The sequence below is a fragment of the Scyliorhinus canicula genome, chromosome 13 (genome assembly GCF_902713615.1).
Source record: "Scyliorhinus canicula chromosome 13, sScyCan1.1, whole genome shotgun sequence".
Lineage (NCBI taxonomy): Eukaryota > Metazoa > Chordata > Chondrichthyes > Carcharhiniformes > Scyliorhinidae > Scyliorhinus > Scyliorhinus canicula.
The window spans coordinates 155,568,048-155,640,136 of NC_052158.1; the positions used below are offsets into that span (position 1 = coordinate 155,568,048).

At 49.3% G+C, this 72,089-nt stretch overlaps 1 protein-coding gene across 1 annotated transcript; it reads right to left on the reverse strand.

Annotated features, from left to right (window-relative positions):
* Positions 1-8,696: 8,696 nt before the first annotated feature.
* Positions 8,697-59,436, reverse strand: LOC119976556 (protein MB21D2). The gene is made up of 3 exons (XM_038817135.1): positions 59,277-59,436; positions 58,812-59,013; positions 8,697-10,259 (listed from the first exon to the last, which is right to left on the reverse strand). The coding sequence occupies exons 2-3, from the start codon at positions 59,011-59,013 to the stop codon at positions 8,989-8,991; spliced, it is 1,473 nt and encodes a 490-aa protein (XP_038673063.1). The 5' UTR covers positions 59,277-59,436; the 3' UTR covers positions 8,697-8,988.
* Between the last annotated feature and the right edge of the window lie 12,653 nt (positions 59,437-72,089).

The following is a 72,089-nucleotide window of genomic DNA, read 5'->3' on the forward strand; positions in this document are numbered from 1 at the left end:
TCAATTATCAGAAGATACAGATACGCAGTTCTATGCTATGGAATAGCTAGGCTACAAGCCTTTGTTATGTGTTTCACCAAAGATTTAGAGGAGAATTTCACATGCGCATGCACACATCTCTATTATACATGTACACATGCACACCTCTCCCACAGTAACAGAGCCAGAGAGTAATGATACATGAGCCATAGGCCTTTGGGACCTCTGTATTTGCGAAAGGAAGACAATTTGTATGGAATTCCAGAATTACCAAGGCAAGGTGGTTTGGCTTTCATGACCTTTAGGGAAGGAAATCTGCCGCCCTTACCTGGTTTGGCCTACATGTGACTCCAGGCCAACAGCAATGTGGTTGACTCATAAATACCCTCTGAAATGGCCAGGTGAGACACTCAATTCCAAGGCAATTAGGCACGGGCAGCAAATGTTGGCCCAGCCAGTGACTCTACATCGCACGAATTAATAAGAGAATAAATATTATGTTTCCTCAGGTCAAGAATTCTTTGCAGCCGATAATGGATAAAATGACTCAGAGAAAGGAACTGAAAGTGTGAAGGTGTCGGCTGTAAAGTAATCCAGGTTAGTATTTGATCCATCGTGGAGATAACAACATGGCCGCCGTGGTTGAATAAACGTGACCCAATTTAACCAATAAAGCTCTGCCCCATGGATGGGCCATGGAGGTCCTGGATCTGATTCAACTTGTATACACACAATAAATGTAATGCATACAATATACACAAACATATTTGACACACACACACACACACACATTCATAAAAGCAGTATATGCATGTATATACATATACACCACACATAGGCCTATAGGACAAGGACATTATGGGATGGGGGATAGGTGACAGATGTATGTGGCTCTATGGATTCAGCCCAAGGTACATATTAGTTCATCAGAGCTCCAACTCCAAGGTGGAGGTGAGCAGGATCGGGGGGAAAAAATAGATAGACACAAAGGAATTAGCGGCCAGAGTAGAAGAACAAATGACGATGCAGGAACTCAATCAAGGAGACATCCCCCTATGGGACCTCAGGGTGCTGTCCTACTTTACTGATCAGCGGGATGCTGGTAAAGCTGAACATGGACAGGGAGGCTGAACTGTAGCAGGAAGAGGTGAAGGGTCATTGTGACAGAAAGATTGGATAATGTATGAAGTTATATCTGAGAATAGTTAGGATGAGGTTTGGGCGGATTACAAGACGATGTCCCAACAGTAGGGAACCAACGGGGAATAGTCGAGGAAGCCGGAACCGGGTCGCTGGGGCGGTCATTCCTCTGTGAGCTATGTGCATCATTTAAACGAAAAATAATCTGGATTTAATTGTGTAATTGTGAGTGATTTACTGTATAGCGAGACGAGTAAACACATAGAACAAACAACTGCCTCCAAAACTCTTTCAACAGCTAATATTGAATCTGACTGGCAGCTGAGGTGGGCATCTCTGGCGAGAGGAAGGCACAGGAAAACAATCTTGCAATGATTTTATTTTTTGTCAAGTGATTTATAAAGTTCTTTTGCATTGTAATTTTGTTCCAGAATGTCAAATAGCAGGAACTAAACTCCATCACCATGCCCTGTCCACAATCGAAGTACCTTTTGAACGAAAGATCTGGCAGAATCTTTAGGGTGGTTTGTACATTCTATCACTTGTCGATTACATGACCAGACATCCAGAGGCTACCCCTCCCCCCCCTATTGCAAAACCCAAATATATTGACAATGATTTGATTAGGATGCTTTCCTGGAATGGAATCCCAAAAGATACTCTGACAGATCAGGGCCCCCATTTCAATCCATACTAGCAGGAGATGGAGCTGTGGAAGTTGTGAAAGATTAAGGCTCTATGAAACTCAAGTGTGCCACCGGTAGACCGATGGGTTGATGCAGTCTTTCAGTAAAGCTTCGAAATAGTCAGCGGCAGCAGGGATAGCTAGAACCAGGCACCTTGTTATTGTACACAATGCTTGCAGCTGGAGATGATCCTCAGTCCTTCCACCTTGTGAGCATTGAGACAAGCCCTTGGGTTGCTAGATACTGACCAAGAATGGCCACTTTGGGCGCAATTGGCAACCAGGGCACACATCGCGTTAGTTTTCTACATTGATGTTACGGTTCAAATTTCCGCGTAAAAGCTATTTGCATAATCACAAATGTAAAATCTTTCATGAACCAATACAATCAGGAAGCCTGTTAATATACTGCACAAAATACTGCAGATGTTGGAATCTGAAATAAGAGGGTTGCAATGTTGAGCTCAGTAATTTTGGATTTTGATCTTTCTCCTCCACCTTAAACCCACTTTACTTTTTAATATCCGGTACATGTATTGGCTCAATGCAATCTACCCCCCCTCCCCCCAAACACGGGCCATTCTCCGCCCCGCCGTGCCACATTGCTGTTTCAGCACGCCGGTGAGATTCTCCGTTATGCCGGCTGGTCAATGGGGTTTCCCCATTGTGGGGCAGCCCCACGCTGTCAGGCTGCCGGCAAAACGGAGCATCGCGCCGGCGGAGAATCCAGCCCCTGGTCTTCTGTTCTTAAAGTTGCTAATACTTTTGAAGTTTCGACATCTCAAACACATTTCTCCCTCCTTTCAGTTCTGACGAAGAGTCAAAGGACTCTCTTTCCCTCCTGCTGTCACACCTACTACGGTTTTCCAGTATTCATTGTTCTCAAGCCTAATAAAATAACCTTTACATTTTCTCCCTTGCATTAGGTTAATAACCCTCAACATATTTGAGAGTTCTAACCTGGTGCAGTTTGGTTAATACAGCCAAAAGTGGACTGATGATAAAGAGCAGCATTTTTAATCAGTGTCTAATCGACCGAGTGAGTGACCCGATTTTCAATTACTGAAATTATTAATATTTTTAAAAAACTATGTCGAATCATTTACTACTTTTCATTGGTTTGTCAGTTTCATAGCAATTTACACCATTTTTTAAATACTTAAAAAGCTTTTTCAAAAGGTGCTCAGTCAGTTTCTTTGAAGGACTGCGAATGGGCACAGTTAGCAGAAACTCAGACTGGTGAATCATTCTAAATTGAGGAGGGGGACACTATTATCATAGAATTTACAGTGCAGAAGGAGGCCATTCGGCCCATCGAGTCTGCACCGGCTCTTGGAAAGAGCACCCTACCCAAGGTCAACACCTCCACCCAAACCCCATAACCCAGTAATCCCACCCAACACGAAGAGCAATTTTGGTCACTAAGGGCAATTTATCACGGCCAATCCACCAAACCTGCACATCTTTGGACTGTGGGAGGAAACCGGAGCACCCGGAGGAAACCCACGCACACACGGGGAGGATGTGCAGACTCCGCACAGACAGTGACCCAAGCCGGAATCGAACCTGGGACCCTGGAGCTGTGAAACAATTGCGCTATCCACAATGCTACCGTGCTGCCTGGGAGTGGTTTGCAGATGATGGAAACTCGAATTGCATTGGGTGCAACAGATCCCGGAGTCCCTCCGACCTTTCCGCAGGTTTGTGGAAGAAGCACAAACTAACGCAAACTCCCCCCCCCCCCCCCCCAGTTCCCCGGTTAATTAGAGAGGGTTGGGAGGGAAGGAGAGGGTAGGTCTTCTGTGGGATGTGATGGAATACATTCTGAAAATGAGGGAGAGAATGAAGGCAGTCACTTTCTATCGTCAGGTTGCACAGAAAGAGCAATGGGTTTGCTGTAATAAGCAGATGGAGAGTCAAAGGCAGAGAGATGCACCAAAAGTGATGAGGCAGTCATTTGGGTTGACAAGTGCCTGCCACCCCTGCCAATGTCGGCAGACACGATTTGAAACGATTCAAAAAAACGGGAGTGTTTAATGAGGATGAAAAGAGATTTCTTCAGGTTAGAAGTAATGCTAAATAGCTCAAGACTGGCAGGTTTGACAATCACGCAGGGCAAATGCCATTTGGAATTGTCAGAGGGGCGTTATTTGTAGCCTAGAATAAACTAATTAAGTCCCAATTTGACAAGCTGGAGACGATTAGGAAATAGCCCAAAGCTGTGCCAAATTAAACAAGTGAGAATTAATTATTTGAGGGCAGGACGGTGGCACAGTGGTTAGCCCTGCTGCCTCATGGTGCCTAGGCCCTGGGTCACTGTCCGTGTGGAGTTTACACATTCTCCCCGTGTCTGCGTGGGTCTCACCGCCACAACCCAAAGGTGGGCAGGGTAGGTGGAATGGCCACGCTAAATTGCCCCCGAGCTGAATTTGTTTTTAAATTTAAAAATAATTAATTATTTGGGGCCGAATTTCTCTCAGTGTTCAAACCACAGAAAGCCTTTTGATTAATCCAATCAAATCTCAGGACCCCAATAAGGTTCAATGGATCCCTGCATTTAGGGAACGTCAGGACGCTTAATGCTCAAACTCAGAACTGTGAATGCATTCCTCTGACCAAGTGTGCAGTATTGGTCTGGAACAGTATGATCCCAGGTCACTGAAGTGGCCGAGTATCCCTTAACATAACTGTGACCTTGAAAACAGAAGCATGTTGGAGTCGAGCAGGTGTGTTCAGTGTTCAAATGGGTGGTGGCATCCCTAAACTGCCATTAATTAGAGATTGCCGTCCGCTACCACTCCTCCCCAAAGCTTTGACAAAGAGTCATCTGGACTCGAAACGTTAGATCTTTTCTCTCCCTACAGATGCTGCCAGACCTGCTGAGATTTCTCCAGCATTTTCTTTTTGGTTGCATGGGTTATTTTTTGGTTTATGTTCCTCGAACCACATTACCGTTGAGCAGGTAAGGGATCGCCTTCCGCCCAATTTGTGCCCTCCAACAGGAATTGCCCGAGTCCCTGGTTCTTTGCTTGCAGGGCTGCTAAGTCACAGAGTGAGAGACGGTGCGTATATGAATTATGGTACGTATTAGGGGCACCACGGGAGCACAGTGGTTAGCACAGTTGCTTCCCAGATCCAGGGTCCCAGGTTCGATTCCCGGCTTGGATCACTGTCTGTGCGGAGTCTGCACGTTCTCCCGTGTCTGCGTGGGTTTCCTCCGGGTGCTCCGGTTTCCTCCCACAGTCCAAAGATGTGCAGGTTAGGTGGATTGGCCATGATAAATTGCCCTTGGGTGACCAAAAAGGTTAAGTGGGGGTTACTGGGTTACGGGGATAGGGTAGATACGTGGGCTTGAGTAGGGTGCTCTTTCTAAGGGCCAGTGCAGACTCGATGGGCCAAATGGCCTCCTTCTGCACTGTAAATTCTATGATTCTATGAATGGACCCTAAAGGAGATCTCTCTCCACAAACAGAAGGAGGGGCTGAACTCCTCAGAGGCTGACGCCTGCAGCAGAAGGAGAGAGCACCCTGACACATCATCAGTCTGGGGGAAAAAAAGGAAAGTAATAGGTCAACTCTCAATTATCAGATACTCCCCAATATGGAATGGCTGGGCCAGACTCGTCTTGTGCTTAACCAAAGTTGTAGGTAAATGTGGAGAGGATCATTCAGACAAACAGACAAATGCACATTCACACACCCCTCCCATATATACAGCAACAGGGATGATTCATGAAGAAAGGGCCTTTGGGAGCTCTGAATCGATAATGTGGGCAGCAGATTAATGTTACTTAAAATTCCAGATTTACCAGGGCAAGGTGGCGCGTCTTTAAGAAGCCTTAGCTGCCGCGAGTCAGGAATATTTTGCAGCCAGGAATGGGTAAAAGACAGGGAAAGGGAGGAAGGAATGCAGAGTGGGAATGTGTCAGCTGGGAATAATCCCTGTTAATGTTGGATCCATGGCTACAGATAAAAACGGGGCAGCCTTTTTATCCGAGTGCCATTTAACTGAATAGTAACAGCACCTTCCGTCTCTCAATCAATCCCCATAAACTTGTGTTACAGTTTGACAAGACCCAACTGCTGGATTTCTTGGTCCATCCCCAACAAGGGATACAATAAAATAATTAATTCTAGATTGCAATCGGAATAAAGCCAGTCGGCAGACAGAGAGAGAGAGAGAGAGGAGAGACGGGGCCAGAGAGAGAGAGACGGGGCCAGAGAGAGAGGACGCGAGAAGGGGGCAGAGACGGGCAGAGAGAGAGAGAGAGACGGGGGCAGGAGAGAGAGGAGAGAGAGACGGGGCAGAGAGAGAGAGAGAGAGAGACGGGGGCAGAGAGAGAGAATAGAGAGAACGGGGGCAGCCAGATAGAGAGAGAGAGAGAGAGACGGGGGGCAGAGAGAGACAGAGAGACGGGGGCAGAGAGAGACAGAGAGACGGGGGCAGAGAGACAGAGAGACGGGGGCAGAGAGACAGAGAGACGGGGGCGGACACAGAGAGACGGGGGCGGACACAGAGAGACGGGGGCGAACACAGAGAGACGGGGGCGGACACAGAGAGACGGGGGCGGACACAGAGAGACGGGGGCGGACACAGAGAGACGGGGGCGGACACAGAGGACGGGGGCGGACACAGAGAGACGGGGGCGGACACAGAGAGACGGGGGCGGAGAGAGACAGAGAGACGGGGGCAGAGAGAGACAGAGAGACGGGGGCGGACACAGAGAGACGGGGGCGGACACAGAGAGACGGGGGCGGACACAGAGAGACGGGGGCAGAGAGAGACAGAGAGACGGGGGCAGAGAGAGACAGAGAGACGGGGGCGGACACAGAGAGTCGGGGGCGGACACAGAGAGACGGGGGCGGACACAGAGAGACGGGGGCAGAGAGAGACAGAGAGACGGGGGCGGACACAGAGAGACGGGGGCGGACACAGAGAGACGGGGGCGGACACAGAGAGACGGGGGCGGGACACAGAGAGACGGGGCGGACACAGAGAGACGGGGGGCGGACACAGAGAGTCGGGGGCGGACACAGAGAGTCGGGGGCGGACACAGAGAGACGGGGGCGGACACAGAGAGACGGGGGCGGACACAGAGAGACGGGGGCGGACACAGAGAGACGGGGGCGGACACAGAGAGACGGGGGCGGACACAGAGAGACGGGGGCGGACACAGAGAGTCGGGGGCGGACACAGAGAGACGGGGGCGGACACAGAGAGACGGGGGCGGACACAGAGAGACGGGGGCGGACACAGAGAGACGGGGGCGGACACAGAGAGACGGGGGCGGACACAGAGAGACGGGGGCGGACACAGAGAGACGGGGGCGGACACAGAGAGACGGGGGCAGACACAGAGAGACGGGGGCAGACACAGAAAGACGGGGGCAGACACAGAAAGACGGGGGCAGACACAGAAAGACGGGGGCAGACACAGAAAGACGGGGGCAGACACAGAGAGACGGGGGCGGACACAGAGAGACGGGGGCAGAGAGAGACAGAGAGACGGGGGCGGACACAGAGAGACGGGGGCAGACACAGAAAGACGGGGGCAGACACAGAAAGACGGGGGCGGACACAGAGAGACGGGGGCGGACACAGAGAGACGGGGGCGGACACAGAGAGACGGGGGCGGACACAGAGAGTCGGGGGCGGACACAGAGAGACGGGGGCGGACACAGAGAGACGGGGGCGGACACAGAGAGACGGGGGCGGACACAGAGAGACGGGGGCAGACACAGAAAGACGGGGGCAGACACAGAAAGACGGGGGCGGACACAGAGAGACGGGGGCGGACACAGAGAGACGGGGGCGGACACAGAGAGTCGGGGGCGGACACAGAGAGACGGGGGCAGACACAGAGAGACGGGGGCAGACACAGAGAGACGGGGGCAGAGAGAGACAGAGAGACGGGGGCAGACACAGAGAGACGGGGGCAGACACAGAGAGACGGGGGCAGACACAGAGAGACGGGGGCAGACACAGAGAGACAAGGGCAGACAGAGAGACAGAATAATGACCCCGAAAGCAGCAATATGACCCCTGCCCAGCCAGGGGATTTTGCAGAAAATGGGCGTTTACAGGAGCCTCACTTCCAACCTCCAACCCCGTCAAACTCCTTTCTCTGCACCCTTCACCCTCTCCCAATTTCACTGACTCATTCCCACAGGAGCCGAGGGGGCAAATAAGGCTGCTCGACCTTGCAAGGCATCACAGCCAAATCCAGTCCTGTTTCTTCTGTCCAACCACGGCACAAATATATATACACTCCCATGGACATTAGGAAGGGGGGGGGGTCATTGGACAGCGAGCTGTTCGATTCCCTCTCCCCTCCTCCCTGTTGGCACTGAGGTCAAGTTTAGCCACTCCAGCCAAACAGAGAGGACAGGGTACCTGACCAGCAATTGAACAGGAGGAGCTTTCAGAGCGGCTCCCTGATTGCCCAGGTTAACAAACGGCTCCAAGATCGTGACTCGAGCAGCACAGGACCCATTCCCATCCCAAAGTCCACTCGCTTTGGCAGGAAGATGTTGCTGCAGGAAATTAGTGTGAGTTGGTTTTCAAAAACCCAGATTTGTGGAGGCACCCAGTGAAATAATGCCCCACCCTAATTCACTTGTTGAGGCCCATTTGGGAGCCCCACGGAACTTCAACGGGGAAATGGAAAAAGACCTTAAAACACTCTGTCCATGACGTTCCGATTGTAGGAGTGACCCGGTCTTCCCAAGCCCTTCCACATTCCCGTTCCTCACCAGGCTTTCCGCTCCCTCTACAGTGCTGCAGCATTTGGTCCTTACCGAGGGAGGGGTAGAGGAGCTGCCCTCGCTAGTTGGCCCAGAGTTTGCTATGAAATGACCATTCGGGGGGGGGGGGGGGGGGGGGGGGGGGGGGGCTTGGGGAATGTAATATGCAATTTTTCTTTTTAAAACAAAGGAACTTTCAACGCCTCCGACCCAGTTGTCTGAGCAAATCTAAAAGCATTATTGTTTGAAAGTGGCTTTCGAAACCCATCTAATCTTCTTCTTCGATTCAGTCTTCAACATGCTCACCGTACCAGATTCAGTTTGTGTCGCATTAGACATTCTGCCTGGAATAGTGCTATTTAAGTGTTTTGGTCCTTTCAGAGGGCCTCAGGGGTATTGGGGTCAGACCCACTTTGTGTCCCCGCTACCCCCAATTCTTGCCTCAAAAGAATTTGTCATCTATTCTAAAGTGGGGCCTGGTGACATCGTCGGGGTTGATGAAGACGGAGATGGATTTTCCTGGGTTCTCGGTCACCAGCTGCTGCAGCTTCTTGGCCAGCCGGTCGTCCGGCTGCCGGCCGTCACCGGAGCCATTGTCCGAGGATGGGGAAGGCGTGCCGGAGCTGCTGCCCCTCCGGTGGATGTCCTGGGTCAGCCGGTTGGCGGCCTTGGCCTGCTCGATGGCAGTCCGCAGGTGCTCAGCGGGGTCAGAACGCACCGACGAGAGCTTACGGGCGTGGAGCACCGCCGTCTCATCAGAGAGGTGCTCAAACATGTTGCACTGTGGGATGAAGTAGTTGGGGCAGGACCTGTTGACCAGGCAGTGCTGGAGATCATCGATCAAACCGAGCAGGAAGTCCGCAGCATATTCCTCCTGGGCCAGAAAGGTGGTGGGGAGTCTATCACACGCCCACAGCATCATACTCCTCAGGTGATATGGACTGATGGCTTTGGGTCTGGACAAGAGTTTCATAATAATAGCCTTGCAGGCTTGATAGGCTTGCATGAGGCTGCTGGAGATGCATTTCTTCAGCTGCACCTCACTACGCGCAAAGGACAAGCGCCATTCGTTCTCTCTTTTCCCATTAAGAGAGGCGGCAGGCACCAGGTAGAAGCCGCTGATGACCTCCTCCTCGGTGATCTTGCCATCCCAGAAGTGGTTCTCCATCAGCCAGCTCTGTGCCACCGCAGGCCAGCCCTTGAAGGAGACGACCGGGATGATGTCGTACAGCATGCGGCTGGAGCCCACAGCCAGGATGACTGAGATCACCGTGCCGTTTCTCTCCACCTTCTCAACCTTCGGCATCCCGCGTTGGGGCTTCTTCTGGATCTCGGCGAGCACGATGGTGATGGCCTCGTAAAACCAGTCCGCCACCCGGGTCGGGGAGAAAAAGTAGTTGGTGCCCCCGTTGATGTGGTCCACGATGGTGCAGCAGTCTTTCCACTTGTTGATGGTCCCTTCGTCAAAGAGCCTGAGACTTAGCCAAGAGTGACAGAGTGCAGAGTGGCGCATGTCCAGAGTGACCGGCTGGTTTCGGTCGTGGAGTTTGAGGGCTGGGACCAGGAGAGTGAAGTCCATGTCGTAGTCCGTTCCCCGAATGTAGATGCTAAGTTCCTCGAGGTCCATATCCACCACACCTTCCCGGACCCCTCCGGACAGCAGGAGGTACTCGTTGGCTACAGGAAGCTTCTGGTCCAACTTCTGCACCATGCCTGGTCAAAACAAAACAAAACAAAATAAGTATGTACACAAGACGCAAGGACAGCTTGGAAGAGTAAACCAGGCAAATTATTTATTCTGAACCCAGTTCCCGCGATCCTTCTGGCTTGATAATCATTCAGCAGAGATGAAATTCGCGGCGATGTTGAACTCCCCGACTCTCAGCAACATTTAATGCCCAGAACCCTTCAAAATCTCTACACTCTCCTTCCACACTCCCCTCTACACGCTCTGCTCTCCGCTCCGCTCCCCCCCCCCCCCCCCCCCCCACTCCTCCAATTATGGCATCTTGGGACATTCCTGATTTTGACTGTTTCATCATTGGCAACCATGCCTTCATCTACCTTGACCGTCAGCTCGGGAACTCCCTCCCGAAACCTCATCGCCTGTTTAAAACCGCTCCCTTTCACCTGATCTAATATCTCCTTGTGAGGCTTGGTGGCAGATTTTGTTTGATAATGTTCCTACGCGACGCTATGGGTTTACAATGTTCAAGGTGCTATGCAAATGCACATTGATACTGTTGGGTTAATAAAGATTAAGTCAGTGACTCAGTCTAGTCCTCCCATTAAGAATCTAATAAGAATCCTTATTATTGTCACAAGTAGGCTTACATTAATACTGCAATGTAGTTACTGTGAAAAGCCCCTAGTCGCCACACTCCGGCGCCTGTTCGGGTACACGGAGGGAGAATTCAGAATGTCCAATTCACCTAACAGCACGTCTTTCGGGACCAGTGGGGGGGAAACCGGAGCACCCGGAGGAGACCCACGCAGACACGGGGAGAACACGCAGACTCCGCACAGACAGTGACCCAAGCCGGGAATCGAACCTGGGACCCTGACGCTGTGAAGCAACAGTGCTAACCACTGTGCTATTGTGCCACCCTATAATACCCACATAGCCTTTCTGCACCTGGCTAGTTTCTAAGAAGGTGTGACTTTTGCTTACAGTCTTTTGAGTCTGAAGATTGTGGGTTCAAGTCCCCATTCCGCAGACTTAAAAGTATAAAATGCAGGACGACGCCCAGTGCTGAATTATCAGGGATATTATCAAACCCAGGCCTGGTCTCCTCTTACAGGTGGAAATAAAGGATTCCTCAGCCACTAATTAATTTGAAGAGGAGCTTGGGAGGTCTCCCTGCTGTGCTGGCATTAGTATTTAATCGCTCAATCAAAATCGGTAAAACAAACCATCCACTCATCACATCAGCGCTGTTTCTGGGATCTCACTGTGCATAAATTGGCTGCCTCCTTTCCTACATGACAGCAGAGAGTACACTTGAAATATTTAATTGACTTGTAGGAAATCCTGAGATCATGAAAAATGAGAGTTCTTTTTTCCCAGACCCTCCCTGGTCAGCACGAGTGTCCTCATGTTCAATGTTCTATCAACTCGCTCCCCGCCGTAGACTCACCCCCTCCCTATCACTCTAACTTGCCCCAGCCCAACAGAGCCACTCACCAGTGAGCAGGATGGCACCATAGACGCCATGCTGACATTTTGGGGACGATTCTCCAAAATGGAGTCAAAGTGCTCGCGCCATCGTGAATGACGTCGCGTTTCACGACGGCGCGAAACGGGCATGGGGGCACCCGATTCTGTCCCCCATAGGGGGCCAGCACGGCGCTGGAGCCCCCACCCCCCGGGTCAATCCCCGGAAAGCACGAGGGTGACCAGTCCCCTGTACAGGCCCACCACCACTGACACCCATAAGAGAGACCACCCCCCCCCACCAATCATGGCGACACGGTAGCACAGTGGTTAGCACTGTTGTTTCACAGCTACCCGAGAACCCCATCAGCTGGAGGTTCCCCTCCAAGTCACTCACCACACTGACTTGGAAATGTATCGGCCGTTCCTTCACTGTCACTGGAGCAACGTCCTGGAACCCCCTCCCTAACAGCACTGCGGGTGCACCTACACCATATGGACCGCAGCGGTTCAAGAAGACAACTCACCACCTCCGTCTCATGGTCAACTAGGGATGGGCAATAAATACTGGTCTAGTCAGCGACACCCACATCCCATAAATTAATTATTCTGAAGTTTCAAAGCTGTATAACCGCAGAGATATAATTCCTCCTTATCTCCGTCATAAAAGGGAACTCAATGATGCCCTCTAGCTTCAAACTCACACACAAATACCATTCAGGATCTTACACACTGCAATCAAGTCACCCCTCACTCTTCGAAACTCCGGTGGAAAGCAGCCCAGTTTGTCCAACCCATCTTCAGAAGACAACCCGCCCATTCCAGGTATCAATCTAGTCAAACACTTCAAAACCGCCTCCAACACATTTACATCCTTCCTAAATAAGGACACCGAACTGCACACAATGTTTAAGATGTCTTCTCTCCAATGCCCTGTATAACTGAAGAATAACATCCTGACTTTTATATTCAATTCCTCCCGTAATAAAGAATACCATTCCATTAGTCTTCTTCATTACTTGCTGTGCCCGCATACTAACCTTTTGTGACTCATGCAGCAGAATACCTAGATCCCTCTGCACCTCCCAATTCTGCAGGTGTTCCCCATCTAAGGAATACTCTGCCTTTTTATTCTTCCTGCCAAAGGGAACAACTTCACATTTTCCCACACTAATTGCCCAGCTGCCAAATCTTTGCCCACTTGCCATCGATATCCTCCTGCAACTACCCCCCCCCCCCCCCCCCAGTCCTCTTAATAATAATCGCTTATTGTCACAAGTAGGCTTCAATGAAGTTACTGTGAAAAACCCCTAGTCACCACATTCCGGCGCCTGTTCGGGGAGGCCAGTACGGGAATTGAACCCGCGCTGCTGGCCTTGTTCTGCTTTACTGTCCTAAACCAGCCTCTTTACAACATACTTAGAGTTAAGATACAGATTAACCGTGATCTAATTGAATAATGGAGCAGGCTCAAGGGGCTATAAGGCCTCTTCCCCATTCTTAATCATAAATTTTTTTATTTAAAAAAAAGAACAAATTGATATTAAAAGTTGAGATTAACACATTGAAAGGATTGAATAAATTGATATATTCTTTAATGCATTTAAATAATTGTAATTAATTCAAATTAATTCGTGAAATGAATAATTAGAGTGTAATGAATGATTTAATTAAGTACAACATTATTTCCTGAGAGGTTTATTACTTTTTTTTTTAAATACCTCTTTTTTCTTTTAAAAATTTACCTTTGGTGGAAAGATTAAAATATTGCCTATTTGGATCTCAAAGACACAGCAGCTTTTTTTGGACGACGCTGTGCGTTACAATTAAGCTGACTTGAAATTTGGAAATTAATGAGGACGCAGGAGAAGGAGAGCGCGATATAGGGAAGCGAGAGATGACACAAATGAGAGCGAGGGAAAGAGACGGATGAGTTGAGAGAATGAAGCAAGAATCAGTGAGATAATGAGCATGAGGGAGAGGGCGAATAAACAAAAGTGCAGGCGGGAAACAGAGCTTGCAAGAGAGACAAAGAGGGAGGAAGATTAATAGACAGGCAGGACAAACAGGACAGAGGAATCGACAGACAGAACAAGAGTGATACTGAGGCCGTGGATTACTGCAGAGATCAGATCAGATCGACTTCCTCTTATTCGGTCTGGTAGATTTTATCTCAGTGAGAGTGTGAAAAATGACAAGGATCACCAGGGATTATAGGGCAGCCTCCTGCTCACCTGACCAACTCAAGAGGCTGCGCAGTTACATTTGAGCGAGAGGCCCAGCTCTGTAATCTTCCAGCTCCTTTCCCCAGGGATAGAAGTCTCGGCAGGTGCCTGTGAGCTTGTTAAGAGTTTCCCTTGGATTGGAAACAAATCTTGTCCATCTACCCCACCCATCCCTTTCCTTGGCAGTCCCTGGCAACTGAGGATGACTTTATTCCATTCCTGAGTTGTGGGTTTTGAGGTGACTAAATGGTCCAATGATAGATCCACACAACCTGCCACAGGTGGTGTTTGATAAAGTGGGGGGGGGGGGGGATTTTCGCAGTTTGGTGTGCTCCTTAGTGATGTGACATTCTGGTCTGTTGCTGATAAGGTCCACGAGAGTCCTGTTGTTCCGGGTTGGAAAATTCATGGTCTAGTGATGGAAGGTGCGTGTGCATGGATTTTTTTTAATGAGGGGTGGCTGCTGTCATAATATACACCAGTATATAATGGTGCAGACACACACACTGATGGACATACAGTAGGACCAATCAACATGCATAACACCGCAGCCAATCACCAGTTAGAACACACTCACTATAAAGACAGAGGGCATCAGTTTTCACACTCATTCGGGATGCAGCCTCTCAGAAGTACAGAGCTTACAGTACAGATCCTCACCATGTGCTGAGTGATTAGACTGGTTAGGACAGGCACAGGTCTTTAGTTTAATCTAACATCGTGTTAACCCACAGTAAGAGTATGTTCAACAGTTTATAGTTTAATAAAATAGTGTTGGTGGCCTGTATGTGTTTCACGGATCCAGAGCACACAACACATCAGCTGCTGATGGCTAGACCATCCTCGAGAAGGTGATGGTGAGCCACTTTCTTGATGCGCTGCAGCCCAGGTGGTGTAGGTACACCCACAGTGCTGTTAGGGAGGGAGTTCCAGGATGTTACCCCCAGCGACAGTGAAGGAACGGCCGATATATTTCCAAGTCAGGGTGGTGAGTGATTTGGAGGGGAGCCTCCAGGTGGTGGTACAGAATTCTACGTGAGGCAAGGAGGCTGTGATTTGCGGACAAGCTGTCTCCAGATGTTAGGAAGAACAGACACGGAGAGGCTTGACTAAAAACTAGCCATTCATAACATTTTTTTTTTAAACTTGAAATGGTGCGTTTAACAAGCTTAGGACATTCCCAACGTGCCTCACAGCCACTGAAGTACTTTCGAACCACTATTTTTCTGCAGGAAATGCAGTGGCCAATTTACGCACAGCAAGATCCCGCTAAAAGCAATGAGAGAATGGGCAAAAATGCTTGTTATGGTGCCAGGCTGCAGGTTAAATCTCAGGGGGATTTCCCCCATTTCTATCTTGAGATCTTTAACTTCCAACTGAGGGGGCAAGAGGAGCCTGGATTTATTTCGCATCTCAGCTGAAAAATAGCACCTCCAGCAGTGCAACGCACCCACGGCCCCGTGCTGGAGGTTTGACTTTTGCATTCAAATCTCTCTCCTGGGGCTGGATTTGAAACCACAACCTTCAAAGCATCACAGCTGTGGAAGTCAAAGAGCATAACCGGCTGCCCTCAACGCCAAGCTTGGCGTCACGGTGCTCGGCTTGGCAGACATTTCACCCCAGACTTGGTGCACAGCTCTCCTGTCTCCGTCAACGCAAGAAAGATTATGTTAATGTTCTTTTGTCCTTCCACTGTGGCGAACGATTACCCCGAAGTCAGCATTTCTAACATTACAAGGAAATAAATCATCCAATAGTTGACTAGGTTATTCCGTCCTACACACCACGTGACTGTGACGTCGGTGTATATTTCACCTTGCTCCGTCCTGATTGCATTATTCCGTGGGTCATTGAAACGCTCGCCTGCAGCTGCAGGTGCCCCCACTCCCCAGGACTGACCACAGCACGGGAGACAAACCTTTGCACCTCAACAACCTCAGCTCTTTCCCGTAGCTATTCAATTCACAATAAACAATGAATTTATTCTCTCCAGCGGAGGAGGGATTTCCATGAATGTGGAGAAGGTTAAGGGAAGATTAAATAGAGGCGTTCAAAATCATGACGGGCTTTGATACAAAAAATGGGGGGGGGGGGGGGGGGAATTGTATCCATTGTCTGGAGGTTCAGTCACCAGAGGACTTGGATGTAAGACCAGCAAAAGAATGATAGGGGAGAATTTTGATGTTTAACTCGTGAGTTGTTGTGATCTGGTGCACACTATCTGAAAGGGCAGTGGAAGGCAATTCAATAGTAATTTTCAAAAGGGAATTGGCTAAATACTTGATGGGGAAAGAGGGGGGGGGTGCGGTACATATGCAGCATGATTGCACAGTGGTTAGCACTGTTGCTTCACAGCGCCATGGTCCCAGGTTCGATTCCCGGCTTGGATCACCGTCTGTGCGGAGTCTGCACGTTCTCCCCGTGTCTGCGTGGGTTTCCTCCGGGTGCTCCGGTTTCCTCCCACAAGTCCTGAAAGACGTGCTGTTGGGTGAATTGAACATTCTGAATTTTCCCTTGGTGTACCCGAACAGGCGCCGGAATGTGGTGACTAGGGGCTTTTCACAGTAACGTTATTGCAGTGTTAATGTAAGCCTACTTGTGACAATAATAAAGATTAGTATTACTAATGGATTGCTCTTTCAAGGGGCAAGGGAGCTAATGGACACGTTTCTCCCAGCCCGGCACCGGGCTGGAGAATCGGCGCAACCACGCCACACCGCCCCAGTGCCGGCGTGCGATTCTCCGAGGTGCGGAGAATCAGCGCCATTTGCACCGGCGTGTTTGGCGTCGCGCCGGTCAGAGGGTACTGCCCGTGGCTGGGCCACCGATTCTCCGGCCCGGATGGGTCGAGCGACCCAGCCTCTCCCCCCTCCCGGGCCCACTTTGTGAACCCCTACACCATGTTGCGTCGGGGCCGGTGCGCTGAAGAAGTTCCCCGCGCATGCGCGGGTTGGAGTGGCCCAACTGTGCATACGCGGGTTGGCGTGGTGCCCATTTGACGCCGGAAAGGGAGACTGGAGCACCGTGAACCGCTCCAAGGGGGCCAGAATCGGTAGTCCTCATCAGGTGCGAGGTACTCTCGGTGTTGCTGTGCGTGGCGCAGGTCTGGCCCATTACCCAACCCTACGCTGCAGCAGTCACCCGGGCCATCTTCAAATTCATCTGGAGATCGAAGATGGACCGTGTCCGAAGGGACACCATGTACAAACCTCTGGATAAATGAGGGAGGAACATACCCAATGCCTCCCTCATCCTGATGGCCACCTTTGTGTGTAGTTGCATCAAGCTGTGCGTAGACCCCGGGTATGCAAACACCAAGTGTCACTACATACTGAGGTTCTACCTGTCCCCAGTGTTACGAAGGATGGGCCTGGCCTCATTGTCGTAGAACGCTCCAAGTAGTTGGACCGTGCCGTACCACCTGTCCCTCATGAAAAAATGTTTTCAGAGAAACACCTTTGACCACATGGCAATGAAGCAGTGGTCAGCACGTAATGTCCTCGAGGCCCTCAGGGAAAAGGAGACTGTGGAGGATGTTGGATGGTTCCCTGAGCCGACTGTCAGAGTCATCTGGCAGAACTCCTCATCACCAGAACTTTCAAACAAGAACCAAGACCTAGCTTGGCTGGTGGTGAGAAGGGCCCTCCCCGTCAGATTCTTCATGTACAGTCGAAGGCTCAGCACCGTTGCACGTTGCCGTCGGAGTGGCTGTGGGGGAAATAAGATGGTCACCCACCTCCTTGTGGAATGTGCCTTTGCAAAGAAGGTCTGGAGAGAGATGCAGTGGTATCTGTCAAGGTTCATCCCGAGCGGCTCTGTGACACAGGACCCTGTGCTATACGGACTGTTTCCAGGGACACACACCGAGACAAACATCAACTGCTGCTGGAAGGTCATCAACTCGGTGAAAGACGCTCTTTGGTCTGCCCGAAACTTGCTGATCTTCCAGTGCAAAGAATTGTCCTCGACCGAGTGTTGCAGACTGGCACATTCCAAGGTCCAGGACTACGTGCTGAGGGACGCACTCAAGCTTGGGGCAGCTGCCGCCAAGGCGCAATGGGGAAAGGCCACTGTGTAAGGTCTCACCAGCAAACGTACACCGAGGGGCTGGTAACTGTGTAAAACCCCTCGGTCTGGGTCATTAACACTCCAATGTATAAAAGAAACATGACAATGTAAATATTTAAGAAAGAATTGTAACATAAAGAGGGATGTGTGTGTAATGTCATCCCAATTGAATGGAATAATGTCAAGGGAATGTGTAACTTTCATGGAAATGTACAGTCACAATTTGAAATGTTGTGTAATGTTTATTATAGATTTTATGAATAAAGTATATTTTTTGAAAAAAAAAACTAGTCTCCCGTAAGGTCAGATTACCTGAAGGTGCTGGGGATATGGTTCGGAGTGACTGGGGCGTGCACCAAAAACTGGGAGGAGCGCATTGCCACGGTAAGACAGAAACTGGGCTGCTGGGAGCAACGCTCCCCCTCCATTGCGGGCAAAACCCTGGTCATCAGGTGTGAGGTACTCTCGGTGTTACTGTACGTGGCGCAGGTCTGGCCCATTACCCGACCCTACGCTGCAGTAGTCACCCGGGCCATCTTCAAATTCATCTGGAGATCCAAGATGGACCGTGTCCGAAGGGACACCATGTACAAACCTCTGGATAAATGAGGGAGGAACGTACCCAACGTCTCCCTCATCCTGATGGCCACCTTTGTGTGCAGCTGCATCAGGCTGTGCGTGGACCCCCAGTATGCAAACACCAAGTGTCACTACATACCGAGGTTCTACCTGTCCCCAGTGTTACGAAGGATGGGCCTGGCCTCATTGCCGCGGAACGCTCCAAGTAGTTGGACCGTGCTGTACCACCTGTCCCTCGTGGAAAATGTTTTCAGAAAAACAAGGCAATGAAGCAGTGGTCAGCCCGTAGGGGCAGCACGGTAGCATTGTGGATAGCACAATCGCTTCACAGCTCCAGGGTCCCAGGTTCGATTCCGGCTTGGGTCACTGTCTGTGTGGAGTCTGCACATCCTCCCAGTGTGTGCGTGGGTTTCCTCCGGGTGCTCCGGTTTCCTCCCACAGTCCAAAGATGTGCAGGTTAGGTGGATTGGCCATGATAAATTGCCCTTAGTGTCCAAAATTTCCCTTAGTGTTGGGTGGGGTTACTGGGTTATGGGGATAGGGTGGAGGTGGTAACCTTGGGTAGGATGCTCTTTCCAAGAGCCGGTGCAGACTCGATGGGCCGAGTGGCCTCCTTCTGCATTGTAAATTCTATGATTAGCATGTAATGTCCTCGAGGCCCTCGGGGGAAAAGGAGACTGTGGAGGACGTTGGATGGTTCCCTGAGCCGACTGTCAGAGCCATCTGGCAGAATGCCTCATCATCATAACTTACAAACAAGCACCAAGACCGAGCTTGGCTGGTGGTGAGAAGGGCCCTTCCCGTCAGATTCTTCATGTACACCCAAGGGCTCAGCGCCATTGCGCTCTGCCCTCAGAGTGGCTGTGGGGGAGATGAGACGGTCACCCACCTCCTTGTGGAATGTGCCTTTGCAAAGAAGGTTTGGAGAGAGATGCAGTGGTATCTGTCAAGGTTCATCCCGAGCGGCTCTGTGACACAGGACCCTGTGCTATACGGACTGTTTCCAGGGACACACACCGAGACAAACATCAACTGCTGCTGGAAGGTCATCAACTCGGTGAAAGATGCTCTTTGGTCTGCCCGAAACTTGCTGATCTTCCAGTGCAAAGTATTGTCCTCGACCGAGTGTTGCAGACTGGCACATTCCAAGGTCCAGGACTACGTGCTGAGGGACGCACTCAAGCTTGGGGCAGCTGACGCCAAGGCGCAATGGGGAAAGATCACTGTGTAAGGTCTTCCCAGCAAATGTACACCGAGGGGTGGGTAACAGTGTAAAACCCATCGGTCTGGGTCACACTCCAATGCATAAAAGTATTGAAAGAAACATGACAATGTAAATACTTACGAAAGAATTGTAAAGTAAACAAGGAAATGTGTGGAATGTCATTCCAATTGAATGAGAGAAAGTCAAGTGAATATGTAACTTTGGAGGAAATGTACAGTCACAACAATTCAAAATGTTCTGTAATGTTTATTAGAGATTTTATGAATAAAGTATATTTTTTGAAAACAAAAAAACAGGTCTCCACAAATGGGGACCAGACAGGACTACACGCATCGGGGTCTCCCAGGGGATCAGAGACCCCCCCAGGTGCATGCCCTTTGGGCAGGATGGCACCCTGGCACTGCTGGTGACATGTAGGCACTGTGATGCTGCCAGCTTGGCAGAAAGTGCCACACAGGCAGTCACCCAAGGTCGGAAACGAATCCAGGTCCCTGTTGCTGTGAGGCAGCAGTGCTAACCACTGCCACCGTGCCTGGCGCTGTGACCGCAGTGCTAGCCACTGTGCCAAGCAGTCAGACAGCAGTGCTAACCACTGTGCTACTGTGCCAGGCACTGTGAGACAGCAGTGCTAACTACTGTGTCAGGCACTGAGATGACAGTGCTAACCACTGTGCCACCATGCCTGGTGCTGTGAGACAGCAGTGCTAACCACTGTGCCAGTGATGAAGTGCTTTGTGAGGTTGGTCATGAGGCACATCAACTCCATACTCCCAGGATGCCTAGATCCGCTGCAATTCACATACCGCCACAACCAGCCCACAGCCGATGCCATCTCCCTGGCCCTACGCTCATCCCTGAAGCATCAGACTCCTATTTATTGGCAATACCTCCGCCTTCAACACTATAATCGCAGCCAAGCTCATATCAAACCTCCAAAACCTAGGGCTCCTCATCCTGCAACTGGATGCTCGACTTTCTGACCTATAGACCACAATCAGTAAGGATAAACAACAACATCTCCTCTACGAGGGCTAGGATTACATGGGCTGGTTTAGCACAATGGGGTCAGCACAAGCTGTCTTGTAATCCAGAACAAGCCAGCAGCGTGGGTTCAATTCCCGTACCAGCCTCTCCAAACAGGCGCCGGAATGTGGCGACTAGGGGCTTTTCACAGTGACTTCATTGAAGCCTACTCGTGACAATAAGCGATTATTATTACGATAGTCCTCAATACTGGGGCCTCGCAAGGCTGCGTACTTAGCCCTCTACTATACTCCCTGTGCACATATGACTGCGTGGCAAAATTTGGCTCCAACTCCTTCTACAAGCTTGCTGATGGCACAATCGTAGTGGGTCAGATCTTGAACGAGTCAGAATACAGGAGGGAGATAGAGAACCTAGTGGAGTGGTGCAGCGACAACAATGTCAGCAAAACTAAAGAGCTGGTCATTGATTTCATGAAGCAAGGTATTGTATCGTGGTGGAGATGGTCGACAGCTTCAAATTCCTAGGTGTGAATCATAGGCTGTTCGGCCCATAGAGTCTGCACCGGCCCTTCGAAAGAGCATTCTACCCAAGTTGATGCCTCTCCCCTGTCCTCGTTACCCAGCAACCTGTACATCTTTGGACTGTGGGAGGAAACCGGAGCACCCAGAGGAAACCCACGCAGACACAGGGAGAATGTGCAAGCTCCGCACAGACAGTGACCCAAGCCGGGAATCGGACCTGGGACCCTGCAGCTGTGCTGACCACTGTGCTGCCCTCTGGTGGGCACATCACCAAAACTCTTCCCTGGTCCACCCATGCTGACGCTACGACCAAGAAAGCACAACAGCGCCTGTACTTCCTCAGGAAACTAAGAAAATTCGGCATGTCCACATTAACCCTTACCAACTTTTACAGATGCACCATAGAAAGCATCCTATCGGGCTGCATCACAGCCTGGGTATGGCAACTGCTCGGCCCAGGACCGCAAGAAACTTCAGAGAGTCGTGAACACAGCCCAGTCCATCACACAGACCCGCCTCCCATCCATTACCTCTATCTACGCCTCCCGCTGCCTGGGGAAAGTGGGCAGCATAATCAAAGACCCCTCCCACCCGGCTTATTTCACAGTAACTTCATTGCAATGTAAGCCGACTTCTGACAATAAGGATTATTATTAAAAATGTAATTATCGGGAAGGGAACTCGGACTCTTTCCCCCCCCCCCCCCCCCCCCCCCCCCCCCCCCGCTTTGCCTGATCTGGCCTGCGTGTGACTCCAGATCCATTGCTATATGGTTACCCCTGAAATGGCTGAGCAAACCACTCAACTCAAGAGCAATTGGGGATGGTCAATAAATGCCGGTGCAGCCGGCGATACCCACATGCCCTGGAATGAATAAGAAAAAAATCCCACAAGACATTTGGATTTGCCGAATTGACAGCAGCAAACCCATTGACGCTCATTTTAAATATTGCCCCACTCGTGCTGCAGTCCCAAACTGGGGGCCCCAAATCGAAGATGATCCCGAATAAACCCTTAACAATTCAGGAGAAACCTGGAACTCACTGGCATCTGCCTAGTGAGATGAATAATATAGATTCATCTGAGGATACATCCTCGAGGGAGAAAGGAGTTGAAAGCTGCACCGATTTGAGGTGAAGCAGGGCGGGAGGAGATTTGTGTGGCGAGGGAGAGTTTTATGTAACTCGATGTAAACGGTTTGCAGACACAGCATTAACACAACACTAAACAGAAAATCCCGGCTAATAACTTCAGAACAGAAGGTGAGGGGAAAGTAAAATACTGGGGTAAGAATGACAGATTAGCGGACCCTAATTCTAGCTCAATACCCAATCCGTCAAGGGTTGGGCATCTCTCCAGACAGCAGAGTTACTTGGCAGCTACTGTGGGTGACGCAGGCAACAGGAATAGAGAAAACAAACTGGGGTGAAGGCCAAGGGAGCCTGTTCTGTGCAAAAGCTCCAAGGACTTTGTTTAAAGATTTACATTAAGGTCCACCCAGCGAGACGATTATGCTGAAATGGCCAGAAGAGTCTTCACCAATGTCGGACTCGTTCCTCATTACCTACCGTGCGGGTGAAATCTGGCACCTCCCGTTGTGTTTAGCTGACACCGTTTTAGTGTTTTTCAAAGGTCCTTGGGGAAATGTTTTCCATTTATCTGCTCCATAAAGGGAGGGTCACTAGAGAAACAGAGTCAAGAGGAAGTGGTTGGGAGGATTGTGGGAAGGGGGTGGGAGGGGCAGGGGGCTGATGGTGAATAGGGCTAGGGCCGAGTTCCGCCTAATGGATGGGGCCTGGAGTAGTGGAATATAGCGGATAGGAGGGGCCGAGGTTGGGGGTGGGAGGGGGGGGGTTTGGCACGAGACCCCCGATCAGGGTGGTGACATGGAATGCGAGAGGGCTGGGGAGGGCGGTGAAGAGACTGAGAGTTCTCTCGCACTTGGAAGCGTTTGACAGTCGATGTGCTGCTGCTGCAGGAGACCCTTCCGAGGGTGTAGGACCAGATGTGGCTGAGGAAGGGATGGTGGAGCCGGGCGTTGACAGCAGGGCCTGGGGGTGGCAATTCTGGAGGGCAAGAGGGCGAGGTTCCAGATGGAGATGGCGGATCGGGGGGGGGGGGGGGGGGGGGGTTGTGGTGCTGGTTAGCGTATATGCCCCAAATTGGGATGATGGTGGGTTTGTGGAGGGGGAGGGGGGGGCAGGTCCCAATCGCGCTCGCTGACCCCGTCGGGTGGGGTGGGGGGAGTGGACCTGTGGAGATTCTTGCATCCATGTGACAGGGGATTCGATATTTTTAAACCTGTGCATAAGGTGTACCCGAGGAATGACGTTTTTGTAACGGGATAGGCGCTGTTTGCTGGAGTGAGGAAGGCAGAACATTCGGCAATTGTGATCTTGGAAGAAGCTCTTCTTGGACTGATGTGGTCCTGGAGAAGGGGTCAGCCCAGAGGCCGGCGTAGAGGTTGGGTGTGGGACTGTTGGCAGATCCAAATTTTTATACTAAAATGGGGAAGGTGATCCAAGATTATGTTGTGGTTTATTTGTAATGGAGAGGTTTCACAGTCAGTGACATGGGAAGTGTTGAAGGTGGTAATGAGGGGTGAGGTTATTTTAAGGCGCAGATGGATGTGGAAGCGAGGGAGAAACTGCAGTGGTTGATAGAGGAGATTTTGGAAGTATGAAATGAAATGAAAACCTCTTATTGTCACAAGTAGGCTTCAAATGAAGTTACTGTGAAAAGCCCCTAGTCGCCACATTCCGGCACCTGTTCAGGAGGCTGGTATGGGAATTGAACCGTGCTGCTGGCCTGCCTTGGTCTGCTTTCAAAGCCAGCGATTTAGCCGTGTCCTGGGAGGTATGCGTAGAACCCGGATCCGGAGAGTGAGGAGAAAGGGAGATACAGGCGAGGTTCAATCTTCTGTCAAGGGGAAGGTGGATCAGCAGCTGAGAAGGGTGATGGGGGTCGTTGATTAGCATGGGGAGAAGGTTAGCCCCACGTTGGCGGGCGAGTTTTACAGGCAAGCACCGGCGAGGGACGTAATTAGAGTCGGAGGTGGGACAGGTGAGCTGGTGGTGGCGCCAGAGCCAGTGAACAAGGTTTTTGAAGAGTTCGAGGGATCTGTATAGGTCAGAGCCGCCGGAAGATGCATCGGATACGAGGGAGCAGAGGAGGGGCGGGATTGAAGGAGCCAGTGGGGGGGGGGGGGGGGGGGGGAGAAAGTGTAGGTAGCAATAGGGAAGATGCAGACGGGCAGAACACCGTGGTCGGATGCTTTTCCCGTGAAATTCAGTAAAACGTTCAAGGCCCAGGACGGCACAGTGGGTAGCACTGCTGCCTCACAGTGCCAGGGACCTAAATTCAATTGCCGCCTTCAGTCCCAGTGTGTGTGTGTGTGTGTGTATGCGCGGAGTTTGCACGTTCTTCCCGTGTCTGCGTGGGTTTCCTCCGGTTTCCTCCCGCAGTCCCAAAGATGTGCAGGTTAGTTGGATCGGTCACGCTAAATTGCCCAAGGTTAGGTGCAGTTGCATGGGCCCAGGTAGGATATTCTTTGAGAGGGTCAGTGCAGACTCGATGGGCTGAATGGCCTCCTTCTGCACTGTAGTGATTCTATGATAAGTTGGCGCTGCTGTTGGTAGAAATGTTTTGAGGAGGCAATGGAGAGATGGGCCTTGCTGGAAACGATGGGTCAGGCATCCATATCAGTGGCGTGTTGGTCATATCGGCCCATATCTCTGTTGAACGTGGATGCCAAGATACAGGTGAAGGCGTTGCCGATGCCAAGATACAGGTGAAGGCGTTGCCGTTCAGGTTGGAGGGGTCCCTGCAGAAGGTGAGTGGGGAGGGTCAGATGGGATTTGTTAAGGGTAGGCAGTTGTTGTTGAATGTGCCGCGACTGCTGAATGTGGTGCGTTCGCTGGCAGAAGAAAGGGAGTTGGAGGTGGCGGTGGATGTGGAGAAGGCATTTAAATCGGATGAAGTGGAGCCATCTGTTTGCAGTGTTAGGAAAGTTTGGGATTAGGCCCAGGTTTGTGGCATGGTGACATTATTGTACAAGGATCCGATGGGAGCGTGCGCAAACGAATGATAAGAATTCAGGGTGCTTTCAGCTGCATCGGGGAACGAGGCAGGGGTGCCCCATGTCCCCCTTTCTGTTTGCGCTGCCGATAGATTATCTGCTGTTATATATTTTGGACCCAAGCTCTTCAGTGGGGGACATAATGGGTCTGCTCAAAGAAAGTTCTTGGGAAAAGTGAGTACTTTGTGCTGTCTTCTCCAGTGTTCGGGGTTGGAGTCCCCGGGGGGGGGGGGGGGGGTGCATGTGGCCTGGGATTGGGCACAACTTCGTAAACTGAACTTTACAAGCCTGGTTGGGAAGGTGAAAGCGGATTTATTGAGGTGGGGCAGTCTCCCACCGTCACTGGCCACTGGCCAAGCCGGGTGCAGGCAGGTACGATAAACATTTTGCTGCAGTTTTTATTCTTATTTCAGTGCCTACCGGTCTTTTTGCCGAAGTTGTTTTTTAAGGGGGGTGGGCAGGTTGCTTCTGTCGTTTGTTTGGGCAGGGAAGGTGGCCAGGATAAGGAAGGCGGCAGTGGTGGGAGGGGCGGGGGGGTGATCCCTGTGTCGATGAGAGGCGACTTAATAGAAGTTTATAAGATGATGAGGGGGATAGATAGAGTGGACGTTCAGAGACAATTTTCTCGGGTGGATGTAGCTGTTACAAGGGGGCATAACCATAAGGTTCAGGGTGGGAGATATAGGAGGGATGTCCGAGGTAGGTTCTTTACTCAAGCACGCGCGTGCGCGAGGCTGGGGTTGTTACAGTTGGAAGGTGTTGGAAGGGCGCAGTTGGCCGAGTCAAGAATGGGCCAGATGTTTGAGGGGGTAGAGGATACTTGTGAATAGTGTGGGAGGGGCCCCGAATAATCACGTACACATGTTCTGGCCCTGCCCAAGGTTGGAGAAATTTTGGGGGTTGTTTTTCAGCCCCATGTTGGCGATCCTGCATGTGGATTCAGAGCCAGATCCTCTGGGGGCCATATTCGGGGTATCAAACCTGGAGTTGCGGAAGAGAACGGGGGCAGATGTTTTAGCCTTTGCCTCACTAATTGCTCGCCAGGTGGTTTCTGTTGGGGTGGAGGTCAGCTTCTCCACCCTGTGCCTCAGCTTGGCTGGGAGATCTAGTGAAGTGCTTACATCTGGAGTAGGTGAAATTTGCCCTAAAGGGGGCAAATGAGGGGCTCCACAAGAGATGGGTTTTGTTTATTTTGCATTTCGGAGAGCTAGTTACCATCAACTGTTGGGGCGGGGGGGGGGGGGGGGGGGGGGGGGTAGCACTGCTGCCTCACAGCTCCAGGGTCCCGGGTTCAATTCCGGCCTTGGGTGACTGTCTGTGTGGAGTCTGCACGTTCTCCACGTGTCTGCGTGGGTTTCCTCCGGGTGCTCCGGTTTCCTCCCACAGTCTAAAGATGTGCAGGTTAGGTGGATTGGCTGTGATAAATTGCCCCTTAGTGTCCCAAAAGGTTAGGTGGGGTTATTGGGTTACGGTGAGGTGTGGCTTAAGTAGGGTGCTCTTTCCAAGGGCTGGTGCAGACTCGATGGGCCGGAAGGCCTCCTTCTGCACTGGAAGTTCGATGATTCTATGATTGTATTTGGGGGGGGGGGGGCGGGGGGTGTGTAATGTTTGCCTTGTTTTGCAAAATGTTGAAATGCTACAAATGTGAATAAGAATACTTTTTTAAAAAGCTACAAGAAACAGAGATCATTCTCCGCACAGCAGAGAAGGTGAGTAAGGAGAAACTGTTTTCATTGGCCGTGCCTCTTATGACACAAAGTGCTTTACATCCAGTGGAAAAACTGCAGCCATATTGCACACAGCAAGATCCCAACAGCAAGATCCCAAAAGCAATCAAGTGATCAGGACAGAACATTTTTTAAAAACTGATGTTGATCAAAGGATTCCTGAACCTTTTTTGAAATGGTGACTATGGCATCTTTACATTTACCCAGGAGAGGAGGCAGCATGACCCATCTGAAAGGTGGTACTTCGTTTTTATAAAAAATTTAAAGCGCCCAATTCTTTTTTTCCCGAATTAATGAGCAAATTAGCGTGGCCAATCCACCTACCCTGCACATCTTCGGGTTGCGGAGGCGAGACCCACCCAGACACAGGGAGAATGTGCAAACTCCACACGGACAGTGACCCGGGGCCAGGATCGAACCTGGGTCCTCAGCACTGCGCTAACCACGGCACCACAGTGCTGCCCAAATCTCACGCGTTGGTTCTTATGACACATCGATAGAGACTGATCACTGTGATTAGTCAATAAACTCTGTTATCACCGGACCTCGCGATGAGCAGGGTGGTAGAAGGTGGACCGGATGGACCTTGATTGATGTTAGGTCGAGCAATTCCGATACAGCATCTTCTGAGCCGGCCTACTCACTCATTTATAGATCAATACTGCGGATGTAGAAGTTAATTCCCTTCTCACATTTTCAGTTTGTGAAATGGTCACAAAATCAATGGGAACACAGGAGGCACTCGAGAAAGAAGAGGGGAATAAAGGACAAACCAGAAACACTGAAGTTAAAAACCTCCAGGATCCCAGTGTCAGTAGCCCGGAGAGAGATGGCAGCCTTCCATTGTTGGCAAGACCGAGGAGGAGGTCAAAGTAATATCGGAGGGAACGAGAAGCACTTGTGGGAAGACCCATTAAATTGGCTCCGAATTTACTGGAGTACCGAGGCATGCAAGAGGGTGTTCGATGATTGCTTGAATAGGGACCAAGGCAGGGGAAAGGCACAAAGTCATGATGCTCAATTGGAGAGACGGTGCAGACACGATGGGCCTCCTTCTGCGCCGTAACAATTCTGTGCTTTAAGAAGCTTGGGCGTGTTTCAGGAGACACAGAGAGAGAGAGAAAGGATGGGGTAGGGTTGGGACTGGTGAAAGCGTGGTTACAGGGTGGGGGAGGAATCAAGGGGGTCAGGTGGAGGTAACGGAAAGCTAAAAGCAACACAGGATTCCGCATTTGATTCCCAGCCTGGCACCTGGGGGGGGGTTTGATAGAAAAAGCAGCAGGAGGTGAGAATTTAGAAAAAAAGGTTTGTGGTCCATTAATAGCAGCAGAGCGGAGTCACTCGTTCATCGATGGACTTGGGTTCCTTCACTGGATTCAGCAAAATAGTTCACGCAAATATAGATTATCCTGCAAAAATGTTTAATTCACAATCTTCTGTACAGTGGAATATATTTTGCCGCCTGAGCAGAATTTAATGTCCCCCCCCCCCCCCCCCCCCCCCCCCCCCCCCCCCCCCCCAAATGGTGTGTTTGGGAGCAACGAGGGCATTTAACCAGGAGAGTGGCGATGGGGACCCCATGCTATCTGTCTCTGTCTCCGTTAAGTCCATGCGGGAAGGCCTATTGATGGCCTTGCCACTCTGCTGCTAATTGACGCCCTCACAAGCAATTATTGCCCACTCAAGTGCCTCAGCCCGCAGTCACTGGTATTCATCCAACAGTGGGAAGAGGGTCTCGCCAGGCTTGACGTCCAAACATTTAACCCTGTTGGCATTGCCTGCAGGCTTCGAGGGAGGGTCCGTCATTTAAAGGCACTCAAGGGGCTTGGCACTGGGAAGGTGGTGACCCACCGAGAGCAACCCCTTGCCCTTGCTGCCAACCCCTCTTCTAGTCTCACGGTCTCAGAATAATGGGTCAGCCATTTAGGGCTGTGGTGAAGGGAAATTTCTCCACTCAACGGGTTGTGAATCTTTGGAATTCTCAGCTCCAAGCCGGGTGCTCAGCTGTTGAGTATATTCAAGACTCGAGGTCGATAGATTCTTTGGGTATGAAGAGAATTCAGGATATGGGGAAAGTGCAGTTGAAGTAAAAGATCAGTCATAATCCTGTTGAATGACAAAGGGAACTCAAAAAGGGCCAAATGCTACTCCAACACCTGTGTTGCATTTCTATGTAATCGCTTGTGAGTTAGAGATCCCACAATGGAAAATGTTCAGACTGGAGACCAGTTACCAGCGGTGTGCCACAGGGATCAGTGCTGGGTCCTCTGCTATTTGTGATTTTTATCAATGACTTGGAGGAGGGGGCTGAAGGGTGGGTCAGTAAATCTGATGACACCAAGATTGGTGGAGTAGTGGATGAGGTGGAGGGCTGTTGTAGGCTGCAAAGGGACGTTGATAGGATGCAGAGCTGGGCCGAAAAATGGCAGATGGAGTTTAACCCTGATAAGTGCAAGGTGATTCATCTTGGTAGGAAAATTTTGAATGCGGATTACAGGGTCAACGGCAGGGTTCTGAGGAATGTGGAGGAATAGAGAGATCTTGGGGTTCATGTCCACAGATCTCTGAAGGTTGCCACTCAAGTGGATAGAGCCGTGAAGGAGGCCTATAGTGTGTTAGCGTTTATTAACAGGGGGCTTGAGTTTAAGAGCCGCGGGGTTATGCTGCAACTATACATGACCCTGGTGAGACCACATTTGGAGTATTGTGTGCAGTTCTGGTCACCTCACTATAGGAACAGTAAGAGGTCTTACAACACCAGGTTAAAGTCCAACAGGTTTGATTCAAACACGAGCTTTCGGAGCACTGCTCCTTCCTCAGGTGAATGTCCACTATAGCCACTCATGGCCACTATAGGAAGGATGTGGAAGCATTGGGAAGGGTGCAAAGGAGATTTACCAGGATGCTGCCTGGTTTGCAGGATAGGTCTTATGAGGAAAGGTTGAGGGAGCGAGGGCTTTTCTCTTTGGAGCGGAGGAGGATGAGAGGTGACTTAATAGAAGATTATAAGATGATGAGGGGGATAGATAGAGTGGACGTTCAGAGACTATTTCCTCGTGTGGATGTAGCTGTTACAAGGGGGCATAACCATAAGGTTCAGGGTGGGAGATATAGCAGGGATGTCCGAGGTAGGTTCTTCACTCAGAGAATGGTTAGGGTGTGGAATGGACTGCCTGCTGTGATAATGGAATCGGACACTTTAGAAACTTTCAAGCGATTATTGGATAGGCACATGGAGCACACCAGAATGACAGGGAGTGGGATAGCTCGATCTTGGTTTCAGACAATGCTCGGCACAACATCGAGGACCGAAGGGCCTGTTCTGTGCTGTACCGTCTATGTTCTACGTTCTGTGTTATTGGAAAAGGAGTACGAGTACTCCCCGGCAAGTAGTTGTGACTAGTGGTGAAATTCGAAAACACCACCCGAATGTGGAAATCTGAAACTCCTTCCCCAAGTTGGGAATCCAGCATGTTGGAGATTAATTGATTTGTGTGAAGCAATATTATCAAGGGACATGGAGCAAAGTTGAATAAAGTACGGTGAACAAAATGGAGGTACTGACTAGGTAGGATCCAATGGAATGGTGGAACAGCCATAACCTTCAAAGGAGAATGGGATAAATACTTTTGAATGTCAAAATACAAACTGCAGGTCAATTTAGAAAAGAGTTGGATTAGGGGCAGCAGGGTAGCATGGTGGTTAGCATAAATGCTTCACAGCTCCAGGGTCCCAGGTTCGATTCCCGGCTGGGTCACTGTCTGTGTGGAGTCTGCACGTCCTCCCCCTGTGTGCGTGGGTTTCCTCCGGGTGCTCCGGTTTCCTCCCACAGTCCACAGTCCAAAGATGTGCAGGTGAGGTGGATTGGCCATGCTAAATTGCCTGTAGTGTCCTAAAAAAAGTAAGGTTAATTTTGGGTGGGTGGGTGGGGGGGGGGGGGGGGGGGGGGTTGTTGGGTTACGGGTATAGGGTGGATACGTGGGTTTGAGTAGGGTGATCATGGCTCGGCACAACATTGAGGGCCGAAGGGCCTGTTCTGTACTGTTCTAAGTTCTTTAAATGAACCAGCAGAGATTCAATGGCCTCCTCCTGTAATGTACTGTCCTATGATGCTGGAAACAGGAGCAAGGGCCTCCTCCTGGGCCCTGTGGTCACCTCTGCTTAAGTCTTCTCTGGTACCCAGTCTATATCTTCTTTGTCTCAGTGAAGTACCTTGCATCATCATCATCATCAACATTTTCTGGGCCATCATTCCTCCCTCACCTCACACTCCTCAAAATGTCCATTAACAGTGCCAGCAGCGGAGAGGAAATGAGGTAAAAGGCTTGGGATCAAATAAGGAGCTGAGGTTTCACGACTGTAGTTGTGAGCTGGGTGGGAGAAAGAGTTGGGAGGACAGCCTGATGGCTTCAGTCTTCCCAAACTTTAGGTGAAGTGTGCAGGGCGAGTAAAACGGGAAGGATGAATGAGTAGGGGACGGAGTGACGGAATGAGTGAGGCTTTAGTGGGTTTGGGTCTCCCAGTGTGTGTGTCTGTATCTCTGCCACTCTCTCGCTCTCTGGCTTCAAGATTCATGCCATTACATTGCAGACCGGTTTCACACAACAGGACTGAAATAGAAAATAGATTCAAATTTTACTAGGAGTTAATGGGTTGTGTGTAATAGAATCAGTGAAAAGCTCTTTCTCATTCAATATCCATTATACTCAAGAGGGCACCAAGAGATCAATGCATCACTGACACTTGCAATAAAGCACCATCCACCCCGTCAAACATCACAAAGCCTGCCCCATCACTAAGAGGTTTCATATCGAGGTGTATTGCAAATTTCTATCCGCTCCGATAGTAACAGATGTCTTCAGTCTTCTTAGACAGAGAGTCTATATTCAGATAAGGTTTGGCAGCATTTACAACTTCCCTCAGCACTGTGCACAAGAACATAGGAAAGAGGAGCAGGCCATTCAGCCCCTCAAACCCCCACCCCCCCCCGCCTTCAAGAAGATCGCGGCTGATCTGATTTGTGGCCTTAACTTCACTTTCTTGTCCACCACCACAGGGAAACGAGAGGCGGTATCAGCAAGATTTGAAAACCAATGGAGCATCTTGCCTTTGTTAAGAATTGGACAAAATTAAGATTTAAAAAAAACAAAGTAAATCAGGGATTTGATTAGCGGCAAAGCTCTGGGGAAATGATGAGATGCAGCAGGGTAGCATGGTGGTTAGCAAAAATGCTTCACAGCTCCAGGGTCCCAGGTTCGATTCCCGGCTGGGTCACTGTCTGTGTGGAGTCTGCACGTCCTCCCCCTGTGTGCGTGGGTTTCCTCCGGGTGCTCCGGTTTCCTCCCACAGTCCAAAGATGTGCGGGTTAGGTGGATTGGCCATGCTAAATTGCCCGTAGTGTCCTAATAAAAGTAAGGTAAGGGGGGGGGGGGGTTGTTGGGTTACGGGTATAGGGTGGATACGTGGGTTTGAGTAGGGTGATCATGGCTCGGCACAACATTGAGGGCCGAAGGGCCTGTTCTGTGCTGTACTGTTCTATGTTCTAAACTCGCCCATCAGTGGAAAAAATATATTAGACAGATATGTGATTAGAGGCAACAATGGGCTACAGGAGGTGGTATCTTCAAAGTGGACAGATTGGGGCTGGTTTAGCTCACAAGGCTAAATCGCTGGCTTTTAAAGCAGACCAAGCAGGCCAGCAGCACGGTTCAATTCCCGTACCAGCCTCCCCGAACAGGCGCCGGAATGTGGCGACTAGGGGCTTTTCACAGTAACTTCACTGAAGCCTACTCGTGACAATAAGCAATTTTCATTTCATTTAAGGAAATAGACACGTACCTTCTAAAAGCCAACTCCACAGGGTGAATATCAAAAGGAAAGAAACAGTATAACCCCCAAGGAGAGGGAGAGGGGGTCCGCTAACATCAGAAAAGCACCAAAAGTTGCAGATATAGTCTCTCTGAAGCAAGAGCCATTTCCGCCTTCACTGAACCCGAAGATGTGGCCACCTTAGCCTGGCTGTGGCAATTATTTGCTGGATTTAGCTCATAAGATTACCTAAAATTGGATGTTGTTTGGGAAAAGGTGCATCTCAGAGTTCAGGTAAAGGCAGAAAGTTGGGGACCAAGAGATTGTTTCATGAAAAGTTTTGTGTGTATAATTAAAAGTTTTGTGTGTATAATTATCAGTCCTTCTGGTTGTGTGTGGTCTTGTCTTTATTTTAAGTTAATAAATATTCTTTATTAGTTGTTCACACAACGACTGGAGGGTTCCTCATTGGGTTGAACACCGTTCCTCACATGACACCAAAATAAAACACACCCCTATCACTACAAAGTTCCAAGTTACCCTTCTGGGTTTTAGCATCACCTCATATTGAACATCAGCGTGCTTCATAACACCTTTGTTTGTTAATCAGTTAGCACTATTGGGTGATCAGGGACCATCATAAGACATAGGAGCAGAATTAGGCCACTCGGCCCATCAAATCTGCTCCACCATTCAATCATGGCTGATATTTTTCTGTTCCCCATTCTCCTGCCTTCTCCCCATAACCCCTGACCCCCTTATTAATCAAAACCCTATCTATCTCTGTCTTCAAGACACTCAGTGATTTAGCCTCCACAACCTTAAGCGGCAAAGAATTCCACAGATACTCCACCCTCTGGCGGACAAAACTCCTCCTCATCTCTGTTTTAAAGGATCGTCCCTTTAGTCTGAAATTGTGCCCTTTGGTTCTAGTTTTTCCTACAAATGGAAACATCCTCTCCACGTCCACTCTATCCAGGCCTCGCAGTATCCTGTAAGTTTCAATAAGATCCCCCCTCATTCTTCTAAACTCCAACGAGTACAGACCCAGAGTCCTTAACCGTTCCTCATACGACAAGTTCTTCATTCCAGGGATCATTCTTGTGAACCTCCTCTGGACCCTTTCCAAGGCCAGCACATCCTTCCTTAGATACGGGGCCCAAAACTGCTCACAATACTCCAAATGGGGTCTGACCAGAGCCTTATACAGCCTCAGAAGTTGCTCCCTGGTCTTCTATTTTAGCCTTCTTGGCATGAATGCGAACATTGCATTTGCCTTCCTAACTGCCGACTGAACCTGCACGTTAACCTTAAGAGAACCTTGAACAAAGACTCCCAAGTCCCTTTGTGCTTCTGATTTCATAAGCATTTCCCCATTTAGAAAATAGTCTATGCCTCCATTCCTCCTTCCAAAGTGCATAACCTCACTATTCCATCTGCCACTTCTTTGCCCACTCTCCTAGCCTGTCCTAATCCTTCTGCAGCCCCCTGCTGTCTCAATACTATCTGCCCCTCTACAGATCTTTGTATCATCTGCAAACTTACCAACAGTGCCGTCAGTTCCTTCTATCAGATCATTAATGTATATTGTGAAACGCTGTGGTCCCAGCACAGACCCCTGAGGCACATCACTAGTCACCGGCTGCCATCCCGAAAATGACCCCTTTATCCCCATCTCTGCTTTCTGCCAGTCAACCAATCTTCTGTCCATGCAATGATCCTACCCTTAACACCATGGGCTCTTAACTTATTTAACAGTCTCCTATGCGGCACCTTGTCAAAGGCCTTCTGGAAATCTAAATAAATCACATCCACTGGTTCTCCTTTGTCTAACGTCCTTGTTACTTATATAGAACATAGAACAGTACAGGCCCTTCGGCCCTCGATGTTGTGCCGAGCCATGATCACCCTACTTAAACCCATGTAACCCAACAATCCCCCCCATTAACCTTACACTACGGGCAATTTAGCATGGCCAATCCACCTAACCCGCACATCTTTGGACTGTGGGAGGAAACCGGAGCACCCGGAGGAAACCCACGCACACACGGGGAGGATGTGCAGACTCCACACAGACAGTGACCCAGCCGGGAATCGAACCTGGGACCCTGGAGCTGTGAAGCATTGATGCTAACCACCATGCTACCGTGAGGCTACCGTGTTACCTCCTCAAAGAACTAACAGATTTGTCAGACATGACCTCCTTTGACAAAGCTGTGCTGACTCAGTCCTATTTTACCATGCACTTCCAGTATCCACGATCTCATCAGTAATAATAGACTCTAAAATCTGACCAATGACTGGTCAGGCTAATTGGCATATAATTTCCAGTCTTCTGCCTCCCTGCCTCCTTAAACAGTGGTGTTACATTAGCCACTTTCCAGTCCACTGGGACCATTCCCGCCTCCAGTGATTCCTGAAAGATCATCACCAATGCCTCCACAATCTCCTCAGCTATCTCTTTTAGAACCCTGGGGTGTAGACAATCCAGTCCAGGTGATTTATCCACCTTCAGACCTTTCAGTTTCCCCAGAACCTTCTCCATGGTGAAGGCCACTACACTCACCTCTGCCCCCTGGTTCTCCTGGAGCTCTGGCATCCCACTGGTGTCTTCCACTGTGAAGACTGATGCAAAGTAACTATTCAGTTCGTCTGCCGTTTTGTTTCCTATTATTACTTCTCCAGCCACATTTTCCAGTGGTCCAATGTCTATTTTTGCCTCTCTCTTACCTTTTGTATATGTTGAAAAAGAACTCTTCCTATCTTCCTTTATATTACTAGCTAGCTTGCACTCATATTTCATCTTCTCTCCCCTTATTGCTTTTTTAGTTGTCCTCTGCTCGCTTTTAAAGGCTTCCCAATCCTCTGGCTTCCCACTAATCCTCGCCACTTTGTATGCTTTTTCTTTTGCTTTTATGCTGTCCTTGACTTCCCTCGTCAGCCATGAAAGCCATGTCCTGTTTCCTCCTCCTTGGAATGAATTTCTGTTGTGCCTCCCGAATAACCCCCAACACTCCTGCCATTGCTGTTCCACTGGGTTCCCTGCTCGGCTCCTTTTCCAATCAACTCTGGCCAGCTCCTCCCTCGTCTTTGCAGTTACCCTAATTTAATTGTAATACCGTTACATCTGATTCCAGCTTCTCCCTCCCAAACTGCAGGGTAAATTCTAGCATATTGTGCTCCCTAAGGGTTCCTTCACCTCAAGTTCCTTAATCAAGTCTGCCTCATTACACATCACCAAATCCAGAATTACATGTTCCCTAGTCGGCTCTGTCACAAGCTGCTCCAAAAAAACATCTCTTAAACATTCCACAAATTCCTTTTCTTGGGATCCACTACCAACCTGATTTTCCCAGTCCACCTGCATATTGAAGTCCCCCCATGATTATTGCCTTTTTGACATGCCTTTTCTATCTCCAGATATATTTTCTGCCCCACCTACTGACTCCTGCTAGGGGGGCTGTACATAACTCCCATCAGGGTCTTTTTACCTTTGCAATTCCTCAACTCTACCCACAGAGATTCTATGCCTTCTGATCCTATATCGCTCCTTGCTATTGATTTAGCTTCATTCCTTTGCCACCTGCCTGTCCTTTCAATAGTACATATATCCTTGAATATTTTTTTAAATAAATTTAGAATACCCAATTCATTTTTTCCAATTAAGGGGCAATGTAGCGTGGCCAATCCACCTACCCTGCACATAGAACATAGAACAGTACAGCACAGAACAGGCCCTTCGGCCCTCGATGTTGTGCCGAGCCATGATCACCCTACTCAAACCCACGTATCCACCCTATACCCCCAACAACCCCCCCCTTAACCTTACTTTTTAGGACACTACGGGCAATTTAGCATGGCCAATCCACCTAACCCGCACATCTTTGGACTGTGGGAGGAAACCGGAGCACCCGGAGGAAACCCACGCACACAGGGGGAGGACGTGCAGACTCCACACAGTCAGTGACCCAGCCGGGAATCGAACCTGGGACCCTGGAGCTGTGAAGCATTTATGCTAACCACCATGCTACCGTGCTGCCCCTGTTTGGGTTGTGGGGGTGAAACCCACGCAGACACGGGGAGAATGTGCAAACTCCACACGGACAGTGACCCAGGGCCGGGATCGAACCTGGGACCTCGGAGCCGTGAGGCAGCCGGGCGAACCCACTGTGCCACCGTGCTGCTCTATATTCTTGGATATTTAGATCCCAGCCCTGGTCCCCTTGCAGCCACAACATCGTACCGGCCAATTTCAATGGGCACAACAAGCTCATTTACCTTGTTCCATATACTGCACGTATTTAGGTACAACACCCTCAATCCATTGACCACCTCCCTTCTCACACTTGTCACCTTTTTCGCTCTACCTGAGGATGATGTTGTTCTCTTATTTTTCCCCCCCAATCAGTTATGACACCTTCTAAGCTCACGATCTGGTTCCCACTCCCCTGCCAGACTAGTTTAAATCCTCCCAAGTGACTCGAACAAACCTCCCAGCCAGGATATCGGTTCCCCTCCATTAGATGCAACCCGTCCTTCTTGTACAGATCCCACCTGCCCTGGAAGAGATCCCAATGGTCCAGAAATCTGAAACCCTCCCTCCTACACCACCAGTTTAGCCATGTGTTTAGCTGCACTATCCTCCTATTTCTAGCCTCACTGCCACGTGGCACAGGGAGTAATCCTGAGATTACAACCCTAGGAGGTCCTGCTTTTTAGCTCACTGCCTAACTCCCTGAACCCCTTCTGCAGGACCTCATCACTCTTCCTGCCTATTCCATTAGTACCTTCAGGCAATGCTGCATCCAGCAGGGAGACGAACGGGAAGGTACGGGTTAGAAATAAGTCTTATGGTGCCTCGGCAATGTGTACAGACTTGGAAATGAAATGAAATGAAAATCGCTTATTGTCATGAGTAGGCTTCAAATGAAGTTACTGTGAAAAGCCCCTAGTCGCCACATTCTCGGCGCCTGTTCGGGGAGGCATCTTTGCAATTTCTCCGGAAATTGGCGGTGGTAGAGATGAATGGATCGGAGGTGTTTGAAGAAAAGCTGGATAAAGGAAGGAGAAAGGTTATGTTGATTGGGTGAGATTAAGTGGAATGGAGGAGGCTCCTGGAGCACGAGGACAGGCACAGATGGAACAGGTGAGCCGGGTATGGGCTGCTTCCATGCAATTTATAATAATTTAGGATAGTCGGCTGGCTATTCAAGCATATCTGCAGTAAACTAAGATTGATGCCTCTTTAACTGGTCTAAAATCTTTGACAAGGTGCCGCATGGTGCAGACTGCGAGCCGTGACGGAGGTGGTCATATTCTCGATTCTAAATCAGAAGGTCGTGGGTTCACATTCCATCCTGGAGCCCACAATTCAGGCCGACACTCCCTGTGCAACACCGAGGGAGCTCGGGACAATCAATGGTATTAAACTAAGCCAGTTTGCTATCTCGGGCAGATATAAAAGATCCAAGTGCACGATTTCCAAATATATATCTCAAATAACATCAGTAAAGAGATTATCGAGCCATTAAGACATTGCTGCTCGTGGCGCCTTGTTAGGCACATATTGGCTGCTGTGTTTGCTACATTACACCAGTACACTTTCAGAAAGTACTTATGTGGTTGTAAAATGCTTCGGAACATTCACAGGTCACGAAGGATGCTGAAAACATGAATTACTACATTTTTGCCTTCATTTCTGCAAGTGTCCTTTGATTTCAAAAAGCTTTCCTGCAAGTCTAGTGGTAAAATCATTGTAGAAAACGAGTGGAAAACCCCTGGGGGTTGGCAGGAATGGAGAGCGGGCCAGTGCCATCAAGCTCAATTAGGAGTAGGCATCAGTGGGAAGCTCTGCCCCCTCGGAGTCAGAAGATGTGGATTCAAGTCCTTCTGCAAAATTAATAAATAAAGAGCGACACTCGCCATGCAGTACGGATGTTGTGCCACACTGTCGGTCAGACGAGAGCCCAACTGTTCTCTCAGGTGGGTGTAAAAGACCTGGAGACACTATTTCAAAGTTATCTGTGAAATGGCAACATAGAATGCTGCAGAAACTCAGCTGGTCTGGCAGCATCTGTGGGGAGAGAAACTAGGAGTTGATGCTTCGGGTCCGTATGACTCCTGGGTCAATAGTTACTCCTTAAGTCAACGTCACAAAGACATATTTTCTCTTCCTTTTCACATTGCTGCTTGTGGGAGCTTCCTGTGCGCAAAGTGGCTGCGCATTTCCTACATGACAACTGTAGCTACACTCCCAAAAGTATTTCACTGGCTGTCGGGGACGTTCGTAGGTTGTGGTAGGTGCTACAGAAATGCAGCTTTTCCTGTTCCCAGCTTTCCGTTAAACCAATTTCTGTTAGCCCATCCCCTAATTCCTTCTACCTCCTGCTGAAATCTAGGTGGATTGGCCATGCTAAATTGCCCGTAGTGTCCTAAAAGGTAAGGTTCGGGGAGGGGGGGGGGTTGTTGGGTTACGGGTATAGGGTGGATATGTGGGTTTGAGTAGGGTGATCATTGCTCAGCACAACATCGAGGGCCGAAGGGCCTGTTCTGTGCTGTACTGTTCTATGTTCTATGTTCCCCCGACCCCCACCTCACATTGAGACACTTAACATAGAACATAGAACAGTACCTTTAGCCCTCGATGTTGTCCCGAGCCTTGTTTGAAACCAAGATCAAGCTATCCCACTCTCTGTCATTCTGGTGTGCTGCATGTGCCTATCCAATAACCTCTTGAAGTTCCTAATGTGTCCGACTCCACTATCACAGCAGGCACCCCATTCCACACCCTAATCACTCTCTGAGTAAAGAACCTACCTCTGACATCCCTCCTATATCTCCCACCCTGAACCTTATGGTTATGCCCCCTTGTAACAGCTACATCCACCCGAGGAAATAGTCTCTGAATGTCCGCTCTATCTATCCCCCTCATCATCTTATAAAACTCTATTAAGTCGCCTCTCATCCTCCTCCGCTCCAAAGAGAAAAGCCCTAGCTCCCTCAACCTTTCCTCATAAGGCCTATCCTGCAAACCAGGCAGCATCCAGGTAAATCTCCTTTGCACCCTTTCCAATGCTTCCACGTCCATCCTATAATGAGGTGACCAGAACTGCACACAATACTCCAAATGTGGTCTCACCAGGGTCATGTACAGTTGCAGCATAACCCCGCGGCTCTTAAACTCAAGCCCCCTGTTAATAAACACTAACACACTATAGGCCTTCTTCACGGCTCTATCCACTTGAGTGGCAACCTTCAGAGATCTGTGGACATGAACCCCAAGATCTCTCTGTTCCTCCACATTCCTCAGAACCCTGCCGTTGACCCTGTAATCCGCATTCAAATTTTTCGTACCAAAATTAATCACCTCGTACTTATCAGGGTTAAACTCCATCTGCCATTTTTCAGCCCAGCTCTGCATCCTATTAATGTACCTTTGCAGCCTACAACAGCCCTCCACCTCATCCACGACTCTACCAATCTTGGTGTCATCAGGCAAATCCTGCCTGACAGGGACATACCTATCAAGGACACGCAGTATTTGTTCCTTGAACAAGCTCCACTTTTCATTTGTGCCTTTCCCTGACTGTTCCCATCTTATGCCCCCTAATTCTTGCCTAATCGCATCATAATTACCCCTCCCCCAATTATAAACCTTGCCCTGCCGTATGGCCCTATCCCTCACCATTGCAATAGTGAAAGACACCAAATTGTGGTCACTATCTCCAAAGTGCTCTCCCACAAACAAATCTAATACTTGGACCGGTTCATTACCCATTACCAAATCCAATGTGGCCCTACCTCTTGTCGGCCTATCCACATATTGTGTCAGGAAACCCTCCTGCACACACTGTACAAAAACTGCCCCATCCTAACTGTTCGACCTATAGAGGTTCCAATTAATATTTGGAAAGTTAAAGTCACCCATGACAACTACTTTGAGACCTTCACACCTATCCATTATCTGGTTTGCAATTTCTTCCTCCACACCTCTTTGACACCCGCTGACCCATTCGGGAAATTGCGCAAGACAATTTCATATCATTTTCGACTGGCTGCTTTAAATCTCTCTATTTGGGAGACCCTCCCAATTAATGCTGCCGCACACATTCAGAAACCTACCCCCACCCCCCTACATTCAGAAACCTCCCTCCCCCCTGGCTTCCCGCTAATACTGGCACACTCCTGGGAGATCTCCTGAAGTATGGATACACTCCTCTGGACCCTGTTTGACCTTCTACTCCTGTGAAACCTCGTGAGACATTTTACTGTGTTAAAGTCTCTATTTAAATACAAGTTCCTCTTTGTTCCCGAAAGGTATTTGTTGATGCAAGTGTGTGTTTCACAGAATTATTGAATCAAAGAATTTACAGTGCAGAATGAAGCCGTTCAGCCCATCGAGTCTGCACCAGCCCTTGGAAAGAGCACCCACCTTCAGCTCACACATTCACCCTATCCCAGTGAACTCAGTAACCCCACCCAACCTTTTTGGAGACCAAGGGCAACAAACCGCTAATAAACACAGGAAAGCAAATGACAACTCACCATCGCCACTCCCCCGCCAAACCCCACCTCAAACTACCCACCGCATACACTTTACAATGAACACAAAGCTCCTCCCAGTCCATGGTCCCTCATAACACCCATCGCCTCCTCGGACGAGTCAGAATAAAACTCCTGTGTCACCCCACAAGCGGGCAGGGTACAAAACCCCAAACTTTACTCCCTTATTAAAAAGAGGGAAACCTATATCTGATTGAACACGGCTGTCCTCTTCGCCAACTCAGGTCCAGGTAGGCCCGCAGCTCACTCCCTTCCCAGGTGCATTTCCCGGTCTGCCTCGCCCATTTCAAGGTCTTTTCTTTGTCCAAGAATCGATGCAGCCGCAGCCACATCCCCATCGGGCGGATCCCCCACCTGCAGCCCTGTGCGCTCGGTCCACCTCAAGGGGTCGGTCAAAGACCCCCTTCCCCTTCAACTTCTCCAGCATCCTCACCACATTTTGGCAGCCTCCTCTCCCTCGATACCCTCCGGCAACCCTCAGCTTCTGTCTCCTGGAGCAGTTCTCGTTAATTCCCCTCTCAGCCTCTTCTTGCAGTCCAACACCATCCCCTACTCCGTCTCCAACAAGGCCAACCGCTCCTCATGCTTCCCTTCCGCCTTCTGAATTGCCAGGCCCTGAGCCTCCAGCCTCTGCCCCCCTCAATCAATCGCATCTCTGAGCGGCTCCACCACCTTGACCAGGTCCTCTGCTGCAGAGATTTTCCATTCAAAAACCCGACCGGCTGCTCCGATCACTGGACGGGTGGCGTTGCCCCCTTGCCCTCCACCATCTTAAACCTATAATGCACCACAAAAACTGTCCTCCTCCAACTGCTCTCTCTTTCTCGTGGCACTTCACATCCTCGGATCCATACACTGTCCTCACCAGGGGAGTGTTACCTTCCCTCAGCACTCGCACCCCTTTGGCCGTCAAACAAAACACCCATACAGGTGGGGAAGGACCAACAAAATCCACCTGGAGCAGGAGCCACCAAAAACGTGACCGCTCACTCCATGGCCGCCACCGGACGTCCCACTTTCTGCCTGGCTGGAATTGACCGGAGCAGTACGATACAAGGCAGCTTGTTCTGATGTGGGCCCCTGTGGAATTGGCCTCAGGACACGTTCAACTGGTGACGCAGAGTCTAAACAAGTCGCCTGCTGCTCCAGTGAAGATTTACATCAGTAAATAAATCTTCCAGCCTCAAAATTAATTCTTTTGATGTCAGCCAACCGCCAGCATGCACTCGTGGTTTATCTCAATAAAGCCTTTATGAAAGCCAGGCTATCGACAAGCCAATGGAATTAAAATCGCCTTTTATGTCCTAGGTTACAGACCCCAGCAGAGTGCGTGGGCGATGTGGAGCCATGCTGCAATCACTAACGTGCCCTCCCTCCCTATCGCCCGAGGTCAGATTGTTGAAATGCCAATCGCTCATGACTAAACATCCACCCTTCAAATGAAAAACAACCTTCAAACAAAGGCTTTGTCCAGGTCTTAGACCTGCTGATATGGCTCACTGGTATTGACTGAGGAATGCTGCACCACGTCCAGAGCATAAACAAATCAGGTGGGTCTCTGGCGGGCTGTTAGAGTCGGCCATTACCTTCCACTTACAGTTTCTGCTCGGTGTACAGACAGAGCAGTCAATGCCTCAATTGTTCAGTTTGGTTTGGAGGCACAACTCACTTCCAAAACAAACACAGCTCTGCATGTTTAACTAAGTTTAAAGATCGTCGCAATTATACTCCTTACAACTCAGCAATGGTAACAGCTGTGTGTATGTGCTAACTGACAACTATTTGCGTTTATTCATAAACAGCACAGTGTGGCACACATAAATATCTGCATACTTGGGCTGTTAATCTATCAATGTGTTAATCCTTGTGTGCCTGTGTAAACATGTTACTTTGTGTACACGTAAGCATGTGTTTGTTCAAATTAAGTGAGTATGGAGGGTGTGCACGAGTGTTTGTGTCTTCACATGTTTGCACACTTGTGCCAGCAGTTGCACAAAGTGTTTCCCAACTTCACTCCGAGCTTTGAGTTTAAGTTACGTCTGCTTGTCCAGAAAAAAAGATTTTCTCGATCTGTCCCATCAATTGTTTTTACACTTGGGTACAGTACTGATGGGGACTGGTCTGTCACTGTATAACACTGGGGTACAGTACTGGTGGGGACGGGTCTGTCACTGTATAACACTGGGGTACAGTACTGGTGGGATGGGTCTGTCACTGTATAACACTGGGGTACAGTACTGGTGGGGATGGGTCTGTCACTGTATAACACTGGGGTACAGTACTGGTGAGGACGGGTCTGTCCCTGTATAATACTGGGGTACAATACTGGTGGGGATGGGTCTGTCACTGTATAACACTGGGGTACAGTACAGGTGGGTACAGGTCTGTCACTGTATAACACTGGGGTACAGTACTGGTGGGGACGGTTCTGTCACTGTATGACACTGGGGTACAGAACTGGTGGGGACAGGTCTGTCACTGTATAACACTGGGGTACAGTACTGGTGGGGACAGGCCTATCACTGTGGTACAGTACTGGTGGGGATGGGTCTGTCACTGTATAACACTGGGGTACAGTACTGGTGGGGACGGGTCTGTCCCTGTATAACACTGGGGTACAGTACTGATGGGGATGGGTCTCCTCACTGTATAACACTGGGGTACAGTACTGGTGGGGATGGGGCTGTCACTGTATAACACTGGGGTACAGTACTGGTGAGGACGGGTCTGTCCCTGTATAATACTGGGGTACAATACTGGTGGGGACGGGTCTGTCACTGTATAACACTGGGGTACAGTACTGATGGGGACTGGTCTGTCACTGTATAACACTGGGGTACAGTACTGGTGGGGACGGGTCTGTCACTGTATAACACTGGGGTACAGTACTGGTGGGATGGGTCTGTCACTGTATAACACTGGGGTACAGTACTGGTGGGGATGGGTCTGTCACTGTATAACACTGGGGTACAGTACTGGTGAGGACGGGTCTGTCCCTGTATAATACTGGGGTACAATACTGGTGGGGATGGGTCTGTCACTGTATAACACTGGGGTACAGTACTGGTGGGGACGGTTCTGTCACTGTATAACACTGGGGTACAGTACTGGTGGGGACAGGTCTGTCACTGTATAACACTGGGGTGCAGTACTGGTGGGGACGGTCTGTCACTGTACAACACTGTGGTACAGTACTGGTGGGGATGGGTCTGTCACTGTATAACACTGGGGTACAGTACTGGTGGGGACGGGTCTGTCCCTGTATAACACTGGGGTACAGTACTGATGGGGATGGGTCTGTCACTGTATAACACTGGGGTACAGTACTGGTGGGAATGGGGCTGTCACTGTATAACACTGTGGTACAGTACTGGTCTGTCACTGTATAACACTGGGATACAGTACTGGTGGGGACGGTTCTGTCACTGGATGACACTGGGGTACAGTACTGGTGGGGATGGGTCTGTCACTGTATAACACTGGGGTACAGTACTGGTGGGTACGGGTCTGTCACTGTATAACACTGGGATACAGTACTGGTGGGGACGGTTCTGTCACTGTATAACACTGGGGTACAGTACTGGTGGGGACAGGTCTGTCACTGTATAACACTGGGGTACAGTACTGGTGGGGACGGGTCTGTCCCTGTAGAACACTGGGGTACAGTACTGATGGGGATGGGTCTGTCCCTGTATAATACTGGGGTACAGTACTGGTGGGGACGGTTCTGTCACTGTATGACACTGGGGTACAGTACTGGTGGGGACGGTTCTAGCACTGTATAACACTGGGGTACAGTACTGGTGGGGACAGTTCTGCCGCTGTATAACACCGGGGTACAGAACTGGTGGGGACGGGTCTGTCACTGTATAACACTGGGGTACAGTACTGGTGGGGACAGTTCTGCCGCTGTATAACACTGGGATACAGTACTGGTGGGGACGGTTCTGCCGCTGTATAACTGGGGCACAGTACTGGTGGGGACGGTTCTAGCACTGTATAACACTGGGGTACAGTACTGGTGGGGACAGTTCTGCCGCTGTATAACACTGGGATACAGTACTGGTGGGGACGGTTCTGCCGCTGTATAACTGGGGCACAGTACTGGTGGGGACGGGTCTGTCACTGTATAACACTGGGATACAGTACTGGTGGGGACGGTTCTGTCACTGTATGACACTGGGGTACAGTACTGGTGGGTACAGGTCTGTCACTGTATAACACTGGGATACAGTACTGGTGGGGACGGTTCTGTCACTGTATGACACTGGGGTACAGTACTGGTGGGGACAGTTCTGCCGCTGTATAACACCGGGGTACAGTACTGGTGGGGACGGTTCTGTCACTGTATGACACTGGGGTACAGTACTGGTGGGGACAGTTCTGCCGCTGTATAACACTGGGGCACAGTACTGGTGGGGACTGGTCTGTCACTGTATAACACTGGGGTACAGTACTGGTGGGTACAGGTCTGTCACTGTATAACACTGGGATACAGTACTGGTGGGGACGGTTCTGTCACTGTATGACACTGGGGTACAGTACTGGTGGGGACGGTTCTGTCACTGTATGGCACTGGGGTACAATACTGGTGGTGATGTGCATGTATCTCTCTACAAGCTAAAAAGTGTTCATTTGGGTGATTTCAAAAGGTATAACTGCTCTCATTAGTGAATTTAAACCTGATCTCTGTGTTAAAAGGGTCTTTTGTCTTCTGGATGTTGTTTGGGAATTTATCAAGGGTTATCTATAGCGTGCTGTATTCTTTGGGGATTTATGATGTTGATAGTTGTTAAGATGTTTACTGTGGGTTTATAAAGTGTTGACTGGTTTCATGAACAAACATTGCATTAATGTGAAAAGTACTGTAACACTCTGTTGACTAACACCTGAAAGGCAGACCCATGTGCTCCTCATCACCACAATAAATTCAAAGTAAAGGGTCAGGTGAACTCCATGATACACTTTGGGGTTCTCTAAACTCCGGACTTTAACAAATTGGGGGCTCGTCCAGGATAAAAGTCTATCTATTGGATTGGCTGAGTGAACTTAAAGACAGTGAGGGGTGAGCATATTGTGGGTGCTTTTCTGGTGTGGTATTTCAGCTTATGTAGGGAGTGTGCTGTGGACAATGGCTCTTTCAGAAGCTCTGAGGTTTCTGGTGGTGAAGACGGTCACACGCAGTACCTTATGGACAGAGACTAAAAACACGCTTTTAGATTTGGCAAAAACATTGCAACTAACATTACCTGACAAAATGCAAAAAGATGAGGTAATTTTGGCAGTGGCTAATTATTTAAAGTTGCCTGAGATACAGTGCGACTCATGGAAATGGAAAAAATTCAGTTACAAATTAAACAAATGGAACATGAGAAAGAATAAAAGCAGCTTGAATACGAAAGAGAGAGAGAGGAAATAGAAAGAGAGAGAGTTTGAACTTCAGAAAATGGCCATGAAACATTGAGTCAGTTAAAATTGGCAGGTGTAAAGGGAAACGTACAGTTGGATGATAGTGATGAGGATAGTGAAAAAGAGCGTCACAGTCGAAGGCGTGGCAGGGATCTATTTAAATATGTCCAAGCATTGCCAAGGTTTGACGAGAAGGATGTAGAAGCTGTTTTCATTTCATTTGAGGAGAAGGTGGGTGAACAAATGAAATGGCCACAGGACATGAGAGTATTGCTGATTCAAACAAAGCTGGGAGGTAGGGCTAGTGAAGTGTTTGCATCACTACTGGAGGAGGTATCTGGGTCATATGAGGTGAAAGAATCCATCTTAGGTGCATATGAACTAGTGCCTGAAGCCTACAGACAAAGGTTTAGAAATTTAAGGAAAGAATTTGGTCAAACATACATGGAGATTGAAAGGCTCAGAGTAATTTTGAATGTTGGATAAGGGCTTTGAAAATAGACCAAACGTATGAAGCTCTCAGAGAAATTATACTTTTGGAGGAGTTTAAAAATTCAATTCCTGATGTAGTGAGAACTCATGTGGAAGAGCAGAGGGTTAAAACTGTGAGATTAGCAGCAGAAATGGCAGATGATTATGAATTAGTTCATAAATCAAAGTTTGGATTCCGACATCAGTTTCAGCCTGTGAGGGATAGAAACTGGGGACATGAGAAATACTCAAGTGGTAAAGGTAAAGGTGATATGATGGGAGATAATAAGGAGAATGTACCTCAGATTTAAAAATAAATCCAGGAGGGTGGAAAAGAGATGAAAAGTTTCAAATGTTTTCACTGCAGTAAACTAGGCCATGTAAAGTCACAGTGTTGGTGGTTGAAGAAAAGCACTGGGAAGGCTGATGTGGTAAAACAGGATAAGACAGTGGGGTTTGTTAAAGTGGTAAAGGAAAGCCCAAGTGAAGCTAAGGAGGGATGTAGTTTGGGAAGAATGTTGCCAGAAAAGGTGGTAATATGTGGAATTCAGGGCGAGAGGAGTAGCGTTCCATTATATAAGGTAAGGTTGGAAAGTCCAGTGAAGAGTGGGGAAGTGGTAGTAGGAGTAATAGAGAAACTATCTTGTCCAGGAATACAGTTTATCTTGGGTAATGATATAACTGGATCGCATGTGGGAGTGATGCCTACTGTGATTGATAAGCCAGTGGAAAATCAGACAAAAGTGTTGAAGGACGAATATCCTGGGATTTTTCCGGATTGTGGAATAACAGGGTCGCAAAGTCACAGGTTAAGACAAGAGAGGAGAAATCAAAGAGTGAAGATGAAGTTGAAGTGCAATTATCAGAAACGATTTTTGATCAGATGGTTGAAAAAGAACAAGAACAGGTGGAGGATGAGGCGGATAGTTTTAGTTCAGGATAATAGGCGGAGTTACAACAGAAAGATGTAGAAATAAAACGGATGTATCAGAAAGCATACACGGAAGAGGAATCTGAGTGTATGCTGGAGTGTTATTACCGTAAAAATGATGTCTTGATGAGAAAATGGAGACCTTTACATATGCAGGCGGATGAAAAGTGGGCAGAAGTTCATCAAGTAGTATTGCCGGTAGGGTATAGAAAGGAGGTGTAGCACATGAGGTACCAGTGGGAGGTCATTTGGGAGTAGGGAAAACGCAAGCTAAAATCCAAAAACATTTTTATTGGCCTGGACTACATAAAGATGTCGTTAAATTTTGTTGATCATGTCACACATGTCAAGTGATAGGGAAACCTCAAGCAGTGATAAAGCCAGCGCCCATAATGCCCATTCCAGCATTTGAGGAACCTTTTAGACTCACGCTCTGGAGGTCACAACTGCTTCACATCTCTTGGATGAGCAACCGCCAGCAACATGTCCCTCGATGCCGAAATAAACGACAGGTTTGCCAAGGCTGCAGCTGTCGTGTCAAAAGTTGAAAAGTTCAGTGTGGACCAACAGCAAACTGACCAAAAATACGAAGCTCCGTGTGTTCCAGGCGTGTTTCTCGGCTCTCTCCTTTACAGGAGCAAGACAGGGTCACCTCATGCAAGCCAAGCGAAGAGGCTGAGCAGCTTTCATCTTTGCTCCCTCAGCCGAATATTGGGCATCTCCTGGAAAGACAGAGTGCTGAGTATGGAGGTAGACCAGTCTGCAGCGATCCCCGGCATGTTTGCTCTCTTGAGACAGCGGTGACTTTGGCTGGGTCGTGCAAGCCCAAGGTCATGCTCCTTGGTGAGCTTGCTATTGGCATGGGACCAACAGGTCACCCATGTCTGCAATACGTTGGGCAGCACAAGTGGGTAGCACTGTGGCTTCACAGTGCCAGGGTCCCAGGTTCGATTCCCGGCTTGGGTCACTGTCTGTGCGGAGTCTGCACGTTCTCCCCGTGTCTGGGTGAGAGTTTCCTCCGGGTGCTCCGATTTCCTCCCACAGTCCAAAGACGTGCAGGTTAGGTGGATTGGCCATGATAAATTGCCCTTAGTGACCAAATAGGTTAGGAGGGGTTATTGGGATAGGGTGGAAGTGAGGGTGGAAGTGAGGGCTTAAGTGGGTCAGTGCAGACTTGATGGGCTGAATGGCCTCCTTCTGCACTGTATGTTTTATTTTCTATGAACACCTGAAAGGCAGGCCTGTGTGCTGCCCATAACCACAATAAATTCAAGGTTAAGGGTCAGGTGAACTCCATGAAACACTTTGGGGTTCTATAAACCCGAGACTTTAACCCTGGTGGGGACAGGTCTGTCACTGGATAACACTGGGGTACAGTACTGCTGGGGATGGGTCTGTCAGTGTATAACACTGGAGTACAGTACTGGTGGGACGGGTCTGTCACTGTATAACACTGGGATACAGTACTGGTGGGGACAGGTCTGTCACTGTATAACACTGGGGTACAGTACTGGTGGGACGGGTCTGTCACTGTATAACACTGGGGTACAGTACTGCTGGGGACAGGTCTGTCACTGTATAACACTGGGGCACAGTAATGGTGGGGACGGGTCTGTCGCTGTATAACACTGGGGTACAGTACTGGTGGGGACGGGTCTGTCACTGTATAACACTGGGGTACAGTACTGGTGGGGACGGGTCTGTCACTGTATAACACTGGGGTACAGTACTGGTGGGGACGGGTCTGTCACTGTATAACACTGGGGTTAGGTACTGATGGGGACGGGTCTGTCACTGTATAACACTGGGGTACAGTACTGGTGGGGACGGGTCTGTCACTGTATAACACTGGGGTACAGTACTGGTGGGGACGGGTCTGTCACTGTACACACTGGGGTACAGTACTGGTGGGGACAGGCCTATCACTGTATAACACTGGGGTACAGTACTGGTGGGGACGGGTCTGTCACTGTATAACACTGGGATACAGTACTGGTGGGACGGGTCTGTCACTGTATAACACTGGGGTACAGTACTTCTGGGGAAAGGTCTGTCACTGTATAACATTGGGGTACAGTAATGGTGGGGACGGGTCTGTCACTGTATAACACTGGGATACAGTACTGGTGGGGATGGGTCTGTCACTGTATAACACTGGGGTACAGTACTGGTGGGGACAAGTCTGTCACTGTATAACACTGGGGTACAGTACTGGTGGGGATGGGTCTGTCGCTGTAGAACACTGGGTTACAGTACTGGTGGGGACGGGTCTGTTACTGTATAACACTGGGGTACAGTACTGGTGGGGCTGGGTCCATCACTGTACACACTGGGGTACAGTACTGATGGGGACGGGTCTGTCTCTGTATAACACTGGGGTACAGTACTGGTGGCGACGGGTCTGTCACTGTATAACACTGGGGTACAGTACTGATGGGGACAGGTCTGTCACTGTATAACAGTGGGATACAGTACTGGTGGAGACGGGTCTGTCACTGTATAACACTGGGGTACAGTACTGGTGGGGATGGGTCTGTCACTGTATAACACTGGGGTACAGTACTGGTGGGGACAGGTCTGTCACTGTATAACATTGGGGTACAGTACTGATGGGGGAGGGTCTGACACTGTATAACACTGGGGTACAGTACTGGTGGGGACGGGTCTGTCACTGTATAACACTGGGGTACAGTACTGGTGGGGACGGGTCTGTCACTGTATAACACTGGGGTACAGTACTGGTGGGGATGGGTCTGTCGCTGTATAACACTGGGGTACAGTACTGTTGCGGACGGGTCTGTCACTGTATAACACTGGGGTACAGTACTGGTGGGGAAGGGTCTGTCACTGTATAACACTGGGGTACAGTACTGGTAGGGGCGGGTCTGTCACTGTATAACTGGTGGTGATGGATTAATTTGAGGTGATGATTTCAAACTCGTTCAGAAAGCTCTGATTACAACATTTCGGCAGTGACTAGATTTCAAAAGTACCTCATTCCGACAAGGTTCTTTTTGACATGAAATAAAGTATAAGTGCCATTCGATGTGAAGTTTTGTGACAGTGAATTGGCTGAAACTGAATATAGTGTGTGCTGGTTTTAATCCCATTGAGAAAGTATGGCGTACAGGGAGGGGGACAGCAGAGCTCATGTAATCACACATCCCCCCCCCACCCTGCCCCAGCAACACCCATTCCCAGCACACAGCCCACTACAATAGCTCAATGGCTGACTTCATCACTGTTTTGTGAACTGCAGGAATGTGTACACAATCTAATCTAATCCCCTTTCACATCACCAACTCTGACATTCCTGCCCCAATATGCAGGACAATCACCACTTTATACCAGCAACTATGAACAAAATCCCGTCCTTTATCTGGCACCCGATCCACATGAATTCGGCTGCCATAAATACACTCCGCGTATAATGAACAACGTTTTGGGAAATTATTCTTGGCAAACTGAGCAGCAAATTGCAAACCAGCAAATAAGGCTGCATACAGCGCTGCTGTTATATTACTGGACTGGGAATCCAGGGAATAAGAGTCTCAATTGAGTTTTCAATAACAAATCTGCATTTCTAGTAACTCCTTTCACAACCCGAGGTCCCAAACTGTTTCTAGTAAAAAAAAAGTATTTTTCAAATGTGGTCACTGTTGTCTGTAGCGCAGAACACTGGAGATAATTCCTCCACTCTTCTTCAAAATACAGATTGTGGGGTCTTCCATATCAACCCGACGGAGCTGTCAGGGCCTTGGATCTTAACATCTCATCCAAAACACAGCACCAATGATAGTGTAGCACTCCCTCACCGCCCCGGCACTCCCCCAGACCTGCACCAGGACCCCCCCTCCCCCCAGCACTCCCCCACCGCCCCGGCACTCCCCCAGACCTGCACCAGGACCCCCCCTCCCCCCAGCACTCCCCCACCGCCCCAGCACTCCCACACCGCCCCGGCACTCCCCCAGACCTGCACCAGGACCCCCCCCCCCCCCAGCACTCCCCCACCGCCCCAGCACTCCCACACCGCCCCGGCACTCCCCCAGACCTGCACCAGGACCCCCCCACCACCCCAACACTCCCCCCACCGCCCCAGCGCTCCCCCCACCGCCCCCCCCAGACCTGCACCAGGACCATCAGCCTAGACGGTGCTTTTCTGGCCACATTCTGGAACTTGCAAAACACAGCATTTTGAGGAATGTTGAGGGGAATAGAAGAGATTCTTTGGGATACTTCATAAGCAAAGGATTGAAGAGTAAACAGGGGCTGGCCTTGCAATGTGTGTCAAGTTAGCCAATGTCTGTGGAGGGGAACGCCGAACTGCTCTCCAAACTCCTCAGAGTACAGAACGGAGAGATCAGGTGGAGTTTGTGCTCCTGAACTCTTACGCAGCCACACCTGTTGGCAAGTGCATGTGAATGTCTGAGGACAAGACCTGGCCGTGATGGTCTCACAGTCGAATAGTCTATCGACCCTCAGTTTTTTAGCCTCAGACATGAAGAGCAGCCACTTGGGCAAGGCACCAGAATGCCACTACACACAAAAAGTCGGTACCTAGATTCAAAAGAGGCAGCAAGAACATTGGAATGGGAAGCTGAAGGGTTTAATTATTCATAAGAACTAAACAATGCATCAAACCCTTCAGAAAATGTGTAGTTCAGAAGTTTGAACTACTGGAGCTGCTTAAAATGATAAAGTAATTTGGTAGCTGTCGGGATATCATAGTTGTGTTGTAATTCACCGACTGACCACTAGGAGTCTCACTATTATACAAGTGATGGTCAAGTCAGGTGACCTCAGACTGGCTGGAGGGAGAGCTTGCTTGTGCATGTTAATACTGTTATTCATCAATTGTTTTGTGTATAGATTACCCACAGTTAATGTTAATAAATTGTTTATAGCTTGAGCGACAAGTGTTCTTGCAATAAGTCAGGCCATCTGACAAGAACATTACAGAAGCTATAGAGGGAGATAGAAAAATGATTCTCCTCTGGAAGAGGAGCCCTGAACAAGGGGAACACCATCATAAAGTGCCAGCTGGATTGTTTAGTGCGGAGGTCAGAAAGAACCCGAGCTGAAGGCTTTGACAGTTCAATGAACACACATAACTGGAGAAGGCAACTCAACCCCTTCGAGCCTGTTCTGCCCGGCAATAATATCATAGCTGATGGTCACATAGCAAGGACACAGATTCAAACTTCTGGGCAGTGATGGAGTTTGGAATATGAGGAAGAACTTTTTTTTTTTAAAAAAGAAAAACACAGCGAGTGATAATGATGTGGAACTCGCTGCCTACGAGGGGCGGGGGAGCGGAGCAGACGATGAATGATTTCAAAAGGACATTAGATGGACACCGGAGGGAAATACATTTGCAGTTTTATGGGGTGGAGTGGGTTGGGGGGGGGGGGGGTCCGACTGGATTGCTCTTCAGAGAGCGAGCATGAACTTGATGGGCGAAATGGCCTCCAGCTGTAATGACTCTACAATTCAACTCTGCTCCGCTAATTCTCTCAGTAACACACAGAGTGACAAGTAACTGTACAACTAAACGTAAATCAATCTGGCTGAATTCCAAAGAATTTAAAAAAAAATTTAGAGTACCCAATTATTTTTTTTTTCCCCCAATTAAGGGGCAATTTATCGTGGCCAATCCACCTAACCAGCACATCTTTGGGATGTGGGAGTGAGACACATGCAGACATGTGCAAACTCCGCACGGCCAGGGCCGGGATTCGAACCCGGGTCTTCAGCACCGCAGTGAATTCCAAAGAATTTAAGTGTATTCATACGAACATAAAACAAGGAGCTGGAGTAGGCCATTCATACCCTCAAGCGTGCTCCGCCATTTAATCTGTAACCTGCCGACCCCCCCCAATAATATATAGCCTCAGAAGAAGGGTAAGTAGATTTCGGACTGAGTTTAGGAGGAACTTCTTCACCCAAAGGGTTGTGAATCTATGGAATTCCTTGCCCAGTGAAGCAGCTGAGGCTCCTTCATTAAATGTTTTTAAGATAAAGATAGATAGTTTTTTGAAGAATAAAGAGATTAAGGGTTATGGTGTTCGGGCCGGAAAGTGGAGCTGAGTCCACAAAAGATCAGCCATGGTCTCATTGAGTGGCAGAGCAGGCTCGAGGGGCCAGATGGCCTACTCATGCTCCTAGTTCTTATGTTCTTGTGATGCAAATTCAATAAAATCATTTTAAATAACAGCACAATCCTGAGATTGTTAACTTTAAGGTTACACTAAGGTGAACTAAATGCCTTACAGCCCAGGACTATACTGGCCGTGACCTCAAATTCTCGACATGATCTTCCGACTCTGATCCACCCTTGAAAAGTGGCAGCTAAACATTTTTTATCATTTCTCTGCTGTTTCTTCGGCTTTAAGATGTGCAGTCTACCCAACCTCCCTTCATTATTAGAACGCACACGCACACGCGCACGCGCACACGCACGCGCACACGCACACGCACACGCGCACACACACGCGCACACACACGCGCACACACACACACACACACACACACACACGTATGGTGCATCATCTCACTTAAATCAGTCACAGAGCGAGCTCACTTCAGCACATTTTGTGAATCGGGACCTCAAGAACATTAAAAGTCCAGTCGGACTCGGACCCCACCCCCCACCCCACCCAGTATTGTCCAGTGATGAGTCTGAGCAGTGGGGACATAGGAGTAGGGCGAGGTCATCGAGCCCCTCAAGCCTGTTCCTCCATTCATGACTGATCTGTGAAGGGGCTGTTTAGCACTGGGCTAAATCACTGGCTTTTAAAGCAGACCAAGGCAGGCCAGCAGCACGGTTCAATTCCCGTACCAGCCTCCCCAAACAGGCGCCGGAATGTGGCGACTAGGGGCTTTTCACAGTAACTTCATTTGAAGCCTACTCGTGACAATAAGCGATTTTCTTTTCATTTTCATGTAGCACTACATTCCTGCATTTGCCCCTTATCCCTTAGTACCTTTGAAAAAAAAATCAGACTCAGATTTAAAAGTTTACATTTGACCCAAAATCATTTGTTTGTGGAAGAGAGTTCCAAGGAAGAGTCAGGATTTGAAATTGAGGTACAGATCAACCATGATCTATCTACACCTGCCCTTTCGAACCTCTTCATGCCGATGAAGAACTCTCGTCGGTCGCTCCTAGTCTCTTTGGAATTTTCTTCCTGAAAAGGTGGTCGAAGTAGAGTCTTTGAATATTTCGAAGGCAAAGGTAGATATATTCTTGGTAAGCAAGAAGGTGAAAGGTTATTGGGGGTCGGTGGGATACAGGTTTGAGGTCACTATCAGATCAGCCATTATCTTATGAAATGGTGGAGCAGAATTGAGGGGTTGAATGGCCTCCTCCCACTCCTTGCTTGTATGAGAGAAGGAAATTTGGGGGGTCGGGGGGGGGGTTAAAGGTTCACCATAATTCACAAAAAAAAACCAGACTGCCGATTAAGGTTCATATTATTGGCTGTTCCCAGTTGTCCTTTTGCCAACAGCAAATCCAGGATGGGGGTGTCAGGAGCCACACAGCATGACAGATTCTGATTGGATGTGCTCCTTGTAGTTTCATCCAATGACTGCCCATTTCAATCAATGTCTCTGACCCAACTTTATAGTTTTATAATTAATTAATAGAAATGTTTGATGAAAATGAGGTTGTAACCGCTCTCTTGGATTTTTCTGCCAGGTGTTGCCTGCACAGTGTCCAGGAGATTTATCTTTAAGTCAGTGTAAAAAGTTGACACCTGTTGGCAGAGCCGAGTTAACATCGAGAGCAGGAACGAGAGTCACTGCAGCACAAGTAGAGTGTTAAACCTGCTCCTTCGTTAGGCTGCGCTCAGTAACATCACCCGGTCACGGCCACAGTGCTTCTGTATACACAGTCCCCACCCCACACAACCGTATAGGAATGATCACCCGCACGTTCTATAAATACACATTTCCAATATCTCCCTCTCCCAAAGGGATCGGGTGATCCCTGGGATCAGTTCTATCGGCACCACATACCCTCCAACATTCACCTTGGGTGGAGAAACTTGGTGGGGAATTTCGAGACAATTTCCGGATATTTGGAGCATGGATCAAGGAAGGCATTCCAGGAAAGGTGCGTGGGTTGGGGAAGGGTAGTTTGTACTCCATCCTTCTTAATGCTCAACAGACTGCAATTAAATAACAAGATGCTTAACTGTTGGAGGCATCACAACATTTGGTGAAGCATTAAACCTGAAGCCTGATTGCCCACTTCGTGAAGGTGAATGATCCCATGGTCACTATTTCGGAGAGGAGCAGAGGAGTTCTCCTCGTATCAATTTTTATCACTCCACCAACATGACCAAGTCAGATTATCTGCTCATTATCCCATTGCTCTTTGTGGGAGCTTGCTGTGGTCTGCCATATTTCCTATATTAGAAGGGCAGCTACATTTCAACAACGTAGCCATTCACCTGAAGAAGGAGCCGTGCTCCGAAAGCTCGTGTTTGAAACAAACCTGTTGGACTTTAACCTGGTGTTGTAAGACTTCTTACTGTGCTCACCCCAGTCCAACGCCGGCATCTCCACATCATGACATTTCAACAAGAGCAACCCAATTGATTCTCAAGCATTTTGGCAAGGCCTTAAGTTACAAAAAGTCCTGTCTAAATGGAAGCCATGATGTGGAGATGCCGGCGTTGGACTGGGGTGAGCAGAGTAAGAAGTCTTACAACACCAGGTTAAAGTCCAACAGGTTTGTTTCAAACACGAGCTTCCGAAAGCTCGTGTTTGAAACAAACCTGTTGGACTTTAACCTGGTGCTGTAAGACTCCTTACTGTCTAAATGGAAGGTCAGGAAAGATTGAGCAGACTGCGACTCTTGTCACTAGAAAAGGAGAAGGCTAAGGGGTGATCAAAATTATAGCGTTTGATCGGACAACTGTTTTGAAGGCGTCGCCACTTGTGGGGAAAAAACAAAACTAGCGGCCATAAATAATAATGATAATTAATCTTTATTAGTGTCACAAGTAGGCTTACATTAACACTGCAATTAAGTTACTGTGAAAAGCCCCTAGTCGCCACATTCCAGCACCTGTTTAGGTCCACAGAGGGAGAATTCAGAATGTCCAATTCACCCAACAGCACAGTCTTTCAGGACTTTGGGAGGAAACCGGAGCACCCGGAGAAAACCCACGCAGACACGGGGAGAACGTGCAGACTCCCCACAGACAGTGACCCAAGCCGGGAATCGAATCTGGGGCCCAGGCGCTGTGAAGCGACAGTGCTAACCACTGTGCTACCATCAGCTCATGGCAGGTGAGGATGGAAGCTCCTGCCCCACGTGGGACAGCGTTATCCTGCCAGGTGTGGCACTCATGCACTGAACCCATTGCCGTTGTATTAATTCTGGTGCAATGTTGTCGCCTAGGTTCTTGATAATTTAGGTAACAGTGATAATATTGATCTAAATTCAGCTATCAACACAGGAAAATATGCCGAGGCACTTCAGTGAAATGGATACCTGGCTAAAAGGCGGAAACTAATAGATTCTACATCAATTGGAAACAAATTGATGTTCTATGATTTACAAATTGCAGTTAGCAGACTGACTTCCCCCTCTTAACTGCTAGCCTATTTCTACAGTGACACTGGGTGTTAAGGGAGCAGCTCACATTCTTACACTTAGAAATGATATTCATCACCCAAGCTATGAGTGGTACAGAACTGCCCAGAGTGGATAATAAGATGTGGGACATAGAATCTCATTTATCAGATGCAGTCCTGTATCTGAAAACGTTCCCAAGGCTACTTCACAGAGACGGAATTCGGCAGTGATGGGGAGTCTTTTTTAAAAACCTAGCGTTTGCAGGTGGAGTGCAAGACAGGCAATTAAGGAATTTCACATTGTCACTGACCAGCAGGAAACTAATGAGTGAAGGGTGGATGGAGGAGTGAATCTCGAGAACGTCATTAGGAGGTAGAATCTGTGCAGACTGTAATTGGCTCTCAGTAGGGACGAGGGATCATTATCCGATGGGATATGTCATACAATCCTCCTTGGAGTACAGCAGTGGGTCTGGTTTGTAACTCTGCATTATTGCCCTCCAGCCAATTTGGTGCCAGTGTGAATTGATTTGAAAGATAATCCTGGACTAAAAAAAAGAGGAATACTTGGGGAGCACAACTCACCAACTTCAACACGATAAGTTGGAGAGGGACAAAAACGGAGAATTGAAATGTATTTCCTCCCACATTGCCCACTGGAATGAAACTCCACAGATTGCAATGATTATTTTGTTTTTTAAAAAATCAGCATTGCCCTTTTAAATAAATATCGCCGTAGTTCACAATCGAGGTGGGTTTTTGAAGCTCCCAATGAATAACAAAATACTGGATTATCCACAGACACAAACTAAAAATCACAATTTGGAAGGCGAAAAGGTGACCTTTAAATATTAAAGCGGGTCCTCCGGCTGCTTTGATCGGCACAGTACCAGTCGGAGCTGTACTTTGGGTTCTGATACAGAATTACTCACCCAGCATGGAGAAGATAAAATCCTTGGCGGTGTGGATTTCCAGGGCTCTGTGATCATCGTATTCCCGCTGATCCTGCTTGGTGAATTCCTGGATCAGCCTGTTCAAGTCCTCGATCCTTGCCCCAGACCTGAAGTCCAGTTCCACCAGTGGTTTAGCTGCACTGGAACAAGGCTTAATGCCTGTTCCGTTCAGAGCCGCCATCTTCCAGTAGTTTTTTTTATGGAAAGGGAGGGGGAGAAAGAGAAAGAGAGAGAGAATATGTTAATTTAAAAAAAGCCAAGGGTGATTTCACACACTGTCCTTCCTCTCTCCTCTCCTCCCTTCTTTTTGACGTTGAGCTATTTTCAGGTAGCTCTTTACAAGCCTCCCAGCCTGCAGGTTCTGCCCCTGAACATGGTCTCTCTCTGTCTCTCTCTCTGTCTGATGAATGAAATCGACCTGGAGCATTGACAATTGAAACTGACCTCGAATCAACAAGCGTGTTACAATGTTGCGCCGGAGACTCTTAAAGCCGCCACCGCCCTCAAACTCAACATGTCCATCCACTCTCGACATATTGCTATTTAATTCCCCCCTTGCTTTAAGAAAAGGGGGAAATCCCTCGAGGATGGAAGTTGTGTACCTTTTGCGAAATTGCAACAAGTGGCTCTCAATTAACTGCAACTCTGATTTGCAACATTGCAGGTTTTACTTTTTATTTTTTAAGAAAAAATAAGTTTTTAAAAAAAACATGCTTTAGACAAAAACCAGGATCAGTGAGCGTGGGAAATGATTGGGGTGCTGGGTCTAACCCATTGTAAAGTAGAACAAGGGGCCTCACGGTAGCATGGTGGTTAGCATCAATGCTTCACAGCTCCAGGGTCCCAGGTTCGTTTCCCGGCTGGGTCACTGTCTGTGTGGAGTCTGCACGTCCTCCCCATGTGTGCGTGGGTTTCCTCCGGGTGCTCCGGTTTCCTCCCACAGTCCAAAGATGTGCGGGTTAGGTGGATTGGCCATGCTAAATTGCCCGTAGTGTAAGGTTAATGGGGGGATTGTTGGGTTACGGGTGTACGGGTTATGTGGGTTTAAGTAGGGTGATCATTGCTCGGCACAACATCAAGGGCCTGTTCTGTGCTGTGCTGTACTGTTCTATGTTCTATCCGTCTTGCAAATTCTGATTTCCACTTTGAAAAACCATTGCCAGGACGGTGGGCATTTACTGCCCTCCTGCCTTGAGCTGGGCAGCTAGGCATGAACCAAACTGGTGTGGGACTGGAGCCATATAGAGGCTCAGACTGCAGGACTAAAGACAGCAGCTGGGTCCTTCCGAAAGGACATTGGGTTTATAATGGACGTATGTTGCCTAAAGAAAAGGGGGCTTCTGTATTGGGTTGCCAACGTTCCTGGGGTCTCTAGAAATTGAAGATCAATGTCCAGGACACTACGGTGCGCGACCCTGTTTAAAATGTAATCATTGGCACTTTTAAAAAAACATTGTTGTTTCTTTGTCATTTTCTTTGAAGATATTTCTTTTCCAGATGTAAAATTATTGAAAATTGGAGTTGGGGGGAAGGCTGTGTGAACTGACAGTCAAGAATCATCCAATTGGATAATGAGTCTTTTTGCTTTCCAAGTCAGTGTATTGTGTTGACAAAGAACAAAGAAAAGTACAGCACAGGAACAGGCCCTTCGGCCCTCCAAGCCTGTGGGAATCATGGTGCCCGAACTTAAAAAAAAACCTTCTGCACTCCTCCCTATTCATGTACCCATCCAGATGCCTCTTAAATGTTGCTAATGTGCCTGCTTCCACCACATCCTCTGGCATCCAGGCACCCACCACTGCATGGAAAACTGTCCCTACACATCTCCATTGAACTTTCCCCCTCTCACCTTGAATCTGTGCCCCCTTGTAAGTGACACTGACTATCCACCCTGTCTATGCCTCTCATAATTTTGTAGACCTCAATCAGGTCTCCCCTCTGATAAATGGGGCCTCAGTTTGAACAGCTATTCTGAAATACTTGTCCTGCGGTAATTGTATCCTCCCAGCAGTGGCTGTATTCTGTGAAATCCTGAACAATGTTACATTTAAGACTCGGTGGGGTTGAAACAGGTCTTAGGCACGGTGCAGAAATGCACAATAACCAGTCGGCAGCAGCCCCCAGGTGACTTGCTTTACCAAAACTGTCTGTAAAACAAGCTGACAATTAACTCTCAACCAATTGGCACTCTTATACTCTACATATTGCCAGGGCAGGTTCCTACTCAGTGGACCTGGTGACCTGCTCCAGTTCCTGTTTCTTGTGCAGAAGTTAGATATGGGAAAATTATCAAAGAAAAGCAGTTCCCACTAGCAGGACGTGGAACGTTACCCGGGGGGGGGGGGGCAGCAAGTGGTCATCACCTGCAACTCGCTGTCAATGATGGTGTTGGAAGCAGAGACAATCAGAGATTGCAAAAGGAATTGGATGGGCACTTGAGGGAAATAAAGTTACAGAGCTACAGTGAGTGAATGGGATTGGCTAGATCAGTGTACTGAGAGCTGGCAAGGACTGGGTGGGCTGAATGGTCTCTTCTCTCTAATGACTTTATGTCTTGTCACGTGAGAGTACCCTTTAAGAAATGGGTGTTTAAGAAATGTACCTTTAAGAAATGGAGCTGCGCATGTTACTGGAGTGATGTCAGAGTGTGGGTGGAGCTGAGCTCCACCTCTGCTTTTTAGTTTCAGTTTGAGAAAGCTTGGGTGCCTGTGTTTTCTGTGAGCTGCACTGCTGTTGGATCTCTGCCATCCACAAACTATCTATGGATCATTTGGTGAACTCAGAATTGTAAAAGATCTCAGTATTAAATGTAAGCCTAATGTGCTCCTGTTTGAAGGTTTGTTAAGTCTTTTGGATGTTAAAAGGACAGCTCAAATGATTACTTAGTGTTGTATTCTTTGGGGGTTATCTTTGAATTAATGGTTGCTAAGATATTCACTGTTTGTTTTAAAAACAAAGAATAAACATTGTTTTGTTTTAAAAACCACTGGTCCATTTTCTGCTCTCCCACACCTGTAGAGTGGGCCACGTGCTCCCCATACCACAATCTATTAAACGTTGTGGGTCAGGTGAACTCCATGACACACTTTGGGATTCTCTAAACCCTGGCCCATAACAGTCTACATCCCAAGACCAATTTACCACTTAATTCACTGCAGGGATGCACGGTAGCATTGTGGATAGCACAATCGCTTCACAGCTCCAGGGTCCCAGGTTCGATTCCGGCTTGGGTCACTGTCTGTGCAGAGTCTGCACATCCTCCCCGTGTGTGCGTGGGTTTCCTCCGGGTGCTCCGGTTTCCTCCCACAGTCACAAAGATGTGCAGGTTAGGTGGATTGGCCATGATAAATTGCCCTTAGTGTCCAAAATTGTCCTTAGTGTTGGGTGGGGTTACTGGGTTATGGGGATAGGGTGGAGGTGTTGACCTTGGGTAGGGTGCTCTTTGCAAGAGCCGGTGCAGACTCAATGGGCCGAATGGCCTCCTTCTGCACTGTAAATTGTATGATTCTATGATTTTGTGTGTTTCATGATTCCTTGCTCGAACCAGTAAGAGATCATCTTCACCACCTAATAGGATAACATTTCCACTTGTGGAGATGGAAAATTTGGAAATACACCAAAATCTGGACACAAAAAGCTGGTGTCAGGAAAAGGAAAGTGAACATGAAGCTGTTGTAAAACCCAACTGGTTCATGTGTGACCTTCAGTGAAGGAAACCGACTGCCCTAATGCAGTCTGGGCCTACGTCACTCCAATCTCACACCAACCAGGCTGACTCTGAAATGGTATCACACCACTCAAGAAGATGCTCCTCAGGGCAAGTAGAAATGGGCAACAACTGCTGGCCTTGTCAATGACACCTATTGCTGAACCTGAAAATAAATGCAACTGTTCTCCATTCTGAAGCTAGCTTTCCTCTTCCAGCCAAGGGAGATTGTGCTGTTACATCTTGGACTCCAGTGCAGATTGGACTGAAGCCATACTTGTATGGCCTGGATATTCCGGTCAGTGGCAATTGCCACTGCCTGTGAAGTTTTCTCCAACCCAACGATGGGCGCAGGTAGGATAGCGGCATTTAAGGGGCATCTAGACAAATATATGAATAGGGTGGGAATGGAAGGATACGGACTCCGTTAGTGCAGACGGTTTTAGTTTTGGCAAGTACCATGGTCGGCGCAGGCTTGGAGGGCCGAAGGGCCTGTTCCTCTGCTGTTTTGTTCTTTGTTCTTTGCTATTACCATTTTCAGCCAGGACTTGCAATCCCAGCTGAATCAGAAATGGAGCAGTAAAGCCCCACAAGGAAGATTGGTGAGCGTAGGAGAGTCGCGAGGACATGTGAAGAAATTCACCCACCTCTTTAATGAAGCTTTTTATCATCGTCTTTGGATTGGTATCACAGGGTTTTCTGATTAACTCTTCTGCAGTGCTTTGCCGGTTTTACCATGTTAAAGATGCTGTATAATTGCTGTTGATGCTATTGGACGATGCATGTGCACGGTTTTCAGATTCAGCCTCATCCGAGGCTCAGTGGGCCGCTCACCTCTGAATGGCCAGGGTTCAAAGTCCATCCCAGAGATTTGAGCTGCAAAGCAAGGTCCGCAATCCACATGCAGTACTGAGGGGGTGCTGCACTGGAGGAGTTGCTGGTTTTCAGACGAGGCCTTCTAACTTAGGCAATGTCTGTCCTCTCTGGGAGACAAAAAATGTCCCCACCGCACCATGCCGAAGAAGAACGCCGGTTGTCACCCCCTCAGCCAACATCACCACTGAACAGATTAGCTGGCCATTATTGCTGCTTGCGGGATCCTGCTGTGCTAAAACTGGCTGCTGCATTTCCAACATTGCAACAGTGGCCAACACTTCAAAACACTATTGGCTGTAACAAATTCTGAAATGACCTTTGGTTGTCCCATGTGCTAATGAAAATACTTTCGGTATACCTTTAACTTGTCGGAGAAGGATGTTAGCAAGAAACAAGTCAATACTTGTTTGATCGAGGCGCATGACATAAAGTTAATGAGTTTGGATCATTCCATACTCGCCTTTACCATCAGATGCAGCATGTAGCTAAGTGGTTTCTACGGTAACCAGCAATTTTATGGTATTTATTGATAAAAAAAGATATGTCCTCTTGAACACTTTGGATTTCTTTCAAATTAAATTGATGGGTAGAATCAGAGGTTTTGTCCTTTATAAACTATTAATGATCAATTTATTTTTTTACGAACAAATTAGTCCCAAGGCAGGTCGTGCAAATATCATTCAAAAGTAAAAATTGCTTTGTAAATGGTCCCAATCGAGTGCAATGCACAGATGTGATGACTCAATTCCAGTGCTGCATTCTGGATTTCATGTTCATTTAATCACGTTAACTGCAAACCTGTATTGCCCTTCATCCAGGGAAAGCCATCAATCAACAATCCTTCTGCTCGGGTCTCTCCCTGTTATTACGATCCCACACCAGACTCCCAACAGTGAGTAGGATACTGGACAAAAACCCCAATATTTTAGTTTATTTGTCAGACGGTGTGGAAAGAATGATTGCAAAAAAAAAAAAATAGGGTTTTGGTATTTCTAAAGTAAAACTTTATTATAAATACAATCTTGAACTTTTTTTAAAAAATAATTTTTATTGAGATTTTTGAAAAATGTATAACAACAAAACAATAATAATAATAACAAACACCCCCCCGGCACCCATACCAACGCATATAACGAACCCCCCCCCCCCCAAACCCAATAAACAACAAAATAAATTAACAATAAATTAAATTAACATAAACAATGCCCCCCTGAAACCCCCCGCCCCCTTTTCCCCCCCTCCCCCCCGGGTTGCTGCTGCCACTGACCTAGTTCCCTATCTTTGAGCCAGCAATTTGGCATCCACATTCAGCAGTGAAATTGGCCTGTATGATCCGCACTGCAAGGGGTCCTTATCACGCTTCAGGATCAGGGAAATCAGCGCCCGTGACAGCGTCAGGGGCAAAACACCCCCCTCCCATGCCCCGTTAAAGGTCCGAACCAACAGGGGGCCCAACAGGTCCGCATATTTTTTATAAAATTCAACTGGGAACCCATCCGGTCCCGGCGCCTTCCCCGACTGCATGTGGCCAATCACTCTAACCAGCTCCTCCAACTCGATCGGCGCCCCCAGACCCTCTACCTGCTCCTCCTGCACCCTTGGAAATCGCAGCCTGTTCAAAAGCTCTCCATTCCACCCCCCACCCCCACCCCCCCCCCCCCCCCCACCCCCCCCCACCCCCCCCCCCCCCATCACCGGCGGCTCCGACCGATACAGTTCCCTGTAGAAGTCCCTAAAGACCCCATTGACCTCTGCCCCCTGCTGCACCACATTCCCACCCCTATCCTTCACTCCACCAATCTCCCTAGCTGATGCGCCAGCATCCTGCTTGCCTTCTCTCCATATTCATAGACCGCTCCCTGCGCCTTCCTCCACTGTGTCTCCGCCTTTCTGGTGGTCAATAAATCAAACTTGGCCTGCAAGCTACGCCACTCTCCCAACAGTCCCGCCTCCGGGGCCTCCACATGCCTCCTATCTACATTCAGAAGCTCCCCCACCAGTCTCTCCCTCTCCCCCCTCTCCCTATGGGCTCGGATGGAGATCAGCTCCCCCCTAATCACTGCCTTCAGAGCCTCCCACACCATCCCCACCCGGACCTCCCCAGTATCATTGACCTCGAGGTACCTCTCAATAATCCCCGGACCCTCCTGCACACCTCCTCATCAGCCAACAGCCCCACGTCCAGACGCCAAAGCGGGCGCTGGTCCCGCACCTCCCCCATCTCCAGATCCACCCAATGCGGAGCATGGTCCGAAATCGCAATACCCGAATACTCAGCCTCCTCCACCCTCGGGACCAGTCCCCTACTCAAAACAAAGAAATCAATGCGGGAATAAACCCTGTGCACGTGGGAGAAAAAAAGAATACTCCCGAACCCTCGGCCTCCCAAACCTCCAGGGATCCAAAGATGTGCGGATTAGGTGGATTGGCCATGCTAAATTGCCCGTAGTGTCCTAATAAAAGTAAGGTTAAGGGGGGGGTTCTTGGGTTACAGGTATAGGGTGGAAACGTGGGCTTGAGTAGGGTGATCATGGCTCGGCACAACATTGAGGGCCGAAGGGCCTGTTCTGTGCTGTACTGTTCTATCTATGATCCACCCCTCCCATCTGGTCCATAAACCCCCTCAACACCTTGGCCGCCGCCGGCCTCCTGCCTGTCCTAGAACTAGAACGATCCAGTGGGGGATCCAACACCGTATTGAAGTCCCCCCCCATGATCAGGCCCCCCACCTCCAGGCCAGGAATGCGGCCCAACATACGCCTCATGAAACCAGCATCATCCCAATTTGGGGCATACACATTTACCAACACCACCCTCTCCCCCTGCAGCTTACCGCTCACCATCACATATCTGCCGCCACTATCAGCCACAACCTCAGATGCCTCAAACGCCACCCTCTTCCCCACCAGGATCCCCACCCCCCCGGTTCTTCGCGTCGAGCCCTGAATGGAAAATTTGCCCCACCCACCCCTTCCTCAGACGGACCTGGTCCGCCACCTTCAGGTGGGTCGCCTGGAGCATTGCCACATCCGCCTTCAGCCCCTTCAGATGCGAAACACCCGGGACCGCTTAACCGGCCCATTCAACCCTCTCACGTTCCACGTAATCAGCCGGATCAGGGGGCACCCCGCCCCCCTCCCCCGTCGACTAGCCATAGCCCATCGACTGCTCACCCCTGGCCAGCACCCATTCGGCCCATTTCCCACGGCGATAGAACCTCACCCCGACCCCTCCGACCCGCACCAACTCCTCCCTGGCCAATCCAGCAGCAACCCGGTATACCCCCCCCCCCCCCCCCCCCCCCCCGGCTAGGACCCCTCCTAGCCACGACTCTCCCTCCACTGTACTCCCGTGAGCCAGCTGACTGCTGCTGACCCCGGCAGCTCCCGCTCTAACTCCGACCCCTCCCAATATGAGGTCACCCCTCCTCCCCTGCATCAGCTCCTTGGCACCGCTTCAGCGCAGGAAAACGGAACTGATATCCACGCCCCTCGCCACCAGCTCCACCCCATCGACCCGCAGCGCGGGAAACCAGAGAAAAGCCCGCGCTGTCACACAGCCCCACCCCACCAACGCAGCTCCCAAACCGCAGTCCCAACCCATCCACCAACTCCATACAAACAAAGACACAGATCAACCACAAACCCCAATACCCCCCTTAGAACACAAAACCATAACCCACATCGTCCGAAAGCTGGGGGAAAAAAACAAACAGAGTAGCCAGCAACAGCATAAACAGTGATACAAAAAAAACACCCCACAGTCCCCAATCCCTAGTTCGAGTCCAACTTTTCAGGCTGCACAAAGGCCCACGCCTCCTCCGGGGACTCAAAATAGTGACCCACAGGCGCGCAGGCGGCAGCATGCCGAATTTCACCTGCTTTCCGTGGAGCACCGCCTTCGTCCGGTTAAACCCGGCTCTCCGCTTGGCCACCTCCGCACTCCAGTCCTGGTAGATACGCACTACCGAATTCTCCCACTTGCTGCTCCTCACCTTCTTGGCCCATCGCAGAACACACTCCCGGTCACTGAACCGCACCAGCACCGCCCGCGGGGGTTCATTTGCCTTAGGCCGTCTGGCCAGCACTCTGTGGGCTCCCTCCAGCTCCAGGGGCAGATGGAAGGATCCTGCCCCCACCAGCGAGTTCAGCATCACGGCCACATAAGCCGGCAGGTCCGACCCCTCCAGCCCCTCCGCGAGGCCCAGGATCCGCAAGTTCTTCCTCCTTGACCGAAACTCCATCTCCTCAAAGCGATCCTGCCATTTTATGTGGAGCGCCTCGTGCATCTCCACCTTCCCCACGAGGGCCGAAACCTCATCCTCGCGCTCAGAGGCCTGCTGCTGCAACTCAAGTATCGCTGCACCCTGGGTTGTCTGGGTCTCCAGCAGCTTACTTGTCGTAACCTTCAGAGAGTCCAGCAACCCCACTTTCAGCTCCGTAAAGTAGCGCAGAAGGGCTGCCTGCTGCTCCTCCGCCAACTGCCTCCACTCCTCAGGGGCTCCACCGGCCGCCATTTTGTCCACCTTCCCCTGCTTTTCCAGGGGAGCTACTGCCGTTTTTCTCCTCGCCCCACTCCAGGTCCGCACCATAGATCCCGGGGGTTATTGCGCCAGACCCCTTTACACACCGGGAATCGTCGAATCAGCGCCGTTTGGGGCCCTTAAAAGAGCCCACAAGTCCTATTAAAGCGGGAACTGCCGAACGTGCGACTTAGCTCCGCATAGCAGCAACCGGAAGTCACAATCTTAAACTTTTAATTTCACACCCAAAACGAACAGCTTACATTAACATAAGTATACAATTTCCCATTAAACAACAAGAAAAGAAACACACAACTCTTACTATAGCTTAAAATGAGCAGGGCACAGAGTAATACCTGTGGTACAAAACAGGTTCTGGCTCTTGTGAGAACCCCTTCAGACTCTGGCTGAATATCTTCAAATAGCTGCTTCAACTAGGTTATTTCAGTCTCTTCCTTCTCTTCAGACAAGATTGCTTTGCTTTAAAATATTATTACTCTTTTGTTTTGAACTATCCTACTTGTAAAAAAAATGGTGGACCCAGAGACAGGCAGATCAGAACACAGCTCCACCCCTCTCTCAATGCTTCCCCAAACTCACTGCCTCTCTGCCTTTTTGGGCTCCACCCAGCAGTGACCTCATCTCCCCATGCAAAAAGACAAATTATCTCTGCAGCCTGCAAAAGCACATTAACTCCACAGGGACCTCCCCAATCAAACCACAGTCTATTAGCCGAGACTGAAAAACACATTCCCGGTCAATTTCTCCTTCTGTTTCCCAGAAGCAAAACAAAATCCTTTATTAAAGCCATGATCACTGCAGCCACACACCATACCCGCAGGCCTTTAACTCTTAACTTGTCCCAATATTCCGAAGAAAATATTCCTAAAATGTTCCAATCGTCACACTGTGTCGGTTTCTACCCGTCATCCTTCTATTTTATTTCGACAGGAAGAACAAGAAACTGCATTCTCCTCAGGAAATAAGACTTTGAGTGGGCAGGAGGAAGAGGCATGGGGCAGGATTCTCCGAAACGGCAGCTAAGTGTTGATGCCGGCGTAAACACCGGAGAGTTTCACGCCGGCGCCAATGGGCTCCTTGGCCCAGCGATTCACTTACCTGAAGGAGGCCAGTATGGTTCCGGAGGGCTCCGCGCAGCACCGGCTGCCGATACGGGACCCTGTACTTCCAGCCGTGGGTCAGCGCATGCGCACGGTGGCGGACCCGCGCAACATGGCAGACGCACGCAGCGGACCGGCCCCCACAAAACAGATCCACCCCCGAGATTGCATGCGCCCGCCGATCGGTGGCCCCCGATTGGAACACCCTGGCGGTCCTGGAGGACCCCTCGGTGACGGATCCCCCCCCCCCACCAGGGTGGCCGCGGCAGCCGCCAGTCTGAGTGCCCACCGGGTGGAACCATGTTAGAACCATGCCGGTGGGAACTCGGCCAGTTGCCGGCGGAGAATCGCTGCGGGGGGCCTCTTTCAATGGCCCCCAAGCGGCGCGCGCGACTGGCGGCGATTCTCTGGTCCGCGGAGAATCGCGGGAAGGCGCTGGACCCGATCGTGGGTCTGACGCCTCATTCTCCGCCCCTGCGTCGCGGTGATTTCGGTGTTGGACAGCGCAGGAAAGGCTCTGAGGCCGATCAAGTCTGCACCGGCAGTAATTATCCCCGATCTCTCGCCAATCCCAGCGGCAGATTTCACACATCACTAAAATCTGCCATTTTCCAGCAACAAAAAGAGCAGCAGAACCGGTGCGCTGCCCCAGTTTAAATTGCCTGACCCTCCCCAACTTGATCATACTGGAAAGTCTGAACTCCTGTGCCAGTGCCTACTACGGGACGAAAGCATCTCTCCGTGTTTCTAGCATCTTGGAAGTCAGTGCTAGTAACAAAGTGGAGTATCCCACATAAACCTCAGCCTGCTAATCTCTGTCAAGGAATACACCTGGACTCAGGTGAAACAATAATCCTCATTTTGGTCTGTGGTCTTTGCCCTGTTTATCCCTCTCTGCCCCTTATCCCTTTTCCCGTCTGAATGTGCTGCCGTTACATAGCAATACCCCCTCCCCGTGTTTGAATGTGTGGCAAATACATTAACGCTGATTTTAACCTCTCTCAACTTTGCTGTGGGGTTATTAATAAAGAATTGGATCACTCCAAAACCAAGGGGTTAGGGAAAATAAACGGGGACGTCAAATAAAATCAGAAACACCTCCCTGTTTACAGACGGGAGAAATCCAGGCTGTTTTAGATTAAACCCCCCTCGTGCCCGTGACAATTGATTTTTACTTTCCAGCTAAATGTTTAAATTGTAGGCCATGGAGGAGGTGGTGGAAGCCGGGACGATAGTGACATTGAAGGGGCATCTTGAGAAATACATGAATAGGATGGGAATAGAGGGATACGGACCCAGGAAGTGTAGAAGATTTTAGTTTGGACGGGCGGCATGGTCGGCACGGGCTTGGAGGGCCGAAGGGCCTGTTCCTGTGCTGTACTTTTCTTTGTTCTTTGTTCACTGGGCCTCCAGTGGCATTGCTCTCAGGTAGTCTGGCCTCTTGAGCATCCTTAATTTCAATCACTCCACCATTGGTGGTAGTGCCCTCAGTTGCCTGGGCCCGCAGCTCTAGAATTCCCTCCCTATCCCTCTCCTCTTCTCTCTCCATCTTGGAAATGCTCTTTGAAACTCACGCCTTTGATCAAGCCTTGGCCATTTGTCTAAATGCCTGTAACTCAGTGTCAAATATCCAACAGCACTCCGATGGAGCACTCTGGGAAGCTTTGCTACACTGAAGAGGCTATACAAATGCAAGGTGTTGTTTTTGTGATGTTTAGCTACCTACCTGGCCTGAATCTTTAAGATGATTACCAAATAAGTTGCAGGAAACTGTGACTCGAATGGCCTGTTGACGTTGCTACAAGTCCGGCTGTGGGGAGTTCTAACTTCCAGCTGCAGAAATGCAAAATTGCCCCTTAATTGGAAGAAATGAATTGGGTACTCTAAACTTTAAAAAAAATTCACCCCTCAAATACCATCGCTAAGGCAGATTACCTGTTCATTTTTTTCTCTTCCATGCACTCAGGCTGTCACTGGCAAGGCCAATTACTTGATGCCCATCCCTGATTACCTGTCAACTGTGGGGTTTGATTCAGAGGGCAGATTTTTAAAAAGATTTGTTCGTGGCTCGCCAACATTTATTGGCCATTTCACCACATTGCTGTGGGTCTGGAGTCACATGTCGGCCAGGCTGGATAAACACGGCAGAATTCCCTCCCTAAAGGACCAGATGGGCGTTCACAACAATCAATGATAGTTTCATTGTTACCATTACTGAGTCCACCTTTTCATTCCAGATTTAATCATTGAATTGAGGTTCCACCATCTGCCGTGATGGGATTTGAACCAACCGCCCCAGAATGCCAACATCGGTCCTGGGTTACTAGTCCATTGATGTCACCACTACACCACCGTCTTTCACTGCTGTCCATCCCCCACCCCAGGATGATGATGTGTCGTGACAATGACGTCACATTGGTGTTTGTGCGACCTTGCTATGCACACACTGGATGAAAACTTAGCTGCAGACAGGATTGTTTCCGGAGCAATTTCTAATTTTGAATCATACCTATACTATCAGCACTCACACTAATTTAAACCTCAAATCTAAATTAATGATTTGAAGAACAGATGTTCCGATTCTATCCACCAGTTTAATTCAATAGTAAATTTGGAACTATCAGAATGCCTTGTTCCATAAGCAACACGCTGGGCTCATCCAATTATTCCCAGACAGCCTCTTGTTGTGTTTTTTTGTCCTAGTTAGTTATGAAGTGTTGGTGCTATAGGTCTATGCTGCTCTGCCCAGTGTTAGGAGAACAAAGGTGGTTTTAAGTGATTTATATTTGTATTGGTAAACATTAGAAATAAGGTATAGTTTTAGGTGGGTGTAACATGGTAGCACAGTGGTTAGCACTGTTGCTTCAAACGCCAGGGCCGCGGGTTCGAAACCCGGCTTGGGTCACTGTGCGGAGTCTGCACGTTCTCCCCGAGTCTGCGTGGGTTTCCTCCGGGTGCTCCGGTTTCTTCCCACAAGTCCCGAAAAGATGTGCTGTTAGATCATTTGGACATTCTGAATTCTCCCTCAGTGT

Excerpts from the sequence above, each read along its gene's own strand:
- LOC119976556 (XM_038817135.1), bottom strand. The coding sequence starts at position 59,013 with ATGGCGGCTCTGAACGGAACAGGCATTAAGCCTTGTTCCAGTGCAGCT. Across the intron at positions 10,260-58,811 it reads TTTTATCTTCTCCATGCTGG|GCATGGTGCAGAAGTTGGAC; the intron begins GTGAGTAATTCT and ends TGTTTTGACCAG.